We start from the raw sequence: 60,760 nt of genomic DNA, 5'->3' as shown, positions 1-60,760 counted from the left end.
GCATTTATTACTTTGATTTGACCTTTGCACACACTACAGAGCAGCAGCAGTGTCACTGAATTCCAATCACCTATCAATAAGGATGAACTTTTGCAACTTTCTGGAAATCTTTAGCAGCAATATATGGAATTAGACTCAAAACACATTGAGCAAAACATTTGGGTGCATGCACTGTTTGTGACTGAAGTGTTCAGTCACAAATTGAACACTTCTGGGAAGTGATTTGGGAAGAAAGATTCTGTGATGGTTTGGCTTCTAGATACATCAGGTAATTTGTTCATTTTAGCTTCTACCCACTCTCCAATGATTAAGTTTCAAACACAGGAATGACTGTATATGTTGATGATAACTTGGGTGTGGGGTTTCGCTGGGGCCTTAGAAACAAAAGCTGTATCAAAAGCTGGAGTGCTTCAAGTTTTTCGTAAATGCCTTGTTTTCCTTAAAAAAAGACACTCTTATTTTATTTTATTTTATTTTTATTTTTTCCATAAGTTATTGCGGTACCGGTGGTATTTGGTTACATGAGTAAGTTCTTTAGTGGTGATTTGTGAGATTTTGGTGCACCCATCACCTGAGCAGTATACACTCTGACATGTCCAGCATGAACAGCATTACAAGTATGGTAGAAAAATCGACAGCTGCCACTGCTATTGGTAGTCTTTTATCCCTCGCCCCCCCTCCCACCCTTCCCTCCAAGTCCCCAAAGTCCATTATATCCTTCTTATGTCTTTGTGTCCTCATAGCTTAGCTCCCACATATCAGTGAGAACATGCAGTGTTTGGTTTTCCATTCCTGAGTTACTTCACTTAGAATGATAGTCTTGAATCTCATCCATATCACTACAAATGCCTTTAATTCATTTTTTTCTATGTCTGAGTAGTATTCCATTGTATATATATACCACAGTTTCATTATCCACTCATTGATTGATAGGCATTTGGGTTGGTTTCACGAATTTGCAATTGCAAATTGTGCTGCTATAAACATACATGTGCAAGTATCTTTTTTATATAATGACTTGTTTTCCTCTGGGTAGATACCCAGTAGTGGGATTGCTGGATCAAACGGTAGTTCTACTTTTAGTTCTTTAAGAAATATCCACACTGTTTTCCATAGAGGCTGTACTAGTTTACATTCCCACCAGCAGTATAGAAGTGTTCCCTGATCACCACATCCAAGACAACATCTGCTGTTTTTTGATTTTTTGATTATGGCCATTCTTTCAGGAGTAAGGTGGTTTTGATTTGCATTTCCCTGATCATTAGTGACGTTGAGCATTTTTTCATATGTTTGTTGGCCATTTGTATATCTTCTTTTGAGAATTGTCTATTCATGTCCTTAGCCCACTTTTTTATGGGATTGTTTGTTTTTTTCTTACTGACTTGTTTGAATTTGATGTAGATTCTTGATATTAGATTCCTTTGTCAGATGTATAGATTGTGCATATTTTCTATAAAAATTCTAGAAGATAACATTGGAAAAATCCTTCTAGACATTGGCTTAGGCAAGAATTTCATGACCAAGAACCCCAAAGCAAATGCAATAAAAACAAAGATAAATAGTTGGGACTTATTTAAACTAAAGAGCTTTTGCATCATAAAAGGAACAGTCAGCAGAGTAAATAGACAACCCACAGAGTGGGAAAAAAGGCATTAGTAATGGTGCCTCAGAGACCTTCACAGCCTGTGAGAGGTAAATCTGTTTCCAAAGGCACCCTTCAGGTACTTTAGCAGCTGAGCAGATATGGAAAGAAACATGACTTCCTTAAAATATTTCAATTCAATCAGGCTCCTAAAATGTAACCTGTGGATATAGTTTGAATATATGTCCCCATCAAATCTCATGTTGAATTGTAATCCCCAATGTTGGAGGTAGAGCCTAGAAGGAGGTGTTTGGGTCATGGGGTAGATCCCTCATGGCTTGGCGCTGTCCTTGCAATAATGAATGAGTTCTCATGAGATCTGGCTGTTTACAAGTGTGTGGCACCTACCCCTCCCCGCAAATCTCTCTCTTGCTCCTGCCCTGGCAATGTGACGTGCCTGCTCCCACTTTGCCTTCCACCATGAAAAAGCTCTCTGAGGCCTTCCCAGGAGCCAAGCAGATGCCAGAACCATGCTTCCTGTACAGCTTGCAGAACTGTGAGCCAATTAAACTGCTTTTCTTTATAAATTACCCAGTCTCAGATATTTCTTTATAGCAATGCAAGAACCACCTAATATACGTGTGTTCCTCAGGACGCCAGCATAGAGATAAAAATAGGGTCATAGTAATGATGAACTCCAATCAGTACTTTTCTGACTGAACCTGCTTTGATGAAGCCCCAGATCCCCTCCCTAATGCTTCCTAAGTACTTTTTGGTGTATCTCACGGATTTCTCATGTGTGCTCTGAAGAACAGCTCTCTTCAGCTCCAGCTTCCCCTCACTGTGGTCATCCACATCTCTTGGTGCTGACAACAACTGCTGCTGTACCAAAGACTGTGTCAAGGGCACACTCTCCCATGACTACAGTGGTCATTAGCACCTTGCCCCATAGCCAAAGACACCAATACAAATATCTGTCATTTATCCCATAATTTTAAGTACAAACATAGAAGATGGGTATTTAGGATTGAAAGGTTTTGTTGCCCGTCTTCTAAATGTCTTAGGAATTTGCTGGTCTGGGGCAGAAGGGGAGAAGACAGCGTTGGGCAGGCACAGCCAGCAAAGCCATGATGAGAATTTTCAGGCAGTCACAGTATTCACAGATGAGTTACAGAGATATACAATCCTCCAGAGCCAATGGAATGACAACAGGAACAATTCTGAAGGCCAGGGAAGATCAAGAACTTAATGTTTAGGCCTGATTGAAAGCATGTGAATGTGGAATGGAGTGGATTGCATCCCTGCTCTGAATTATATTAATTCTACTTTGTGTTGAATGCTTGCATGTGTCAGGCCCCAAGCTAACGGCTTTACCGTCATTCATTTCATTTAATTCTCACAAAAATTCCAGTGAGGGAAGTCCTATTGTTGTCATGCCCATTTTATAGCGGAGTCAGGGAGACACAGATAGGGAAGATGGACATTCAGGTCCAGCAGCCATTTGTTATCCTCTAAGCTCCCCACCTCTGAAGGCACCTCCTGCCACAAGAGTATAATCATGATGTCTTCAAGAGGGTGGCATATATCAGCATCCTCTTTGTTCAGTAGTATTCTGTCAGCAGGGACCTGCCTTCCTGGTGCTGGAATTTCCCTGTAGCTTCTTTGCTAGCTGAGTTTGAACCCCTGTTGAGGTGGCTAAATCTTAGCAGTTTGTTCAGAGAAGACTGTTTCTCAGCTTTTGAGTGAAATTTTTCACTGCAGCATTCATTCACTATTAGCTCCATTTGTGCCAACAAGGACACATGGAAGAGTCTTCAACAAGTCTTCATGCGTCTGAGTGGTGGTTGCTTCCATTGCCCTCCCTCTTTCTTCTGTGATATGATGTAACAAACAAATTTGACCCATTAAAAAAATCGTTGGGTTTTCTTGGTTTCTGTTTTTGTAATCTTATATAATCACAAAATTTCCCAGCCATTCTGTCAATTTACCCAAGTTGTGGGATAGACAGTTATGGCCTTATGGTTCAAAGCTCAGATTCTGCAAGAAGATTGCCTGGGGTTAGGTCCCCAAATATCACCTATTAGCTATGCCTGTTCGGAAAAAAAAAAAAAAAAAAACACACTTGTTGGTGATTCAGATGCACTTTGGGGCTAGACTTAAATTGCTGATATCTTTTAGTGCTCTGGGGAGATGTTTAAGAATCTTCAGATGCTGCTGCTCATTGTGTTGATGATAATGATGAAGTTACATAATAACAGTGGTCATTTAAGGACTCTTCATATGCAGATATGATGATAGCAACAACATTTACATTCTAACCTATGCAAGGCACTCACAGTTCTAAGCAGTTGATCTATGCGTGTCCATTAATTTTCACTGCAGAAATCATGCAGAAATTGTTAACTGTCTTTGTTTGACAGAGGAAAACAGAGTCAGAGAGGTTAAGAGATGGTATGCAGGTTTACGCAGATGGTACATGTAGGGATTGAAACCCAAGCAGTCTGGCTCCAGACTCAGTGTTCTTAACTATGGCCCCCCAGTGCCTGTGGTGAGGCCACTGTGCCATACAGAGAAGTGGTGGTGCCAGGCAGGATGTGAACCTGGGCACTCTGCCTCTCGAATCCTGCATAGGTGATCATTATGCTTTTTGTAAACCGTATCTCAAATCCAGGTCATTCTACTTCTAGAAGTAGATGATTGTCTACCATATCTTCCTCTGGTAGGACTTATTTGTAATGGGTGTTTTCTTTTGAGATTAATGTAAACTGTTGTTTGCTAATCCCATAGATGACACCACATTGAAAACTGTGCGGGGAGTTGTGACAAGTTTCTCTAGTGATTATGGCTTGATTAATCAATTGATCTACTTCAGTAGTGATGTTGTCACTGACAATGTGGCTCTGAAAGTTGGACAAAAAGTTACTGCAGTTGCGGAAGAAGATAAAACATCTCATGGATTGAAAGCTATCAAAGTAACATTTGCATGAGTTTGGGGATTGTCTCTTATCCTCGTGGGCTTTCAATTTTGCTTTTCTTGTATTAATCCAGCCTCTCTAATGTGATCTGTAGAGTAGATGTAGAGTGAAAACTGAAGTCCCACTCCCCTGACTGTGCAGGTTCTCTTGTTCTAATATCAATAGTGATTTATGTTGCTAAGAGTAAAAATTGTTGAGGTCAGGAGTTCGAGGCCAGCTTGGCCAACATGGCAAAACCCTGTGTCTACTAAAAATACAAAAATTAGCTGGGTGTGGTGGTGGGCACCTGTAATCCCAGCTACTTGGGAGGCTGAGGCAGGAGAATTGCTTGAACCCGGGAGGCAGAGGTTGCAGTGAACAGAGATGGCGCCACTGCACTCCAGCCTGGGCAACAAGAGTGAAACTACGTCTCAAAAACAAAACAAAACAAAAAGAGTAAAAATTGTATATTTGTTCTTCTACTATTTAAACAATATGGTTAACATTGATAATTACTGGACTTTATATAATTCTGTAACTTTATTTTTCAGGTTAAAAAAAACCCCACCGTTTTCCAGTATTATGCATTCATAGAAGTAGAATTGCTATCTCAAATGATGTGCATTTTAAACTTAAAAAAAAGCTTTATCGAGGTACAATTTACATACCATAAAATTTTCTCATTTTAAGGGTATAATTCATTGACTTTTTGGTAGATTTACAGAGTCATGTAACCATCATCACAGTCCAGATAGCTACCATTTTGATGGGTATTATCAAATTATCCTTTGGCTGTATTGTACTAATTGATACTCTTAGCAACAGGCTGCGAGACTGCCTGTTTGCCAGTATTAGCAAGGATAGGAATATGATCAATCTGAAATCTTTGCCAATGTTAGAAGTGAAAAGCAGTCTCATAATTTTATTTGGAATTTCTTTACGTCTTAATGAGATCACTGCAACTTTTATTTTCTTAGAATTATTTATATGTTAGTGGCATTACAGCTACTTTTATGTTAGGAAAATTAAGATGTTATTAGGAAAATTAGTATATAAATATTTTGCAGTTATTTCCACAGGACAGTCTTTTAGCTTTGTTTCATGCTGTTCAATTTTTTGTATTAAATATGTCCATCTTGTCCATGTGGCTTTTGGGTTCAGTAAGAACTCATTCCAATTCATAATTCACATGAGTATTCACTTAGCTTTTCCTATGAACATTATTATTTGTTTATATCTAAACTTCCAGTCTGCCTATAATTGATTGAGGTGCACAAACTGAGAGAGGGATCTATATTTAGTTTCAATAATGGCTACCTACTTGTTCCTTGCCATTAACTGTATAATCCACTTTGTCCCTATTGTATCGAAATGCCTTCTATCATACGATACAAGCATTTTAATCTGTCTGCACTGTTGTGTTGAATACTATTTGGGAGGGAAAATAAACAGAATTGGGAGAGTGGGAGTTTGACATGGAATGTGGAGTAAGGTTTAGTCGGCGTGTGGTTGTACACTAGTTTGGAGTCAGGGTAGAGAGAGGTCAGAGGGCACTATGGATCACAACTTGAATCCTGACAGAAGTGGTGTTGGATAGACAGATGGGAGCCTGGTGCTTCATTCCTCAATGAAAGTGAATGAGGGGGAAGTAACCATGAGAGTAGTACAGGTATTGACAGTTGGAAGATGCCAATTGAAAAATGGATACCAATGAAGTAGGTATTTAAAAAACTTGAAAGTTGATTTACAGCTCAATGGCTTATTCTCATAAAAAAAACTTTGAACAAGAAATTGCACTCCTAGAAGTTTATCCTACAGAAATAAAATCAGGCAAATAGGCAATGTATTTGGATAAAAGCTAAATGCCCAACAATGTGGAATTAGGTCAATAAATTATGGCACATCCAATCTTTTAGATTATGTATTTCCCTTTCAGTAGTCTTTTGTTCTATAAAAATGTTTGTGATCACCATGTGTTATCTGAATACTACACGCAATGTTAAATTTTACTTTTGGAACAAGGCATATATACTTTTGCAGAGAAAAAAACACCTGGATCAGAGTAAATATGAAAATGTGGTCAATGGTTGTCTTTAGATTATGCATTGTGCTTATTTTTTTCTACTTTTTCTATAATGAACATGTATTATTTTTGTAATTATAAAGTATCAAATAAGGACTATAACACTTCCAATAAGCAAAAAGGTTTGTATGCCTCCCTATCACAGATAAATTAAAGCCCTAATTTGACTTGATATTTTTAGACCCTTTTCCCAGTTGAGGTTATTTTTACAACTTTATTTCATGCTTGTTCCCCAGGCCTGGATATTGAATGTTATGGTTTTGCTTCTTCTTCCCCTCACTTGTGTTGTTTTTCCTTTCTCTCTGCTCTTGCCCAAACCCCACATTTGCCAGGTTAAATCTTTGTCTTCTTTCACAACCCAGCTCAAATCTGACTTCCTCCAAGAAATGTCCTTCTTTTCTCTAAGTCTGAAATTTTCTCCCTTCAGGGAATCCAATTTTTGAACTTGTTTTATATCCTTTATCACAGCTTATTTAAAACTTGTTATTGTTCTCTTTTATTCTCATTACATTGCGAAGTCCTACTGGGCAAGAATAGTTATTATCATTATTTATTATTATTATTATTATCATTATTATTATTTGAGACAGAGTCTCACTCTGTCGCCCAGGCTAGAGTGCAGTGGCGCGATCTTGGCTCACTGCAACCTATGCTTCCTGTGTTCAAGTGATTCTCATGCCTCAGCCTCCCGTGTAGCTGGGATTACAGGAGCCTGCCACCACACCTGGCTAATTTTATTCTTAATAGAGATGGGGTGTCACCATGTTGGCCAGCTGGTCTCAGACTCCTAACCTCAGGTAATCTGCCCGCCTTGGCCTCCCAAAGTGCTGGGATTACAGGTGTGAGCTACCACGCCCGGCCAATTTATTTTTAAAAATCTTTGAATCTAATGCTATGAGTGCATTAAATTTGGGTGTGCAAATGACATTTTTGAATATATTTTAACAGTATTTGTAGCAAGGCATTATGTTTACCATCACCTTGTGTCTATGATCTATTGGTCATGTGACATACGTTCACTAATGTTGATGACAGTGGTTTAAAATATTTATTGAACAATGTTTTAAGCATATAAGTTCCCATTTAAATTGTTTTTGTTATATTTTAAATAACTGTTTTGTTATCTTACAGGTAGATGCTGTCCCTGATAATTTTGACAGCAATGCACCACAAAACTCGAGAGACATTGATGTTACTCTATAGTTTGAGTGAGGAAATTGGCCAGAAATAGCAGGCCTTTGCACATGCTCTGCCTTTTCTCTTTTCAAAGAAGCCTGAGCTATTTCAGTAGGTCCTTGGTACTCTGGTACCCTGCTTGTCTACCAAAGGAGGCGTTAGTGTATGTTCCTATATTCACTCCCAATATTAACTCTGGTGGTCCTATGGGCCTCATTTCATCAGCTGGGTATATTGACAGTGATTTAGCAATCTAATATCCTAGAGTAGGGGCAAAAGAGGACACTGACAATTATCCCAGTTTCCTGGTCCAGTGTCAGGCAATGTAACTGGTTACTACACCCTTCTAATCAGGATTGGTATGGCTGTGGAATCCTGTTTTTGTCTCATTCTCATGGACAGAAAAAAGGGAAGAGAGTTAAATGATGGCTTCCTCCCTCTCCTGACTTAGTTACAGCAAAAAAGATCTATGACAGGGGAAGGTGTCTGCCACATAAAATGCTGATGCACTTGTATCATGAGTGTCCCTACACTCACGCGTGTGCCAGGACTTCCTTATGATGGTCAGGTTATTTGCTGGGTTAGTGCTGTAATCTGTGGCTGTAAAGCAAATGTAAGGAAATTGATCCATGTCTGCTTAGAAACAACTCTGAGCTAAGCCTCGAGTAAACATATTGTTATTTGAAATCATCTTACAGACTTAGGTCACTTCATATGTGCCATCTCTGATCTTCACAGCAATGTAGCAGAGAGCTATGCAGGTTAGATAGCTGTCATTTCCAATTTTCAGATGAAACTGAGGCACTGATTAAGTAGCATATTCAAGATGACATGGCTTGTAAATGGTGACACAAGAATTTAAACACAGGTTTCTAGATTCTAAGTGCAGTATTCTGTTATACGACTATTTCTCTACATGGAGTATGGAGTCAGGAGAGAGTGTACCTTGAGAAATGGCAGTTACTGCAATGGTGAACGGAAAACTAAAACAGCTTCATTAACAAACGTAAGTACAGGCCAGGCACGGTGGCTCAGCCTGTAATCCCAGCACTTTGGGAGGCCGAGGCGGGCGGAACACCTGAGGTTGGAACTTCAAGACCAGCCTCAACATGGAGAAACGCTGTCTCTACTAAAAATACAAAATTAGCCGGGCGTGGTGGTGCATGCCCATAATCCCAGCTACTCGGGAGGCTGAGGCAGGAGAATTGCTTGAACCCGGGAGGCGGAGGTTGCGGTGAGCCGAGATCATGCTATTGCACTCCAGCCTGGGCAACAAGAGCCAAACTCTGTCTCAAAAAAAACAAAAACAAAAACAAATTACAACAACAACAAAAAGTAAGTACAAAGTCCTAATCTGTGATAATTCTTTTTGTTTTTGAAACAGCCTTGTTCTATTGCTCAGGCTGGAGTGCTGTGGCACAATAATCGCTATTTTTTTGTAAAGGCAGGGTCTCACTATGGTGCCTAGGCTGCTCTTGAACTCCTGGGCTCGAGTGATCCTCTTGCCTCGGCCCCTCAAAGTGCTGGGATTACAGGCATGAGCTACTGCATTCTGCCTGTGATAATGTATTTTAATTTAGTTTGAAATTTTAACTCAATGTTCTGTGTAACTGTTAATAGGATGACATAACAAAGGTTCTGTGTTTAGTGTGAGAAACTGGACCAAAGAAATGTAAACAAGGTTCTTTAATGCAGGACTACTCAGAGCTCTGAAGTAATGATCACAGTGAATTTCTCAGAGCAGGGCAGGTATATGGCTTACCACAAACTACCTACCACAGAGTGCTCTTTTTGTGGAGCAGGACTCAAAACCATTATTCTCTGAAAGCGGCTTCCAGCTCCCGCCATGCTGCCTCCTTTTCGCGCTGGACTCACTGCCAGTCCTCCTCATGGGCTGCCCACTGCTCCCGCAGAGAGGCCTGGGCCTCCTGCTCAGCCTGCACCCGCTTCTGGGCCATCAGCTCCTTGTCTAGGCTGGCTTTCTCCTTTGTAGCTATTATTTGCTGCCGCAGGCCCGCCAGCTCCCCAGTCAGGGTCTCCTTGGCCAACAGCAGGGCCTGCCCATCGGCTTCCAGCTGATCCCGGCGGGCCTCGAGCTGAGCCAGGCGCCGTTGCACCTCAAACAGGCTGCCCTCCCGGGCTTTCTTCTCCAAGCGCAGGCGTGTGGCCTCCTCTGGCAGGGTCCTGCCTTCACGCTCCGCGGCCGCCAGTTGCATAACCAGGCCAGTGCGCCCCTTGGCTAGCGCCTCCTTCTCCTGGGCCACTGGCTCTGGCGCCTCCGCCTGCCACTGTGCCTCCCGCCGAGCCTGCTCCAGCTCCTGCTCCCGCCCGCTCAGCTGCTGGCAGAGCTGGGCTAGCTGCTCCTGCAGCCTGCTGCGCTCACGGCGCAGCGTGTGGAGCTGCTGCTCCAGCGCCTCCTGGACCTCCTCTGCCACTCGCAGGGAGCCCTCCAGGCCCTGCCGCGCCAACTCCTGCTCCAACCGCAGCTCCTCCAGCAGCTCCTGCTCTTCCCGCGCCGCGGAGGCTTCCTGCTCCGCCTGCCGCAGCCGGCCCTGCAGGGCTGCCTTTTCTTCCTCCAGCTGGGCGACAAGGCGGTTCAGATCCAACTTGTCCTGAGCGAGGCTCTCATTGAGGGCGCTCAGCTTGGACAGGGAGTCCTGCAGGGAGGCCTCCTCTGCCCTCAGCTTGGTCACGGAGAGCTCGAGTTTCACCTGGCCAACCTCAACCTTGGTCAGCGCCTCGGCCACCTCGCCCTTCTCGGCCTGCAGCACGTCCCGCTGCAGTGTGGGGCGGCTCAGCGCCTCCCTCACCTCCACCAGCTCCTTGGCCAGGCCTGAGCGCTTCCCTTCCAGCTGCGCTAGTTGTTTATGGCTGCGCTCAAGCTCCTGGCGCACCCGTGCACCATCCTGCACGGCGTCCTCCTGCTCTTCCTCCAATCGGTCCCGTTGGCGCCGCAGCTCCTCCTGGGCAGCCTGCAGCTTCTCCCGCTCCTTCAGAAGGTCCTTGGCCTGTTGCTGGGCCACCTGCAGACTGTGGGCCAGGTTGCTCTTCTCCCTGCTCAGGAGCTCATTGGCGTTCCGCAGCCTCTGTACCTCGCGCTGGGCGTCCTCGTGGGCCTGCATGGCGCCATCCGTCTTGTCCCGCTGGTGCTGGAGCTGTTCCTCTAGGGCCCGCCGCTCAACCTCGCTGTCGCTAAGCTGCTTCCACAGGGTGCCCAGCAGGTCCTGGTTTGCCTCATAGTGCCTACGCATGTCCTGGACCTGCAGCTGGCACTTGTGCAGGGCAGAGTGGATCAGGGCAAGCCTGGAGGAGTCTGAGCTAGCCAGAGACCGGCCTCGGCGGGGCGAACGGCTGCTGCCCAGCGAGGAGCACTGCAGTGGGGACGGGATCCGCTGGCCTGAGAGCCCCGCAGGCTGCCTTCGGACGCGTCTGCGGTGTGCTCGGAGCCGCTCAGCTGGACGCCGTCTCAGTGTCCAACAGGACTGCCTGTGCGAGGTCCCTCAGGGTCTGCTGCAGCCCCTCTCCATCCTCTGTCTCCAGGGCTACCTGTTCCTGTAGCCGCAGGGATTCCAGGGCCTCAGGCTTGCCGAGGGGCTTGTTGACCTAATCCTACTACAGATTCTGCTTCTGAAGACGCTCCACTGCCAGGGCCAGCTCTGTCACTCTGGCACTGAGGTCGGCCTTGTCCAGGTCGCTTTGCATCTGCTGCTGGGCCAGGTCCTTCTCATGGAGCACCTTGTCCCGCAGCTGCTCCTCCAGCTGGGCCTGCAGCAGGGCCTGCTTCTCCAGGGCCGCTTTAGCCCCGCTCTCTGCCAGCCGCAGGCCCGTGCTCAGTACCAGGCCCGCCTCCTGGACAGCGCATGATGTCCAGGCCAGCTCCCCTCCCAGCTGCAGCAGGTCCCTCTCGGTGGACATCTTCACCTCGCTGACCAGTCACCCGACCCCCACCTGCCTCCAGAGGAGTAACAAGAGACTGTGCTCGTTGCTGAAGTAGGCGTTGAAGGACTCCTCCTCGAGCCTCCATGCCGCCTCCCGCTGCTCCAGCTCCTTGCGGCTGTGTGTCCAGTCGCTGGTCACCTTTCGTATGTCCTCACTCAGAGCCTGGCCGGCCGAGCCTGCCTGGTCCAGCTGCTCTCGGAGCATGGCATTCACCTGGACAAGGCTGGCACTCCTCTGCTCCTCCTCCTCCAGCCGAATGAGGGCGCTCTCCAGGTCTTGGCTGTGCTCTGTGTCCCTCAGCCGCTGCTGCTCAAGCTCTCCGGATCTCTCTAGCAGCTGCTGCTCCAGCTCCGAGCACCTCTTCTTGTACTGGAGAATCTTGGCCTGCAGCTGCTGTACAAGCCAGGCCTGCCGCTGTTGGCCCTCCTGGTAGGCCAGCAGCTTGCGGCCAGTAGGAGGCCTGCTCCTCCTGCAGCTGCCTCCACAACTCCACACTCTGCTGTACCAGCCCCCGGGCTCCTGAATCTCCAGCTCCCCAGACTCCAGAGGCACAGCCTGCTCCAGCGCATTGTGCTTAATGGTGAGCTCATCACGCTTGGCGTGGCTCTGGGCCAGCAAGTCCTCCACGCGCGACAGCTCCTGCTCCAGCAGCTGATTCTTTATCTGCAGCGACAGCAGCAGTGCCATCTCTGTGGCCCGCAGTGGGGCTGGGCTCTCATGCCGCGAGAGGTTGCGGGTGACAATCTCCCTGATTCGGGCAGGTAAGATGATGGTCTGAGGGTCCTGGGCCAGGTCCCGCGTGCCCAAGCCCTTCTCATGGCCCAGGACGCTTCTCTCCAGTGTCCGGATAACCGTCTCCAGTGTCAGCTGGGCCTCCTGTGCCTCCTACAGCCCCAAGCTCATGGCGGGGTGGCTGTGGGCATCCCTCCAGCCCCCTTCTGCAGGACCCCAAGACTAGCTCAGTCTGCACGCCCCACAGCCAGGCTGCTGTGCTGAGCACCAGGCAGATTAAGCTTAAATCCCGCGGCGCCCCCTTGTGACCACAGCCGTGGGAGGAGCAGGATGGGGGTTGAGAGGGGAGAGGATGGGAAAGGAAGGAGAAGAGGGAAGCAGAGGCAGGCGGGATCCGAGGGAAGAAGGAAGAGGAAGGATGAAGGAGAAGGGAGGAGAAGGGAGAGAAAGGGAGGGAAAAGAGAGAAGAGGGAATAGGGGAGGAAAGGAGGGAGGAATCTTTATTTCTTCATACAGCTTTGAGTTCCTATCTAGTATCCTTTCATTTCACTTTGCAGTATTCTCTTGAGCAGTTCTTGCAGGACAGGTGTAGTGGTAACATTAGCTTTTGTTTATCTGGGAATATCTTAATTTCTCCCCCATATTTGAGGAACAACTTTGCCAGATATAGCATTCTTAGTCAACATATTTTTAGCACTTTGAATATATCAGCTCACAGCCTTCTGGCATCTAAATTTTCTGAAGAGAAAATTGCTAACAGTTTAATTGAGGATCACTTGTATGTGATGAGTCATTTTTCTCTTGCTGCTTTCAAGATTTTTCTGTCTTTGTCTATTGAAAGTTTCATTATAAGGTGCCTTGGTTTCGGGGTATCTCTCAGTTCATCTTACTTGGCATTCATTGAGATTCTTGGAGGGTTATATTCATGTCTTTCATAAAATTTGTTAAGTTTTCAGTCATTATTTCTTCAAATATTTCCTTTGCCCCTTTCTCTGTCTGCTTTCCTTTTGGGACTTCCCAAATGCATATGTTGATGGGCTTGGTGTTATCCACAAGTCTCTTAGGCTCTGTTCATCTTTTCTTCAATCTTTTATCTACCTGTTCCTCAGACTTGATAATTTCCATTGTCGTATCTTCAAGGTTGCTGATTCTTTCTTTTGCCATGCTCAAGTCTGCCTTTAAACCCCTCTTCTGATTTTTTTTTATTTCAGTTTTTGTACTTTTTGTCTCCATAGTCTATTTTTGGTGTCTTTCTTAGGCTTTCTATCTCTTTCTTGATACTTCCATTTTGTTCATGCATCACTTTCTTGATTGTCTCCACATCTTCCTTTAGTTCTTGAGCATTTTTAAGAGAGTTGTTTTACAGTCTTTGTCTAGTAGATTTGCTGTCATATCTACTAGATCAGGGACTGTTTCTGTCGATTTATTTTTTCCTTTGAATGTGCCATACTTTCCTGTTTCTTTGTATGCCTTGTGATTTTTTGTTGAAAATTAGACATTTGAATCTAATAATGTGAGAACTTTGGAAATCAGATTCTTCCCCTTCCTTGGCGTTTGCTGTTTTTTGTTATTGTTTTTATTTATTGTGGTTCTTTTTATTGCTGTAGGTTTTTTCTTTGCCAAAGATTAGCCTGGGGTGTAAACTTAAGATCTTCTCAGGTTTTTACTGAGCCTGCAGCTTTCCCTGTGCATGTGCAGTCACTTTCTAATTTCCTCCATATGTGCAGTTGTTTTTGAATGTCCTAGTCTTTAATCTCTGGCTTCCAAAAGGAGAAACGGGAAAAATGAAGGAAGGAAAAGGAAAAGTGGTGCTAACCCTTTAAATCTTGAGAAGTTGCTTCAGCCAGAGGGGGAGGGACTTGCAACAATGGAGAGAGGTGCAACGATAATGGTCACCCACCTCTTTGTCTGCAAGTCTGTGATCAGGAGCAGCAATCAGCTATCTGAGTACAGATCTGCAATATTGGGAGGGCAAGTTCCTTTTTGCCCACCCTTGCTCGTGTAAGCTATGTGGAAACTGTGCTTGCCACAGGGCTGGGGCTGCTGGATAGATAGTTGCTAGTGGACTAAGAACACACTTTACCTCTAAACTTTCCCATGGAAATTGAAAGTCTTCAATATACTCAAGAGTTCCAAAATAGCTATATCAGGGTCTGTCAGTGCAATTTTTGTCTCAGTGGGGAGACTGATTCCTACTCCGCCACCTTCCCAGAATCTTCCTAACCTTAAATTTTAAACATGCACACTAAAAATTATATTTCTTCGAATTGTTCAGCAGCTCAATTCTCTTCCTGACAAAACAAAAGCCTTACCCATGTTATCTTCCCTCAGCACTCTATCTCCACAATTCTCATGTTATTGTTTTGAATTTTAGTATAAGCTTGTTATGAGTGCACAGAAAACTTTTCTCCTCCCCTTCTCCATACATTTCCTTCTACCCATGCTTCTTTTTATAAGTGTGAGTACAGACTGAGAGTACAGACTCAGGAGAAAAACTATCTGGGCACAAATCTTTGCTCCACCAGGTGTGTGACCTTGGGCAAGTTTCTTTACCGCTCTGAGCCCAAGTTTCCTCATGTTTATAAAGAGCGATAATGTAAGTTTCTGTTTTAGGGTCACAGTATTACATTATTTAGTATATGTAATGTGCTTAGAGCAGTACCTGACACAAAGTAAGTTCTCAATAAATATGTTTTTTTTCTCCTTCCTTGTTTGCTTAACCATCAATGTATGTTGAGATTTTTAAACTCCTTTTAATTACTATTTACTTGCTGTTATTTCTTGACTTCCATTCCTTCCTTGTGGGTTTCTCGTTCTTATTGCTAACATAGATTTTTTCAGTAATTGTTTCAGCGAGAGTTGATGGATAGTAAAATGTCCAAGTTTTTCTATGTGTCCGAAGGTGCTCATTTCACATTTTTTCATAAGTTCTAGGCTTATAGATTTCTTGTCATGCTTTGAAGACATTAATTGTGACACATATGGAATATCGAGACTAAGTATCCATCCCAGTCCCCTAATGTACCTTCCTGGACTTCACAGTCAGAAAAGTCTAAATCTATATTTCTCAGATTACCCTGTAGTAGGAGGTTCTGAATATGAATGATATCCCACCAGTTAGGTACTCTTGGGTGAGACTGAAATGATGCATGGGAAGCAGCAGCCACCTTCCTGCTTCTTTGGGTCTTTCTGCTTGTGAATACAGTCATGCAGACTTTGTTTTCCTGCTTCAGTGTTCCTTTGTGTAGTAACTAGCTTCATGGTGTCAAAAGGTGGTTGTGATATGACAGCAGATTTCTGATCTCTGAATCACAGCTACAGGGATGTGTTCTTGAAGTTAACAGCTTCAGTGTTGGGCTCCCAATTTCCTTCCATCTGAATTGAGTACAAGTGTTACCTACCTTAATGAGCCAGTTCTGTTTTGGTACCCTAGGAGTGTTTTTTAGAGGCCCAACCTACATTTCTTTCAGCCTCGAAATAATTTTGTAAGCATCTGGTCCATGGTTCGATTGAACTTCTGTTTAAAATAGCTACAGTGAGTTCTGTAGCTATTTTAACTATTTTAACTGCAACTGAACCCTTACTGATGCATCGTCTTCTGGCACCCATTGTTGTGGATGATGTTTTTCTTTTTATGGATAATGTATCATTCCTCTCTAGTGACTTTTAGGATATTTCCTTTGTCTTCGGTGTTGTTTAGTTTAACTGAAGGAGCCCAGTGGTATATTTTGTGTATGTACATATCCTACTCACCACTTGAGGTTTTTTTTGTTTTGTTTTGTTTTTTTCCATATTGGTACAAATCCAGACCCTGCACTGAGCACAGTGCAGAATTAGGGATTAAGAGTCTAGATGTTTCACTTCATTTCAAACCATGGTTTAAGCAGGGGACTCACTTTCAGGAGAGACCCAAGTTGGATAGGTCAAGATATTCTGGTTTTCATTCATGATGAAAACATTTTCCTACCTCCTAGATCCATACAGAACACCTAGTTCTAGTTCCCTCAGTACCTGCCTACAGTTTAGCTCTCTTTCCTAGCTTCTCAGACCTGTTTCCCTTGCTAGCCTCCAAGGGCTGTGAAGCTTCAGGTCCCATTTACTGCTCTGCATTCCTTCTGCTTCTGGGTCTTAGAGGTTTCCTGGTATACTTTTGAGAATGGCTACTATTTTAAATATTTTTTAAATATGCTGTCCATTGTTATGGTGTGTTTGGAAAAGAAGGTGGGGAAGCAATGGATTAGGGCGGTGTTCTTTCAGGTTAGTTCAAACTGACATCCTCACCTGAAGTTGCTACCCATCACTGAATGATAAAAGGCATATCTCATTTCCTTTTTTAAAAAAAATTACTCCCTATAGTTAAAAACAGAAGGACAACTAAGCAATAGGCCTATGAAAATATTTAATCCTGATTATATATTCAAAGGAATACAAAATAAAATATCAAAATAAACTATTTTAACCTATCAAATTGAGAGATTGACAAACCCCTTGTGAGACTCAGGGATAGGTAAAGTGGAGTAGAAGGAAAGGATCAAGTTCTCTCTCCTAGGAAACAAAGTTAGCTCTAGCCTTAAAATAGAGATGATCAAGAAGGAAACATGCATCTATAGCCATACCACCCTGAATGTGCCCAATCTCATCTGATCTTGGAAGCTAAGCAGGGTTGGGCCTGGCTAGTACTTGGAGGGGAGACTGCCAGGAATACCAGGTGCTGTAGGCTTTTTTTTAAAGGAAACATTTTAAAGAAGTGATGGGTTAAATATTATATTGATCTTGAAGGAAGGGAAATGCACCCCGCTTGAGGCAATGAAAGGTAGTAATAATTTTTTTAATCTATTGAATCAGAATTGCCACCATTGTCTCAAAAAACTCTCATCCTGACTCCAGTGAGTAGTGTAACTTGGTATCCCAACTCTGGAGAGTATCAAAAGCCCTAAGCCATGCATACCGTTTGGTGCACTTTCTAGGAATATATATCAAGGAATTGATGACTGTGCCACAGCATTTATCCACAACAACATCTGTCACTGTATCACTTGTAAAAACAAGGAAAAACAACAACAAAAAGCAAACCAACCCCCACCAAAATAAATGACAACAAAGAAAAACAACCAAAGGGCACTGGGGGATACATGATGAAACCTTCATACAAAAGAGATACTAGGTAGCTTTGGATGTAGGAAAATACATAATAACATGGTAAGACAAACATGAAGTAGTGGAATCAGATTTCTAAGTAGTATGTTTGTAGCTTTACATACCTAAAAGGTGCACACAAAGTGAAAATTCGTCCAAAACCCAGCAATTTCCCTTGGGAGTGGGGTGGGTAGGAGTAGGATGTGATTTTGCATGCTCTTTGTATTTCCCATTTCTCAATGTATTTGCTCTGGTGGCCCTGAAACTTCTCGCTTAGCTGCTTTCTTGCCCTCTCCTGACTCAGTCTCTTAGGTCCCAATCAATCTCTGGAGGTGGAATGGAAGGAAGACAGGTGGACCCATCTCAGGGTGGCCACAGCTGCTCCCACTGGGGAGCTCCATTTGGAGAAGGCTCTCAGGTCTACCCCTCATCCAAGCCCTGGATTTCTTCTGGACCTCACCCAGAGAGGACAGGGTCATCTTCCATCTTTGCTATTCCATTCCACCATTCTTCCAGCCCAATTCCCTGCCTCTCCAAGGGGCACTGGTAGCTCAGGAAAAGAGCTTCTTCTTGGGGTTCTATTTCAGACTTGGTTCCTGTCTTTGGTTTCTCTGTAAAACGGGGATAATGGTTAGGTGGTTGTGTGATTATGATGAGATTAGGAATGCAAAGCACCTAGAACGGTGCCTGGCACATGGCAGGCTATCATCAGAGGTCGGTTCCCTTCACTTGGTTCCTTTTCCCCATAGTAACAAGGCTGCTCCAGGTGAGACCTGATGACAAACAATGAACAGACATCATCGTATTCACTGCTTACAAGCATCCCAATGGAGCCTTACTAAAACTCCAGGTTGTGCACAGTTTGCCTGGCACCACACAGTAGTAAGTGGAAGAGCTGGGCTCAGGGCTCAGGGTTTTAGTCTCCTGGGGTCCCATCGGAGCAGAACCAGCCTTCCTGCCTTCTTTTCCTCTGTAGAAGGGATGGGAGGGGTGGTCCTCCCTCTTCAAGAGGCCTTGGAGCCAGTCTCTGGGAGGATCATTTCCCATCTTGGTTTGCCAAGTCACGTGATCCCTGGAGTGGGGATAAAGAGGACCATCTAGACAAAGGGCAGGGAAGCTCAAGGACTGGGGTCCATTTCTCCTGTGGTGGCAGATACCATAGGGCATTAGCACCAGTGCTTTTGGACGGGTCCTCCTTGTCAGGATGCTCTGACCCCTGGGTAGCCCTTGGCAACAGGAGTGCCCCCAGGGCCCCTAAACCCAGTCTTCACTCCTGAGTCTGAGCATAGCCCTGTGTCCTCAGGATGCCTCCCCCGCCCAGGGCCCTATGGTGCTTCCTCTAACACTACCCTCTGCCCTCCCTCCCCTGCCTTTTGCCTGCTTGCCAACCCTTACAGCAGCCACTAGGGAGCTCTCTCCGGTGGGAGCCACTAGGGAGGGGGGCTCTGATGGGACGGAATTTGCTTCCAAGGTTGGGAAAGGGAAGCAGGCTTCCAGGGCCAGGTCCTTTATCTTCTCCAAGATTCTGCAGTAACCTTGCTGGCAGGGAGGCAGTGGGAGGTGGCCTCAGGCAGGGAGAGGAGTCTCAGTGCTACACAGAATGACCTGTGTCAAGTCTGTTTCAGTTCACTTCACCCTAGTCCACCCTCAGGATTCTACTGACTTAGACACTTTTGATCACCAGACTCTAAAAAGGAAGGGGATTTATGTTTTGGGTCGTTGAACAAAGGTTGTCAACAGGACAAGCAGCTACCTCTCGGGCCAGGCTAGGATGCTGCCTGCTTCTCATGGGACAGTGGTCCAGGTCAAGTCGGTTCTCAGCACAGCCTCTGAACAGGAAACACGGTCCCTGCCACAGCCTCCCCCAGCCCTAGCCCTCAGAGGCTTCTCCCTGCCAGCTCCTGGCCATGGGAGCCGGTGACCTCACCATGGGGCCTGTCTCCACCCGGGGCCACTGCATCACCCCCACCAGACACGGGAGGCCTCCAGTTGGGATTTTACTGTATTAAACCAAGGACTTGTTTTTTAACTTAGAGAAAACAAGAAGACGTGACAACACCAGAAACAAGAACATCTCTCTGGCCAGCCTGTGCTGACCAGTACACAGTGAATCACACACAGAAAAGTATGTCATTCTGGTCGGTGTCTAGAAGCTCCACCGCCTAGAAAACAGACTGCAAATAAATAAAGTGCATGGAGACCCCATCACGCAGCAAGGGCCCCATCCGGGAGAGAAGAGGTGGGGAGGGGAGGTAGAGAAGTGGCAAGGCGGGGCTACCACTTCAGGCAGCAGGGGTGAAAAAGCAGGGACAGGAGCAGATGCTGAGGGCTTGGCCCCGCCCCTCCCCAGCCAGCCCCTCTAAGCCAATACAGCCACACCAGAAGCCACTGGGGGTGGGCGGACATGGACTTCCGTGACCCTCTTACGGGGTGGGGCTCCCTGCAGTGGGAGATCTTTTGAGGGCAGAGACCCCTGCGGCTCTGACGCACCTTTCTCCCAGTAGGGAAGCAGCTTCCAGGGTCCCAGGCCAAGCCCCTTGCATGGGGAGGGCTCAATCACCCCCCACACTCCCACGCATGCACTCAGCAAAGAGCTTTCCTCCAGCCTTCCTGGCTGGCCCAGGAAGAGGCTGGAGCTGGGGATCCAGTCACCCAGAGGGTGACACCAGGGTTTGAAAGGGCCACATCTGTGCATCAGACACAAGGAGGCTCCTCACTTCTCTTCTCCTCCAGCCCTGTGTCACTCTTGTCCCATAGAGGCTGCCCCCAAAGATCTGTTGGGGGGACCAGCAGGCTGAAAGGCCCCCAGAGGTGGTCCAGGGTGGACAGGGTTGGGGTGGAGAGGGGCCAGCAGGGTCAGGGGTTCCCAAGAAACTCGGGACAAGGAGGCATGTCAACAGGCCCTGGATGTGGGAGACTGCAAGGGTCACGAGGCAGCCACTGTCCAGCCTCTTCTGGGGTGAGGCAGGCGGACAGCTTCATTCAGGACCTGAGTCCAGTGGGCAGCTGAGGAGGGTACATGGTAGGTTGCTGGGCCACTCTGTCCCTGGAGCTGGCCAGACTGCTGCAGTTTTCAGTCCCAGGAACTGAGAACGTGGCCCTTGGGGTACCAGTGCAAGAGATGCGGAAATGGGGATAGAGGGTAAGGGTGAGGGTCTCTTCCTGGCTCCCCTCTGGGCTGCTCCTGACCATTGTACACCAGTTAGCAGCACACCCGGGGGCCCCCAGGAGCAATCCAAGCCTTGAGGATGAGATTCTCCTGTGTGATCCTGGGGATGGGGGGTCGAGCTTGAGGAGAGAGAATTGGGGTCATGCCATGGGTCTCAGCCCCAGCCCACCCCAGGTTTATCCCTTCACCCTCCTGGTTATGTCGTGTCTGCAGGAGCCACAACACCAAGATCACCCCCACTTGCCCACCAAATTGGGAGGCTTGTGCCACTTCACTGCTGAGGAGCCCTTGGTGAAGCTCCAGGTGGGGTGGGGAGGCTAGGATGTGGGAGGGAGCTTGGCTCCCCAGGGGTCCTGGGGCTCATCTCTCCTGTCTCCCATCTCAGCTGTCTGTCCTCCTGATCTTCCCTGTGACTTTCCGTACTGCTCCAAGGAAAGCGAGATTCCTAGATTCCCTACCCCTGGGCCCCTCTCTCCCTTGGTGCCCCAGGAGCCCTATGCTTCCCTCTCCACTTCCTCCTCCCTCCTCCCACCATGCCAGGTCTTGGAGAAGACTTGAGAGGGGTGTGGGGGCCTGCAGGCCCAGGGGCACACGCAGTTCCTCCTCCTCCTATCTGCGTGTCAAGGGCAAATCCCCCCCCTTCCCGAAGCCTCAGTTTCCTCTGTCATTAGGAGGGGGAAATACACCTCTCTCACAGTGCTGCTAGCAGATTTCAGTTCCCAGGGAACTCAGACCTTCCTGCCCAAGCCAGGACTCGATCACTTGGCACCCCCACCCCTGTGAGCCTTTGTCCATGCTGTGCCTTTACTAGGAAGGCCCTTCTTCTCCTCTTGTTCAGGCCCTTCACGCTGCCTCTGCCCAGGCAGGTCCAGGGCCAGAGGTGCCCCGGGGTAGGGATGTGACTCTTGGCAAGGCCAGAGAAGGGGCGGGTCACCGCCTACAAACGCCAATGCCTGAAAGAGAAAAAAAGAGATGGGGACCTCAGTTGCCTAGCCACCAGACAAGTCCTTGCTTCCCCCAGGAATGGCCTCCTCTGCAAGCCCCTCCTCCATCTGCTCTGCCTACCTCAGGCTGAGAGCTGCTGTGTGCTCAGGGAGGTCTCTTTTTCCCAGATCACTTCAGTACACAGTGGGCTTCTCGAGGCCGTCTGGGGCTGGAGGATGGGACTCTGGCCCTGGGAGGGCCTTGCTAGCCAGGGGCCTTAGGGAGCATGGGCTGACATGGCAGAAGAGCAAGACTGGGGGAGGGGACGGTAGGAATGCGTCTCTCCCACTCTTCCCTGTCTCCAAATGCAGAGCTTGGGGGGTGCCCTCATGTAGGGGCAGGGGAACATGAGGGACAGCAGGAGCAGGCAGAGACCAGTACTCTGGCCCCAAAGACAGGGCAGGAGGCAGTTTTTCCAAGGGCTGTGCAGGAGCTGCAGAGAGCCCCAGGGCTGAGGGTTGAGAACAGATACGGGGCTCAGCCTAGAAGAGAACCGTTCTCCCTATGCCCACCGACTGGTGAGGAAGAGAAGGGCGGGGGCATCGTTGCTCCTCTAGGGCCTTCCCAGGGCCGCCCCCAGCCCATTACCCTCCATTCCTCAAGGTTCAGGGGACACCCTGGGGGCCTCTGCAGAAAGGGAGGCAGGCACTGGGGCATAGGCGGGAGGGGGCCGCCCCTCACCCTATCCTGCAATCATGACTGGGGAGGAGGGGAGAGCCTGTGGCTGCCTTTCCTTTCCCCACCTGGGCTCCCCAGCTCTTCGGGCTGGTTTGCCCCGGTGCCTTCCATATTTCCCCCTGACTGCCAAGGCGCTCTGACATCTGAAGGGCAGAGCCACCGCCCCTCCCCCATTCCAACCTGTCGCCTCCTACCTTTCTGCTCGGGGCCTGGAAAGTCAATTCGCCGCAGCAGAATTCCCTCCTTCTGGTTTCCCCCTCTTAGGCCAATATGAGGCAACAGGTCGGCCGAGCCCAGGTAGTTTCTGGAGCCCGATGGCAGGGGCCCATTCAGTGCGTTTCTGCGCGATCCAGGGCCCCCGGGCTGAGACCGCGGCCGGGGCCAGGGCTGGGCCTTCGTGCCCTGGCGGCGTAGGTCTAGAGTCCAGGGGCCCGAGCCGCCCCGCCTCCGCCCCCCGCCGCGGCCCAGCTTTCCTTCATGCCGGCGACCCGGCCGGGGGCGGGCGGGGACACGGGCGCCCCTTCAGCCGGGCCTCCGCCGCCGCCGCCGCTCACTCGATCCGCACCTGCAGGCGGACGTTGAGCATCACCGAGGCCACGATGTAGAAGTAGGGGAAGTTCATGCGCAGCCGCCAGGCCAGGTCGAAGAAGGTGAGCAGCGTGCGCGTGAGCCCCTTGCAGAAGGCGCCGTACGAGCCTCGGGCCGCAGCTGAGCGCGACAGCCGCACCGCCAGGCCAGACAGGGCCGCCGCAGCCGCCGCCGCAGACAGGGCCGCCGACGCCGCCATGAGCCCGGGCCCCGCGCAGGCCCCGCCGACCGACTGACCCGCACGAGCGCGAGCCTCAGGGCGGCGGGACCCGAGCACTAACGCACCCAGCGGGTCGCCCGGAGCCGCGTCCGCCCCGCCCCCGTGCCCCGCGCCCCGCGCCCCGCCCTTGTGTTCCCCAGGCCGAGTGGGGCTCAGGCGGCCGCTGCCTCGGCCCCTCCTCCATGATCCCGCACAGCTCCGCCCCCTCCACACCTCCTCACTGCGGGCCCCCCCCGCGCCAGCATAGCTGCGCCGCTGGCTTAGCCACGCCCCCAACCGGGAGCCGCAGAGAGGCTGTCAGCGCCGCGACCCCGCCTACTAGACGTGCCCTGCAGGCTCAGCTCCGCCCACTGCCCCGTCCCGCCCACACAGCCCCGCCTCTTTCCGGGCGCCTCCGGAGGCTGGAGTGGATTGAAGGGCGGAGCTGCTAGGGATCGCTTTGGTACCATTTCTCAGGGTGGAGCGGGAGTGGAGGAGGGCAATCTGGACCGCTACGCAGATTCTGTACAGAAAGCACGTGCAGAAGCCTCTGCCTGTTCATATCACCTCCCTTCTCCCACGGTCTCCCCTGAAAACTGGCCAGCCAAGCCATTGTACCTTTCTTTAGTCCGCATGGTGCAGTAACTCTGCGCTACAGAGTGCCATCAAGCCCACATGCGTGCATTTTTCCCTTTCTGGTATATTTGCTAGTCACATATATCTCTTTATTGGCGAATTTCCCCATTGTCCTTCCCTTTCTAAGCACTCTTCTTAATGCATTGTTTGCCCTGGTGGTTGCACAAGGTCGTCTCGGGTTTTCATTTGCTCGTTTATGGCCTTTTTGTTTGTTTGTTGCCAGTGTGCTTAAAAGCCCTTTGGTGGTTTCATTCAATCTTTATTAAACGTAAACCAATCAAAACCCAGTAGCGTTTTTTCAGACTGTTTTAATGATGTGGGGAAATGCTCTCACTTCGTTATGGTCATGACTTTTGAAAAACTGTCGGCAAGAATTAGGTTCACCCGACCCCATCCCAGTTTTCACAACAAAGGTTGACGTGGGTATTTAAGAACTCTCAAAATACCTGTTCACCGTCACGCCTGATCATCTCTATGGTATCCCACGTAACCGTTTAAGGAACGCAGCGGATCCATTTACACTGATTGGGCAATTGTCCTACCTGCATGGTCAAGGAAAAAAAAAAAAAAGCCGGCCGGGCGCGGTGGCTCACGCCTGTAATCCCAGCACTTTGGGAGGCCGAGGCGGGTGGATCACGAGGTCAGGAGATCGAGACCATCCTGGCTAACACAGTGAAACCCGTCTCTACTAAAAATACAAAAAATTAGCCGGACGAGATGGCGGGCGCCTGTAGTCCCAGCTACTCGGGAGGCTGAGGCAGGAGAATGGCGTGAACCCCGGGGGGCGGAGCCTGCAGTGAGCCGAGATTGCGCCACTGCACTCCAGCCTGGGCGACAGCGAGACTCTGCCTCAAAAAAAAAAAAAAAAAAGCCAGTTCCAGAATCACTAGGTTATTGTGTGGACATCACGATTTTATCAACAACGCAACACATCCATGCATCAAAAAAAATGCCAGGGCAGGAGGTTGGGGGCGGTTTTTCTTTTCTTTCTTTTTCTCTTTTCTATTCTATTCTTTTTTTTGTTTTGTTTTGAGACTAAGTCTCACTCTGTCTTCCAGGCTGATGATCTGAGCTCACTGCTGTCTCTGCCTCGCAGGTTCAGGCGATTCTCTTGCCTCAGCCTCCTGAGTAGCTGGGACTACAGGCACGCGACACCACGCCTGGCTAATTTTTGTATTTTTAGTATTTTTAGTAGAGATAGGGTTTCACCATGTTGGCCAAGCTGGTCTGGAACTCCTGACCTCAGGTGATCCGCTTACCTCGGCCTCCCAAATTGCTGGGATTATAGGCGTGCAATCTCGGCATTTTGGGAGGCTGAAATGGGAGGATCACTTAAGGCTGGGCCTGTTTAGCAAGGTCCTCGTCTCTACAAAAAAATAAACTATATTAGTGGGATGTGGTAGCATATGCCTGTAGTCCCAGCTACACAGGAGGCTGAGGTGGGAGGATCGCTTGAGCCCAGGAGTTCGATGTTACTGTAAGCTATGATCCTGCCACTGTACGATGGAGTGAGATGGAGTGAGACTGCCTCTACTACAAAAAAGAAAAAGCCAGGGCAGATATATCAAATTGCTCTATATTGTTCTGGTCAAGACAATAGGGAGACTTAAACTTTTTACTTCGCTCTATATGTCTGTATATCCAAATGTATGTCTATACGTATTCCTTGTATAATACAATGAAAAAAAATAGTAATATTTGAAAAAGAAAGGGCCATAGAAATATAAACTTAAGGCACATAGAAACCCATTGTTCCAGACTGGATAGAACCCCATTCATTTGCAGACCCTGTTGCTTCCAGCCATTTCTGAAACCTCTCCTTGGCCTCATCTCATTTACTTTTTAACATTTTGCTTGTAAATAATTATAGACTCACAGGAAATTTCAAAAATAGTACCAAAAAAGACCTTGTGCCTTTTATCCAGCTTCCCTCAACAGTAACATTTTTTGTTGATGTAATATAATATCAAAATCAAGAATTGAAATTGATACATTACTGCTTACCAGACTACAGGCCTGATTTCACTTGGAATATTTTTTTAAACCTGCATTAATGTGTGGGTGTGCACACATATAGTCCTAACAATTTTACAACATCTAAAGATTTGTGTAACCACAACTACAATGAAGATAAAAAAAATATTGCATTACCCAAAAAAAACCTACTTTGGGTTACCTCTTTGCACTCACATTCAGCCACTCTGCACATATCATGTTAGATTTATTTCATCTTCTTTGGAGTGACTGCTAGTGGTATTGTAAGTTTGATTACATGTCAAACATTTGGTTTCCATGTGTTCATTGTTAATATATAGAACTGCAACTAATATTTTAATTACATTATTAATCTTGAGATAATTGTAGATTTACATGCAATTTTAGGAAAAAATACAGAGAGGTCCATGTTCCCTTTAACCAGTTCCACTGGTTAATATCTTTCAAAACTATACTACAATATCATAACCAGGATGTTAATATTGACACAGTCCATCTATCCTATTCAGAATTCCCTCAAGCTGCCCTTTTTTGACCAAATCTGCTTCCATCCCGCTCTCCCTCCTTAATGACTGGCAACCACTAATGTGTTGTCTATTTCTATAATTTTATCATTTCAAGAATGTTAAACAAATGGAATGATACAGCATTGTAACCTTTGGGAATTGACATTTTTCACTCAATATCATTCTCTAGAGAATCATCCAAGTTTTTGGGGGTATGAAGTGTCAATAGTTCTTTATTTCTTTTTGCTGCTGAGTAGTACTCCTTGGTATGGTTGTACCACAGTTTGTTTAACCATTCACCCAGAGTATTCCCAGTTTTGGCTATTAGAAATAAAGCTGCTATGAATATTAATTTACAGTTTATTGTGTGAAGATAAATGCCCATTTCTCTGGGATAAATGTCTAAGTGTGATTGCTAGGTCATAAGGTGCATGTTAGGTTTTGTAAGACTCTACCAAACTGTTTCCTGAGTGGCTCTAGCATTTTATATTCCCACCAGTAATTTATGAGTGTGTTGATTCTCTGCATCCTTGCCAGCATTTGGTGTTATCACTATTTTTTATTTTAAACATTTTGATAGGCGTATAGTGATATATGATTAGGCAAATACCAATAATGAAGGTGAAAAATAATTTTATGTGCTTATTTTCTATCTGTTTATCCTTTTTGGTAAAATGTTTTTTGCCATTTTCTAGTTGGACTGTTTTCTATGCTTAAATCTCGAGACTTCTTTATATTTTCTAGATACGAGTCCTTTAACAGATATGTGGTCTGCAAATATTTTCCTCCCATTCTGTAGTTTGTCTTTTCATTCTGTTATTAAAGGCATTATCTGAGCAAAAGACTTAAATTTTGATGAAGTACCGTTTATTGGTCCTTTTTATTTATGGATCATGGTTTTGATGTCATGTGTAAGAACTCTTTACCAAGCCCTAGGTCCTAAAGATTTTCTCCTGTGTTTTCTTTTTGAAGTTTTGTAGTTTTATATTTCACATTTAAATTTGTGCCCCACTTTGAGTTAACTTTGGTATAATATTTGAGGTTTAGGTCCAGGTTCAATTTTCATTTATGGATGTCTAATTGTTAGAGCACAATTTGTTGGAAAGGGTATCCTTCCTGCACTGAACTTCTTTTTCGTTTTTGTCCAAAATCAGACTTGGGTCTCTTTCTACATCCTCTATTCTGTTGTATTGGCCTATGTGTCTATTCTTTCTACAGTACCACACTGTCTTTATTACTGTTTGGATATAGTACGTGTTAATATGGGAATATTAGTCCATTCACATACTGCTATAAAGAAATACCTGAGACTGGGTAATTTATAAAGAAAAGAGGTTTAAGTGGCTCACGGTTCTGTAGGCCATGCAAGAAGCATAGCAGCTTCTGTTTCTGGTGAGGCCTCAGGAAGCTTACAATCATGGCAGAAGGCAAAGGGGGAGCAGGCACATCACATGGGTGGAGCAGGAGAAAGAGAGAGAGCAGGTTGGGGGGTGCCACACACTTTTAAACAAGTAGATCTCGTGAGAACTCACTCACTATGATGACAACAGCACCAAGGCGATGGTGCTAAACCATTCATGAGAAACCACCCCCATGATCCAATCACCTCCCACCAGGCCCCACATCCAAGATTGGGGATTACAATTTTACATGAGTTTTGGGTGAGGACACACATCCAGGGGGTAGCATGACTTTTCTCTATTTTTTTGAACATTTCTTTAGCTACTCTAGGGCTTGTGCCTGTCCATATACATTTTAGAATGAGCTTATCTATGGGTACAAAAAGCCTTGCTGAAAATTGTGTTAAATTTGCAGACCAATTTATGGGAAAATTGACATAATTTCTGTGTGGATTCTTCAAACCCATGAACACAGTATGTTTCTTCATTTATTTAGATATCCTTTATTTCATCAAAACTGTAGAATATTCAGCATTCAGATTCTATATATGTTTGTTAAATATACTCCTAAGTACTCACTTTCTTTAAAGCAATTATATATGATTTTATGTTTCTAATTTCAGTTTCCACATGCTTGTTCATTGTTAGTATGTAGAAATATGATAATTTTTTTGTGTTCGTCTTGTATCCTGCAACCTAGCTGAACTTTTTTTCTTACTTCTTGTGAGACAGGAATAATGCAGTGTGGTCGCAGAAGAATAGAAAATTCCAGACAGCAGTTTCAGATGACTAGCAAAAGGAAACTGCTGAAATAGCAGCAGAAGCTAGGGGCTGATAAGACCCTAAAAACCAGGGTACGGACCAAGCTGGCTAAGACCAACTGGACCCAGGATGGTGCTGGATTTGACCTAGGTGTTACCTAGGACGTCATTTTACCCTCATTAACATAGTAAATCACACATCCACTAGCACCAGGACAGTTCCAGGAACACCCATATTTGGTGTAAAAATGGGTGGTGCCACAGTTTCAAGAAATCTCTAACCTTTTCTAGGAATCTCTGTGAATATTCCACCCCTTGATTAAAGAAACCCGCAAAGGTGGAAGCCGCAAATTCCATTGCATGACTCACTCTGAGTATGCCTGCACTCCCCTTTCTTGAGTGTGTACTTTTGCTTTGCAATAAATCACTGTACTTTCCACTCTTTTCTGACTTATCCTTGCATTCCTTCTTGCAATGGTGTCAAGAGCATGGACACCAGCTGGGGTCAAAATCTCACCAGTGTTTGGGGACCTCCCCCAGCCCACTGGTATCACTTGGAGTCTTTTTGTCAATTCCTTGGAATTTTCTAACTAGATAATCATGTCATTTGTAAATTGGGACAGTTTTAATTCTTCCTTCCTAATCCTTATTTCCTTTCCTTGTGTTATTGCACTGGATACAATTTCCAGTACTAGGTTGAAAAAGAGTGGTGAAAAACTAACATCACTGCCTTGTTTGGGATCTTAGGGGGAAGCATTCAGTCTTTCACCACTAGACACGATGTTAACTGTAGGGAGTTTTGTTTGTTTTTTTTGAAAAAAGTTTCTCATTTGTCTCATTTTTTGTTTCCTTTATTTAAAAAATTTAGAATTGTGGTAAGATACACATAGCATAAAATTTATCACATTAACTGTTTTTAAGTGTTCAGTAATGTTAAGAACATTCACATTGTTCTGCAACCAATCACCATAGCTCTTTTTATCTTGCAAAAGATAAAAAAAATTACAACTCCCCGTTTCCTCCTGCCCTCATGCTCTGAAAACCACTATTCGACTAAGTGTCTCAATGAATTTGACTACTCTAGGCACCTCACATAAGTGGAATCATACAATGTTTGTCTTTTTGTAATTGGCTTATTCATACAAAATAAAATTAAGTGTAGTCCTCAGAAAACATATATATATATATATATATATATATATATATATATTTTTTTTTTTTTTTTTTTTTTTTTTTTTTTTGAGACGGAGTTTTGCTCTTTTTGCCCAGGCTGGAGTGCAATGGCGTGATCTCGGCTCATTGCAACCTCCGCCTCCCGGGTTCAAGCGATTCTCCTGCCTTAGCCTCCCGAGTAGCTGGGATTACAGGCACCTGCCACCACGCCCAGCTAATTTTGTATTTTTAGTAGAGACGGGGTTTCTCCATGTTGGTCAGGCTGATCTTGAACTCCTGACCTCAGGTGATCCACCTGCCTTGGCCTCCCAAAGTGCTGGGATTACAGGCGTGAGCCTCCATGCCCGGCAGGAAAACATATTTTTTTTTTATAAGAAGCATAAAACCATGCTTGAAAATGAATAAATCTTTGAAATCTCATAAAAATTTGAAATGAGGTTCTTGTAGCATAGAGTTGAGTTATTTTTTTAATCCACTGTCAATTTCTGTCTTTTCATTGCTGTTCTTATATCATTTACATTTAAAGTAAGTATATTGATATGCTAGGGCTTAAGTTTGCTATTTTATTATTTGCTTTCTGTTTGTTCATTTTGTTTCTTATCTCTCTGTTTCTCTTTTCTTGCCTTCCTGTAGGATATTTGAACATTTTGTAAAAATTCCATTTTGATTTATATGTAGTTTTTTTTCCTTTTTTGTACCATGATGTTTATTTTTATTTTTTATACTGGCATAAATATATATAAAGTTGAGTAAAGGTAACTTTTCATTGTCTCTATTCCTTCTCTGGTCATTATAGTCATTTGTTTCGTCTCTATTTATTTATTTACGTATTATACTTTAAGTCCTGGGATACATGTGCAGAACGTGCACGTTTGTTACATAGGTATACATGTGCCATGGTGGTTTGCTGCACCCATCAACCCATCACCTACATTAGGTATTTCTCCTAATGGTATCCCTCCCCTAGCCCCCTACCCCCCGACAGGCCCCAGTGTGTGATATTCCCCTCCCCATATCCATGTGTTCTCATTGTTCAACTCCCACCTATGAGTGAGAACGTGCAGTGTTTGCTTTTCTGTTCTTGTGTTACTTGGCTGAGAATGATGGTTTCCAGCTTCATCCATGTCCCTGCAAAGGACATGAACTCGTCCTTTCTTATGGCTGCATATGATTCCATGGTGTAAATGTGCCACATTTTCTTTATCCAGTCTATCATTGATGGACATTTGGGTTGGTTCCAAGTCTTTGCTATTGTGAACAGTGCTGCAATAAACATGCATGTGCATGTGTCTTTATAGTAGAATGATTTATAATTTGAGGGGTATATACCCAGTAATGGGATTGCTGGGTTAAATGGTATTTCTGGTTCTGGATCCTTGAGGAATCGCCACACTGTCTTCCACAATGGTTGAACTAATTTACACTCCCACCAACAGTGTAAAAGTGTTCCCATTTCTCCATATCCTCTCCAGCATCTGTCGTTTCCTGACTTTTTAATGATCGCCATTCTAACTGGTGTGAGATGGTATCTCATTGTGGTTTTGATTTGCATTTCTGTAATGACCAGTGATGATGAGCTTTTTTTCATGCTTGTTGGCTGCATAAATGTCTTCTTTTGAGAAGTGTCTGTTCATATCCTTTGACCACTTTTTGATGGGGTTATTTATTTATTTAATTAATTAATTTATTTATTTTGTAAATTTGTTTAAGTTCCTTGTAGATTCTGGATATTAGCCCTTTGTCAGATGGATAGATTGCAAAAATTTTCTCCCATTTTGTAGGTTTCCTGTTCACTCTGATGATAGTTTGTTTTGCTGTGCAGAAGCTCTTTAGTTTAATTAGATCCCATTTGTCAATTTTGGCTTTTGTTGCCATTGCTTTATATGTAGTGTTTTTGAATATAGTTCTTCATATTATTATCTTTTGTTGGCTACTCTACGTATTACAATATACATTACACATCAAAATCTACTGGCATCAACATTTAAACCACTTTGAGTGAAGCGGAGCAATTTTACTTCCATTTAGCTTTCTTTGCCCTCCTCCCATCTAAATATAAACAGCTTAAACATTTCCTCTATGTACATTGAGCCTGCCCTAGCTAATGTTATATGTTTTGCTTTAACCATCAAACATGATCTTAAAAACTCATCAGGAGAAAGTTATCCTGTTATGTTTACCCCCACTTTTATTCATTCTGTTATTCTTTCTTCCTTCCTGAAGTTCCAACCTCCTGTGTTATCATTTCCTTTCTGTTTAGATAATTTCCTTTAGTCATTATTTAAGGGCTGCTGATAACCAGTTCTCTTAGGTTTTATTAATCTGAGAATGTCTTTATTTCCTCTTTATTCCTGAAGGATATATTTGCTAGATATAGAATTAGTGGTTGACAATGGATGGAAAAGTGGAGGGCTGCCTAGTCTTGCCTGCACTGAACCACCTCCTTCAGTTTCCTTGGTGCTGGATGGGCGTGACACCTGGGTGAATGGAAAAGCTGAATGCTAACTAACTAGTTCTCCCTTGGACTTTCTCATCTCCATCCTTGGTGATGATTTGTGGAGGAAGTCCTCCTCCCTCTAGACCTTGTTGACACAACTCCAGCAGAGTGCTGCTTGTTTCTATTGGGTAGGGGTTGGAGTGGAAGATCGGATTCCTGGTGCAGTCATCAGAGACATCAGAGCACCACCACTTACTTCCACATGGGAGGTAGGGGGCTGAATATTAGCTCCCCACTCAGCCCTACTGAAACTGCACAGAGGAGTGGGTCACTTTGACTGAGGTGAGGGGGTTTGTCAAAAAGGTGTTCTGCTCTGTTAAGCCACCATTTCCCCCAAAACCTTTGGCTAGAGGAAACAAGCTTTTCTTGGAGGTTTTCTTTGTTGGCAGTTCTTGGTTGCTGGCTTCTCCAGTGCCCAATCAAGGATATATGAGAGGGAGAAAGAAAATTCAGGGGGCCAGGAACAGTGGCTCATGCCTGTAATACCAGCACTTTGGGAGGCTGAGGGGTGTGGATCACTTGAGCCCAGGAGTTGGGCAAATTTCTTGAGCCTAGTAGTTGAAGACCAGCCTGGGCAACATGGCAAAATCCCATCGCTATGAAAAATATAAAAATTATCTGGCCATGGTGCTGTATTAGTTCATTTTCACGCTGCTGATAAAGACATACCCGAGACTGGGTAATTTATAAAGGAAAGAGGTTTAATGGACTCACAGTTCCACGTGGCTAGGGAGGTCTCACAGCCATGGCAGAAGACAAAAGGCATGTCTTATATGGTTGCAGGCAAGAGAGAATGAGAGCCAAGCAAAAGGGAAACCCCATATAAAACCACCAGATCTCATGAGACTTATTCACTATCAGGAGAACTGGATGGATGGAGGAAACTGCCTGCATGATTCAATTATCTCCAACTGGGTTCCTCCCACAACATATGGAAATTATTGGAGCTACATTTCAAGATGAGATTTGGGTGGGGACACAGCCAAACCATATCAGCGGCACGTGCCTGTAGTCCCAGCTACTTGGGAGGCTGAAGTGGGAGGATCACTTGAGCCCAGGAGGCAAGGCTGCTGTGAGCCAAGATCGTGCCACTGCACTCCAGCCTGTGTGACAGAGTGAGACCTTGTCTCAAAAGAAAAAAAAAAAGAAAAGGAAAAGAACACTCAGGTAACTCACTGCCACCATGTCTTTCCTCAAGTCCCAAGGTCCATAGGCAGTCCTTACTTCCAACTGTTATGAAAAACTTCAGACATATGACATTTAACAGAGTTTATTTGAGCAAAGAATGATTCATGAATTGAGCAGCACTTAGAACCAGAAAAGGTTCAGAGAGCTCTGCCCAGCGATGTGAGCAGCAGGTTTTTAATAGCCTGATCACTGACTCAAAGTAGAGAAATCACCTGATTGGCTATACAGCTAGGCATTTGTCTTATTTGAGTATGGGCTGATGCGAAGTCTCTAATTATATAGCCAGTCAGCTGGTTGGCTGTTTGTGATTGGCTGAGGCTTGTTTTTCTTTTAAGTCAGTTAGAAGAAATGTTTCTAAGTTAAGTCCCAGTTTGCTTACATAAGAGCTCTGGTTACAGAGACAACCTCAGACTAATGGCATCCTGCTTATTTTGCTTTAACACATCTTTCAAAGTTTCCCTATGCTTGTGGTATAATATGCTTCTGGTATAACAATACAATTAAATGCAACCATATCAAGTAGATATTGTGATCAGTTCTGTCAAATTTGTACCTTTGTGTATCCACCACCACAATCAAGATATGGAACATTTTCATCATGCCGGGCGCGGTGGCTCACGCCTGTAATCCCAGCACTTTGGGAGGCCGAGGCGGGTGGATCACGAGGTCAGGAGATTGAGACCATCCTGGCTAACACGGTGAAACCCCGTCTCTACTAAAAATACAAAAAATTAGCCGGGCGAGGTGGCGGGCGCCTGTAGTCCCAGCTACGCGGAGGCAGGGGAATCGCTTGAACCCGGGAGGCAGAGGTTGCAGTGAGCCGAGATTGCGCCACTGCACTCCAGCCTGGGTGAAAGAGCGAGACTCCTTCTCAAAAAAAAAAAAAAAAAAAAAAGAACATTTTCATCACAACAGAAAGTTCTCTTGTGCTCCTCCTAATCAACACCTTTCCTCTACACCCAGGCCAAGGACACCCCTATCTATTTTCTGTCACTAATGATTGGATTTGTTTTCCTAGGGGTTCACAGACATTTGTTATCATTCACATCCAGGTTCATGCTGCCTGTATGCAGTAAGTCAATTACTGTGGTGACAGGTTTTGCAAAACAGGAAGAATTTATTCATGAGGCAGCCAAGTGAGTAGGTGGGAGAATAGGTCTCAAATTCACTTCCCCAAAGATAAGGCTTAGGGATATTTATGGGTTAGAGAAGTGAGGTGGCCTAAAGCATGGGGAAAGTTGATTGGCAGTGGGGAAAAAATGAAGTAATCAATGATCTATGCAAGTGTATTTGGGGATTATGGAATTTCATAGGACATATGTTCAGAAAATGTTAGTGTTAGCATGATCTGTGCCTGGAGTTTTTGGCCTTCTGACAAAGAAGTCAAAAAGGCCACCTCTCAGGCATTTGCATAGGCCCAATTAAAGGGTCAGTGGTTTCAAATGGTTTGAACTGGACAGGAGCTGCTTCAAGTTCCTGAAAAACAACGGAAGCAACTGTTACCATGGTGACTTTTAAATGTTATCTACAAGGTAGCCAGTGAAAGTAAAGTTTTAGCCTTCAGCAGTGAGGCCTTCAGCTACCATGACCTTCAGCTTTATGAAAAAATATCAAAAAGCAAGCAACCACAAGCAAGTAGGGCAGGCTAAGTTTGGCAGACCTAATCAGATTAACCCTTTGGTTTCCAATGGAATCATACAGAATGAACTCATTTATGTTTGGCCTCTTCGACTAAGAATAACATTTTTGAAATACAATCATGTTGTTGCATGTATGAATATTTAGTTCCTTTTTATTGTTAAGGAGTATTCTATTGTAGAAATATACCACAATTTGTTTACCCATGTATTTGTTGTGGTAGGGAACCTTTAAGATTGCCCACAGTGATCCCTACCTCCTGGTATTATTCCTTTGAGCCATCTCCAGCATTGAAAGTGGGCCGTAATTAATTACTTGTTTCCAACTATAAGACATTTAATAGCAACACTTGGCAGTGAGTCTTTTTAATTTTAGCCATCATAATGGACGCATAGTGGTAACTTGTTATTTTCTTTTGCATTTCTGTTATGACTAATGATGCTGAGTATCTTTACATATTTTGCCATTCAACATGTATTTTCTTGTAAAATGTCCATTTAAATCTTTTATTCCCTTTAACAATTAGGTTGTGTATCAAGTTATAAGAGGTCTTTATATATTTAAGATACAAAGCCTTTGTTGGATATACGTTTTGCAAATACTTTTTTCAGTCTGCGGCTTGCCTTTTAATTTTTGCAATGTTGTATTTCAAAGAGGAGAAGATTTTAACTTTGATGACGTTTATCAGTGTTTTCTTTATGGTTCATGTCTTTTGATCCTATGTAATAAAACTGTGCCTGTCCCAAAGTTACCAAAACCTTATCCCATGTATTATTCTAGAAGTCTTATAGTTTTTGCTTAGTATTCTGGTCTGTTACCTATTTCAAAATAATGCTTGTTTATGGCATGAGATAGGAGACAGTGTTCATTTCATTGTTTAAATGTATATTTTTAAAAATCTAGTTATCTGAGCAGCGTTTGTTGAAAAGACTTTCTTTTCCCTATTGAACAATTTTGTCTAGTCTTAAAGCAATTCTACACTATCTTGATTGCTGCAACTTGAAATCAGGTAGTGTAATTATTTCAACTTTGTTCTTGCATTTCTGTTAAACTTATTCCTAAGTATATTCTTCTCTGTGATGCTATTATAAATGGAATTGTTTTCTTAATTTCATGTTCCAATGATACATTGTTAGTGAATAGAAATAAAATTGCTTTTATGCATTGATCTTCCTGATGGATTGCCACTTTTATCATTATAAAACATCCCTTACAAATGTCACTAGAGAAAAAAGCTTTTTGTACTAAGTGAACCTCAAGTCAGTTCAAAAACAAGGAGTCTTGCGAGTGAGATCTTCCAGGGAGCCAACAGATGGGTCAAATAATGACAGTTCTTTGGGAATTAAGCTTTGTAAGAGCTCCAGCTCTGTTCTGCAACTCTGTCAGCTGAGTTTCACTTTCAACACGACCCATTAGTTTCTTAAGTTGCGCCAGAGCTAGAGAGTGGAGAATGGAACTAGGGCAAGTTAAAATGCCATAAAGCTTGCTATTTTTATTGATTCAGCCATGTTTTCTTGAATAAATATTTTCTGGCTAGCTATAAGCCTTTGGGTTATGTCTATAGTTCTGAAAATGTTGATTCTAACTATTATTGCCATTATCCTTGTTGATATTTTGGAGGAGAGAAATTTTGGTGGTTGTTACTCTGCCATTTTCACTGACATCACCATCCTTGTTGTTATGCTATGTTGAAAACTAGACATTTTAGATAATATATCGTAGTAACACTGAATATTGATCTCCTGTGGACTTACTGTTGGTGTTGCTTGCTTGTTTGTTTAGTGACTTGGCTAGACTATTTTATTGAAGTTGTCCCCCACCCCCTAGCAGAAAGCCCCTGATGTTGTTCTTGAACTTGAGCATGTGCACATGAACTTCAGCATATGCACAGTCATCCTGAGATGACAGTGGTTTTAGTAGGGCTATCTTTGACCATCTTTTTCTATGATCACACGTTTTTAGACTCACTACTTGCCTGGTGATAGAGCTCTTGGTTTTCACAATGCCTTAGAGTATACATTGTTCTGTAGCCTGATCCATTTAAATTTCAGTCCCTTTGGAAATGTAGTTTTTAGCGAAAGTCTTTGAGGTTTGTTCTGATCCCAGGAGAAATCTTCTTTACTCTTTCTTTCCCTGGTTCTCTTTGGTAAACTCAGCCCTAGGTAACCATAAATCTTTTTTCTTTATAGATTTGCCTATTGTGGATTTTTTTGTGCAAGTAGAATCATACCATATGTTGTCCTTTGTGTCTGACTTCTTTCACTTAGCATACTGCTTTCAAATTTCATCCATGTTGCAGCATGTATCATTATTTCATTTCTTTTTATTGCTGAATAATATTCCATTGTATGGATATATCACATTTCATTAATCCATCCATAAGTTGATGTACTTATGGGTTGTTTCCACTTTTATATTATTGTGATTAATGACACTATGATTATTATACAAGTTTTTGTGTGTACACATGTTTTATTTGTCATGGGTGTATACATGAGTGGAATTTTGGGGTCATATGGTAACTCTGTTTAACTGTTTGGGGAACTATCAGACTGTTTTCCAATATGGCTGCTCCACCAGCAGTGTATGAGGATTCTAATTTCTCCACATCCTCACTAAAATTTGTTAATGTCCCTTTACTTTAACCATTTTAGTGTGGTAAAGTGGTATTTCCTTGGTTTTAACTGGCATTTACCTAAGCCTGATGTTAGATGCAGGTTTTCTATAGATGCTTTTTATCAAGCTGGTAAAGTTCTTTTTATTTATGGTTTGCTGAAATTTTTTTATTATGAATGAATGTTATAATTTGTCAAATGTGCTTCAACTTCTATTGATATTGTTGGAGAGGACAAACTTTGCTTTTATCTTCTTAGGCTCTGTTTTGGGGCCTGTGAATTAAACTGACAAAAGACAGGCAAACAGGAGAAAACGTTTACAATTTTTATTGATGTTAATATTTTATTTTATTTTATTTTATTTTTTATTTATTTATTTTTTTGGAGACAGAGTCTCGCTCTGTCACCCAGACACCCAGGCTGGAGTGCAGTGGCGCAATCTCGGCTCACTGTAAGCTCCGCCTCCCGGGTTCACGCCATTCTCCTGCCTCAGCCTCTCCCAGTAGCTGGGACTACAGGTGCCCGCCACCACGCCCGGCTAATTTTTTGTATTTTTAGTAGAGACGGGGTTTCACCGTGGTCTCGATCTCCTGACCTCGTGATCCACCCGCCTCGGCCTCCCAAAGTGCTGGGATTACAAGCGTGAGCCACCGCGCCCGGCCCTTAATATTTTAAATTTTACATGTGTGAGAGCTTCATAGAAAAGAAATGAAAAACAATAAAAAAGGCAAACAAAAGAAATGAAAAACAACAACAAAAAGAAATGAATAAAACAGAGAAAGAGTTAACTGGGGATACAAAATCAAAATGCGTGTAATATTTGAATTTTACATGCATGGGGCTTCATAGGAAAATGAAAAATTAAAAAATGAAAAACAAAAATAAATTTAAAAAAGAGAAACAGCTAATTGGGGACACAAAATGTAGAGAAGAAAAGTTTGGTGCAAAGGGGAGAAAGAACAGATGACTAAAGAGTCAGAGAAAGAAGAATTGGTGGAGTGATGCTCTTGAGAAGGTAAGATTTCAGATCTAGTGTGCAAGTTAGAGATTTGACCTTAGATAGGAGTAAAAGCATTCATCTATGTGAATTAGTGGCAAGTCTGCATATTCTGGTGTTAGTTCCCCTCCAAATTCATCTATCTAATGCAGGTACAGAGAAAAGCAGTGTCTTATGTTTGACCAGAGTTGTGTTTTTGTCAATGGTCTATGACCAAGAAAGACAAGAATCAGTAATTGAGATGGTCAGCAACCTGGTGATTACAATGATTAACATGGAATTTCAGCCCTGTAAGAAGAGGAGAGAGGACATCATAGGTTTGAGTAAATGTGATAGAATCAATGAATGGGAATTTGCAGTGGGAATGAAAGAGTGTTAGAATCAGGATACTAAAATGAATAAACTTAAAGTTGAAAGTGCTCAGAGACTGAGGTGAATTACATTTTGTTATACTGTTCCTGATATTTTATTTCTGGTTGTTCTCTCCGTTTCCTAAGATAGTTATCTTATAATCTTTTGTATTTGTGGCTTTGTATATTTCTACTTGTTGTGCTCTCAACATCTGTTTTTCGTTGTTGTTGTTTGTTTTTTTTTTGAAGGGGTGGGTTGCCCCTCCACACCTGTGGGTGTTTCTCATTAGGTGGAATGAGAGACTTGGAAAAGAAAGAGACACAGAGACAAAGTATAGAGAAAGAAAAAAGGGGGCCCAGGGGACCCGCGTTCAGCACACGGAGGATCCCGCCGGCCTCTGAGTTCCCTTAGTATTTATTGATCATTATTGGGTGTTTCTCGGAGAGGGAGGTGTGGCAGGGTCATAGGATAATAGTGGAGAGAAGGTCAGCAGGTAAACACGTGAACAAAGGTCTCTGCATCATAAACAAGATAAAGAATTAAGTGCTGTGCTTTAGATATGTATACACATAAACATCTCAATGCCTTAAAGAGCAGTATTGCTGCCCGCATGTCCCACCTCCAGCCCTAAGGCAGTTTTCCCCTATCTCAGTAGATGGAATATACAATCGGGTTTTACACCGAGACATTTCATTGTGCAGGGACGGGCAGGAGACAGATGCCTTCCTCTTGTCTCAACTGCAAAGAGGCGTTCCTTTCTCTTTTTCTAATCCTCCTCAACACAGACCCTTTACGGGTGTCGGGCTGGGGTACGGTCAGGTCTTTCCCTTCCCGCGAGGCCGTATTTCAGACTGTCACATGGGGAGAAACCTTGGACAATACCTGGCTTTCCTAGGCAGAGGTCCCTGCGGCCTTCCGCAGTGTTTTGTGTCCTGGGTACTTGAGATTAGGGAGTGGTGATGACTCTTAACGAGCATGCTGCCTTTAAGCATTTGTTTAACAAAGCACATCTTGCACAGCCCTTAATCCATTTAATCCTGAGTTGACACCGCACGTGTCTCAGGGAGCACAGGGTTGAGGGTAAGGTTACAGATTAACAGCATCTCAAGGCAGAAGAATTTTTCTTAGTACAGAACAAAATGGAGTCTCCTATGTCTACTTCTTTCTACACAGACACAGTAACAATCTGATCTCTCTTTCTTTTCCCCACATTTTTTGAGACAGTTTCACTCTGCTGCCCAGAGTGGAGTGTGCAGTGGCACGATCTCGGATCACTGCAACCTCCATCACCCGGGTTCAAGCGATTCTCCTGCCTCAGCCTCCTGAGTAGCTGGGATTACAGGCGCCTGCCGCTACCCCCAGCTAATTTTTGTATTTTTAGTAGAGACTGGGTTTCACCATCTTGGCCAGGCTGGTCCTGAACCCCTGACCTCGTGATCCACCCACCTTGGCCTCCCAAAGTGCTGGGATTACAAGCGTGAGCCACCATGCCCGGCCACATCTGTGTGTTTTAAGGACATAATATTATTAGGTTCAGACACATTTAAAAGTAATTACAATTTTCTTATTTAGTTAACCATCACTTTTTTCCGCCCATGACTGAGTTGTTGGGGGTCTTTGCCTGAAGATGTGACACACATCATTTCTGAGAGGTCTGAGTCATCCATGGTACTGTCAATTTATTTTAATTGCAGTAGCTTCTCATTACCTTTTAGTATGAACATAAAAGCACCAAGGGGAACCCAAGAAAATCCTGAGTTGATTCCAAATATGGCCCTCCCCCATTCCCTCTTTTATAATGTAGCTGCATCTGATTTCCCCTTAGTAATCAGGGTAAATCACCCCAGCCAGTTACATAATCCCCTACTTGACTGCTGTTTCTATGGCACGAGGTATTCAAAATGGCCAGGTGGCAGTCTTATCTTCCTATTCAGTGCAACCACTCACGTGATCCCTGATGGAAGCATTCCTCCTTGGGAACTGACACTGCCAAATCAGCAGAGCTAAAAGTGGCAAGAAGAAGAAACAAAAAATCTGTGAGTTGGCTGTTAAGATGTCCTAGTGAGAGAAGTAGCTCCCTCTTCCACCCCTTAATTCCTGGACACATGTATTCTATCTATGGGGGAAGCAGCATCATATAATGGTCTCTGTTTTAAAGCATATATTGCATCCTTTTAGATAGAACTTCATCCTTTCAGGGTGTTGTCACCCAGGGGATTCCTGATTTTTCATTAAGTCTATCCACCTTTCAATTGTATCAAGCACTTTTGAGTGATGGGTTATGTGATAAGACCAGTACTGAACTTCCTTTGATGTGAAATTAATTGTACAATAGAAAACAATGCTATGTGGAATACCATAATGAAGTATGTGGCATTCTGTGAGTCCACATATGGTGATGCTGGTATAAGCATTATGGATAGAGAAGATAATCCATACCCTGACTATGCGTCTATTATGATGAGGACAAATATCTGCCTCCTTGCCATAATACGGATGTTTGTGTCCCATCCCCCCCACCAAATTCATATGTTGAAATCTTAATCCCCAAGGTAATAATATTAAGAGGAGAAGTTTTTTGGGAGGTGATTAAGTCATGAGGGTTGAGCCCTAATGAATGGGAATAGTGTCCATATAAAAGAGACACAAGAAAGTCCCCTTGTTCCCTTTACCATGTGAGGACTCAGTGAGAAGGTACCATGTTTGAACCAGGAAGCAGGATCTCACCAGACACTGAATCTGCCAGCATCTTATTCTTGTACTTCCCAGCCTCCAGAACTATGAGAAATATTTTTTGTTCTATATAAACTACCTCGTTTATTGTATTTTGTTATAGCAGCCTCAATGGACTGTGACACACATCCACAATGGAAGAGGTCCAATGTAACTGTCCTGCCACCAAGTTGCTGGCAGGTTTGCCCAGGGAACGTTGCCATATCTGGAGCATAGTGTTGTTCTTTGCTATTTGTCAAGGTAGGACTTCACCAGTAATGGTAGCCAGATCAGCCTTCATTATGGAAAGTCCATGTTTCTGTGTCCATAAGACCACTGGGCAAGAGGTGAGACAGATGGACAATTAGATTGATTGTCATGCACAGGAAATATCCCCAGTGAAAAGTAGTAGTCTTACTTAGACTACTGGGATTATGGGATAACAGAGCACACTCCAATGTACTATATGGTGCCTACAAAATCCAAAACTTGCCCACCAATCACTGAGCTTCTTTTTTCCAATGATGTAACAGGTACAGACAACACATACAGTGAAGCATAGATGGGTATATCCATCCTGCCACAGTACATTGTTTCGTGCGCATCCGTGTGCAGAGACCACCAAACAGGCTTTGTGTGAGCAACATGGCTGTTTATTTCACCTGGGTGCAGGTGGGCTGAGTCCGAAAAGAGAGTCAGCAAAGGGTGGTGGATTATCATTAGTTCTTATAGGTTTTGGGATAGGCGGTGGAGTTGGAGCAATGTTTTGGGGGCAGGGGATGGATCTCGCAAAGTACATTCTCAGGGGTAGGGAGAATTACAAAGAACCTTCTTAGGGGTGGGGGAGATTACAAAGTACCTTCTTAAGGGTAGGGGAGATTACAAAGTACGTTGATCAGTTAGAGTGGGGCAGAAACAAATCACAATGGTGGAATGTCGTCAGTTAAGGCTATTTTTACTTCTTTTGTGGATCTTCAGTTACTTCAGGCCATCTGGATGTATATGTGCAAGTCACAGGGGATGCAATGGCTTGGCTTGGGCTCAGAGGCCTGACACATTGACATACAAGAGAAGAGCTGAAATGTATGATATAGAACTATACACACCAACGTAGGTAAATTTCACAATTATAATAGTTGAGTGGGAAAAAAGGTAGCATAAAAGTATGTACCAAATAGTAAGAAAAACATGTCAAGCTGTGTGTGTGTGTGTGTGTGTGTGTGTGTGTGTGTACATATATTGGATACACATACACATAGATAGCAAAGGTATCCAAAAGGCAGCAGGATGTTGAAGTGGAACTCTATTTAGTCTCAGACTTAGTTAATGCTTCCAAAATTGGTACCAAGTGCTTCACATCTTGCAAGGAGTTGCCTGACTATCAGTGGAGGACTGGTAAAGAAGGCAATCACAAACAATCACTGCTCACCCATGTGTGAGTATGTACTCACATTAGAGAATCTGGGTGACTTGGAGAGCAGAGAGGCCCACTTAACAGAGGTTGAATAGTGTCCTCAGCTTACAGGAAGAAAATGCTCTTCACCTCAAACTTCCTGGAGTGATGGCGCTTCACAGGGGCCACAAGAAGGGCTTGAATCAGCTTCTCAAAAGATAGAATCACAAAGAAGCTTAAAAAGGAAGTAGGATAGCAGAAAGAGAGGAGAGGAGAGAAAGGGGAGAGAGGAAGAGAAGGGGAGAGAGAGAGAGAAATAGTATTTGGTTTGGTCTGGAGTATTCTAAAGGAAGTTTTCTCAAGAGATCTGTGTGGAGGCCTTATGTCAGGGAACTGTAAGGACTTGAGACCTAGTGATTTAGTCCCTGAACAGCCATTAAGGCACTCACTGAAGAAAACAAAATCAGATTTAAACAGCTGCTAAACTCCATCCAGATAAGGGAGATGTTTACTGACCTGGAACTCTTGCCTTTCCCCCTATTCAACAGACCCTGGTGGACCAGTATTTGCAAAAGGGGAGGAGTGCAGATGATGTCTGAGTACAAGTGGAAGGGTCACTGCCCTTTCCCACTGCAGGCTGCAGCCTGGACCCAGCCTGAGCTGGGGGAAGCGAGAAGCTTTGATATGGGAAGATTAGAGTTGTGATGATTATCTTGGACAGGGTGTACAAATTACTGAACACTGACCAAGTGGAATACTAAGTTCACAAAAGACATCATGTCCTTATCTAGCAGTGATCACAAAATGTGTAGGGCTAACTCTAGGATTGATAATAGGGAGCAGAGATGAAAGAACCCAGCAGAATGGACGTGACTTGGACATTGGGAGGGGTTATGGGACAAAATAATTTGAATTCGGCCTCTACTTATTTTACACAACAGGCATACAGACATGAGAATGACAAATCCAAAATTCAGAATCGAGCTTACGTGAGGGACAAATGAAGTCCTTTAGTTTAAAGTTGCATTTTCTTTGCTGGGAGGTGAGTAAACAGGCATTTCCTCTACTGTTACCTATACATTTCTGTATTGCTGCTCTACTTCCCCAACACTGTGGTTTTTCCAAAATATCACTTTTGTCCAATAACTCTTTTTATGGCAACTGAAGATGGTAGCTGAGCTCAGGCCCGTGTAATCTACCAGTCTTACCATCACCCAGAAGCATCTGGCCTTATACAGTGCTGGAATGGCCTGTTGAAAAGTCAGTTGTAGCATTATGTAGGAAGCAGAAACCTGCAAGGTTGGCGGGCTGTCCTACAGGATATGGCTCTAGTTCTGGACCTGTAAGCAACTTATAGTGCCATTCTCCATTGCCAGGATGGGATAGAGAATGACTGTCCCCACTCTTATTCCCCAAAAATGATTCACAGATTTTCCCCCTTCCTTCTCTCCAAAAATAGGACTTGGATAGTTTAGAGGCTAAAATATGTGAGCTAAGATGCCTCTTCCTTGGAAAATATCCACAGTTCCATTATCTTGGAAACGGACATTGACTCCTTGTTCCCTGTCCATTTTCAAGTCTTTGGATAACAAAAGTTGGGGTTGAGAAGGGGTCACTGTCCTGAATGGGTGAGTGATCCAGATGACCAAGGGGAGTTTGGATTGCTCTTTCCTAATGTGAGAAAGATGACGAGTTCTGTACCCGAGGGGATTCACTGGGGCACCACCTAGCACTTCCGTGTCGAGGTGTAATGTTCCATGGAAAACTGATGCAATTCCATAATGGTATCACTTCCAAAAATTCATATCTTTCGGCAACAAATTCCTAGGTTATTCCACCAGGTACACATCCACCAACATTTCCAGGTGCTGATAGAGTATAAGAAATTAGTTTCATAGGGAGATAAGATTTCTTTTCCTTCACCCATTCCATGAGAATGTGTAGGAAACTTTCCTGTAACCACTAAAGTTACAATTTAGGATCCGTGTGGTATTATAATCAAATCGACCTCATACCGTGTGTTATGCAAGGGTATTTTTTCCTCTGATCAAAGCAACAGTGGATGCTGGCTGTGGAAAAAAAAGTGGTGAATTGGTTAGATTATTCTCAGTTTGTTCAACCAGATATATGCTTCTCTACAAGGCTCTGTGTTGCAGAAGGCTGATACCATGGACCACATCACTTTGGCTTCCTTGCTCTCTGGTTAGTAGATGATTTGAGCAATGAGCGGCAGCAATCAGAAATGAAAGAGTAGAAGAATAGTGTCTCCTGACACCGTGTGCGCACTCTCCACTCAGCCTCTAATCCCTGGCAATCAGCTGTGTCCGGATTTCCCCCGAGAAGGCTACTTATGGCCTCCACTAAGATTTCCTGAGAAAAATCTCTTTAGGAGAATCTGGCCAAATCTCATCCCTCTCCTGCAGCCACTCCCCTTCTAAAATTTATTTGTGAGTCTGACTTCTGGGGACACAAGTCAAGCCCATTAAGGATATGCTGAGTAGCTACAACCTTCCAGTAAATTTGAAGTGTAGGGTATTTTCCTCTTGAGAACTCAGCACACTATGCAACCCCTGTGAAGTGGGCTTCCTGGTCTCCAACTCACCCAGACTTCCAGTGTGAGTAGACACCCGCAGGTGGGTGAGTGGTCAGAGGTCACATGATTGTGATTGACTTCTTTACCAGGCCTGCATTGTTAGGCAACTCCTTGCAAGATGGGAAATAGTTGGTATCAACTGTTTTGGGGCACTAGCCAAGTCTGAGACTGGACAGAGCTTCACTTGAATGTGCTGCTGCTCTAGTTTGGATAACTTTACCGTCTATGTATATATCCAAGTACTGCTTGGCACAATTGAGTAACTATTTGGTACATAATTCTGTGCTACTTGTTTTCTCACTCAGTATAATAGTGAGATTTATCTGCATGTAACTCTGTATCCTAAATTCTGTCTCTTCTGTTGCGTGGTCATGGAGTGTAGGAGGTTGACTGTTATCAGCCTCTGCTCCTGTGGGTTTGGCTCCTTCTTGCCCTACCTGCTGCTTTTTCAGCCTCCGTTCCCCACCTTTTCTCCACCTCACAGCCACTGTTCAATGCTGGACTGCAGGTAAATCGTCACTGATGCAGGATTGTCCAGGCAGCATTCCCCGCAAAAGTACACCCGGGAGGCCCCTCTACCTGGCAACCTCTAACCCCTCCCCTCCATTCTACAGCCAGCTGCATCCTCTGAGGAGAGGCTGGTGGCTCCTTTTTGGCAATGCTGAATCAGAGCAGGGACAGAGAAGGCAACAGGGACAGAGGGGAGGGTGAAAAGGACATAGAGGGGTTAAATTTTCTACCCCATAAAAAATCTGAGCCAGGTGCGGTGGCTCACGCCTGTAATCACAGCACTTTGGGAGGCCGAGGTGAGCGGATCACGAGGTCAGGAGTTCGAGACCAGCCTGGCCAACATAGTGAAACCCCGTCTCTAATAAAAATATCAAATAAATTAGCCGGGCGTGGTGGCAGGTACCTGTAATCCCAGCTACTTGGGAGGCTGAGGCAGGAGAATCACTTGAACCCGGGAGGCGGAAGTTGCAGTGAGCTGCGATCGTGCCATTGTACTCTAGTCTGGGCGACAGTGTGAAACTGAGTCTCAAAAAAAAAAAAATTCTGGAGGAGACCTGACTAAGGGGCAAGAGAATAATAAGCCTAAGCCTTAGATGTAGGGGAGGGGACACAGGAGGGGCCTTGGGGAATGCTGGACAGGTTGTGAGAACACAGGGAATTGGAGAGGAGAGGAAGTGGGGACAGAAGGGCTGCTCACAGGCTTATTTTGCATCTTTAAAGGACATTAAAGGACAAGAGAGATGCTTAGAATTTGTGATGGCTTTTGTAAAGTAAAAATAAAATCCTAAGCCTTCACCAACAAAATTGACCCTCCTTTGGCCAAGGGGACCCTAGAAGAACCTTAGAACTGAGTTCCTGGTCATGAGCAGATTGCAGGTCAGACAAGCCTCATTATAGTCCCTCTCTTTCATGGTTTAGACACAACTCATCAGCATTAATGCTCAAATAGACATCATAATAAGGACAGAACAGACTTTTTGAGGCAATAAGATACAAAATTATAAACAGGATTCAAGGATGTCAGGCAAGGGTTAAGTCATGCACCCTTACACTGAAAGAATAAAGTATATTCCCACTGCCACAAGCTTTTCTTTTTCTCTAGCAGTTAAACAAGCACTGACCTAGAGATAAGCAATATTGAAACAATTGCAACTCACTTATTGCCAGATGCTTACTAACTGACCCTCACTCTCCTGTACCATAGCCATAACTACAGCTTTCACTGGGCAATCGATTGATTGCAGTAACTATCTCCTAATAAGAAACCACGGACCATGGACTGGCTCTGGCTGGATTATGGATTGTGCACTTGTGTTCCCATGTGCCCTGAAAGATCTGTTCTCGTATAGGGCCTAAATATAATACAGTTAAATGTAGGCCGGGCGCGGTGGCTCACGCCTGTAATCCCAGCACTTTGGGAGGCCGAGGCGGGCGGATCACGAGGTCAGGAGATCGAGACCATCCTGGCTAACACGGTGAAACCCCGTCTCTACTAAAAATACAAAAAATTAGCCGGGCGAGGTGGCAGGCGCCTGTAGTCCCAGCTACGCGGGAGGCTGAGGCAGGAGAATGGCGTGAACCCCGGGGGGCGGAGCCTGCAGTGAGCCGAGATCGCGCCACTGCACTCCAGCCTGGGTGAAAGAGCGACACTCCGTCTCAAAAAAAAAAAAAAATAAAAATAAATAAATAAATAAATAAAATAAATAAATAAATGTTACACCTGCACCCCAAGGTGAACATGAGTGGTATGTTACAGGGATGTTTCTTGAAAACGAATGTGTCAGATCCTCCTTATGAATATTCATAGCTCCTCCTCTAACTTGTAGAATTTGTATGTTCAGCCAACCCATTCAGCATAAAGCTCCTGCCCCAACCCTTCCTCCTTCCAAGTGCCGGTCTATGGTCTTGGCCAGAGGCACACTTCCCAGCCTGTGGCATGGCTACTGTGTAGGCTGCAACCCTTTCTAAGAAATAGAGTTTCCTTGTCTCCTTTTATAAATTTATACATTGTGATTTTACATAAGTTAACACTTTTGTGGTTCACCTTATGTAAGTTTCATCTTACTCTTAACTTGGGCTTGCAAATATCCACCATGGTTCTGACCTCTTTGCTCTCCCTGTCCCCACTTCACCTTTAGCTCTCACTTCTTAGTGACCAATTGCCCATATAATTCCCATTTCAGGTTTCTTGGAGTGAGTATCTGACTTGCTCAGCACATTCCTTGGGGACAGAGCTTTTTGAATGGGAGCCATCTCACATGTCTTGTTAGACTATTGGGTGGCTTCCCTTCGGGAAAATTAACTCTCTTTGATTAGCTGTGGCCTGAAGTTTTGTTTGACATGCCAAAAAAAAAAAAGCCACCAGGACATTCTACTTTCCTGGGGACAATGAGCAGGGCAATTGCCTCTAATAGGCTCTGTGGACATGATATCTGCAATGTTAAAGCATACCCCATACTCCCAACCCAGCTGTTGGTCTGCTCTTAAACAATGTCTTTTCACTAGGACAAGCATTAGGTTTTAGAGGGGAACACCAGGGCAGTCTCTCCAAAATGGCTAGGGAGAAGAGTCTTTGCTCTTTGAATGCCAAGTACTACATCATTACGACTTCACAGTGTTTTTCAGATTGATGGTGGGGGAGATCTGGTGTGCAGCATGATCTCACTCTCTGCTCCGTGTCTGAGCACCCCTGCACTGTGCGGTAGGATGAACAAAAGCCCCTTCCAGTGTAACCCAAGTAAGCCCTGTCAGCAAACACACATCCAACCCAAACGAGTGAAACGACAGACTCTGTTTTAATGGCTCAAACATGGGAGGAGTTTATTGTTCTAATTATAATTAATGTCTCAAAATTCTGGGCAGGCCTCAGCACATAAGCCACATGACTTTTTGTCCAAGGCCATGTCCACCCTGGAGTTGCTTTATGACAGCATCCACACCCATCTTGACAGGTCAATGTCACTTCTGTGCCTGCCCAGTTGTCTGTTGATTAAAAAGATCAGCACATTTTCGGTGGGCGTCTTGCATTTGAAGGACTTGTCAGACTTCTTGATGTTCAGTGCAAGCTTGTTGGGACTGGCTTTAGAGAGTTCTTTATCCATGACGCAGCTGCTCCAAACAACCTCAGGAAGACAGCTCAACTAAGAAAGCCTGAAAAAGATGATAAATTCCAGGTAATCAAGTGGACCTGAGACCTCTTCTTCACTGCCACACACCCACACAGCCACATATCACGCACAAACACACACACACACACACACACACACACACACTTGGCTAACAGCAGTAGTCACAGGCGATTGCTTTGGGCCATCATCTGATTTGAAATGCCAATCATATCATTTATTCAATCTGTCTCACACATGAGGCTGTATAGGAGCCTGACGGGACCTGGAATGTTAAGGACACACTGTTGCATCAATCCGATCTTCATTCTGACACACACAGACTTGTTAAATTGCACTCAAAGCACTAGCTTAAACTCAAGTGTTAATGTAATTCTTGTATCCACACCAATTTTAACACAATTTTATGTTGCTCTTTTGCAGAGCTGCCTTCTTCTCACCTGTCTCCTTTGAATATCATTGGTGAAGCAGTTACAGCTCTTACTCCAACCCGCTGTGTAAGAAATAAACTGTACATTCTCAAGCGATACCTAGTTTCTGTTTCTAAGGCCCATCCTGCTGAGTTTCCATCCGGGGAATGTAATCTCAGTGATTTAAAGATTGTACTCACCTCTGATACCTGACCCTGTCTCACCCTCAAAAATGCTGTGTGGTATTTTATTTGAATCTGGCACAATGCCAAGGCCAGGGGTGGATGCCAACTGTGTTCTCAATTTTGGGCTCCCAAGAGAGATTAAAGGACTTGCCCAAGGTTACAGAGAGGTGAGACTGGAACTGAGAAAGCCTGTATCTGAAGCCTTGTGCTCCTACCCACTCTTCTATAGTGTCTCTGTATCAGTTTGAACAAATGACTCTCCCATACCCTCCCCTGATCACCAAACAGGGTTGGGGTTTATCAGATAGGTTAGTTAGGTAATGGCACAAAAGGATGCTCTATGATCTTAGTATATCAGGATATTTTACCTGTCAGGCCACTCAGATTGCTTTTTAAGAAAGATCTGGACCAGAGGGTAAACAGTAAGAGGAAACATGCTTTGGCACTCTCTCTCTTTCCCTGAGTCCCAGGGCCTTATTGGTTCAGTACAAAGTGAAGTCATGGTTACTATGGTGACTCACAATTGCCCTCAGAACCTAGTGCCAACAGTATGCAAGATTCAAACACTGGCCACCATCACCTGGCTTCCTTCGGGTTCAGGACTCAATAGGGTGAGGGAATTTGCTGGGTGAGGAAGCAGGTATATCCTGTGGCTGGGCGCCATCTGCGTCTCTTCCCTGGATGAAACACTCAGCTATCCTGGCCTCAGAGCTTCTTCCTGGCTTGTGCAAAATTCCTTCATTAAAATTTCTTCTTTGTGTAGATAAACAGCACCCACTGCATCTTGCCAGGTTCCCTGGGTAGTGATCAGCAACTTTGTCTGCCATGCTCCAATCAGGGAATTAGTCTAAGGTCGAATTTCCCACTTACTTGTCAATCTCTGCATCCTGCCTTGGTCATGACTCTGCAATTACTCCTTCTATAATATATAATTCATGTAAGTGGAGTGTTTGTTTAGTCACAGAAATTAAACACTGCAATTTGACACTGCTGTGTCTCACACACCTAACCCCCTCCCAAAGCTCAGTGCAGTGGAGCTCCACACTTTTATTATGTGAACCCAGGATGCAGGTGGGCTTTTAATGCTTCGGAAAATCTTATGCTAAAACTGGTCCAGTTCCTTGAGACACACTCATATGTCTCAAGCCATAGTCCCTTCCAAGTCTCTGATCTAGGATAACTATATTGTTGCCATTAAAGTGTGACCAATGTGAGTATTGTCTAGATTCAGGACATGATTTTCCAGGCTGTCCAAGTGTATTAGTCAGGGTTCTCTTAGAGGGACAGAACTAATAGGATATATTATATATATATATATATTATATATATATATAATATGAGTTTATTAAGTATTAACTTACACGATCACAAGGTCCCACAATAGGCTGTCTGCAAGCTGAGGAGCAAGGAGAGTCAGTCTGAGTCCCAAAATTGAAGAACTTGGAGTCCGATGTTGGAGGGCAGGAAGCATCCAGCAGGGGAGAAAGATGTAGACTAGGAGGCCAGGCCCGTCTCAACCGTTCACATTTCTCTGCCTGATTTATATTTGCTGGCAGCTGATTAGATTTCACTCACCAGATTAAGGGTGGGTCTGCCTTCCCCAGCCCACTTATTCAAATGCTAATCTCCTTTGGCAGCACCCTGTAGACACACCTAGGATCAACACCCTGTATCCTTTAATCCAATCAAGTTGACACTCAGTATTAACCATCACAAGTCCGCCCCTTGTCAACTTGAACCCATACACATCTCCTGGGAGCACACATAATCTTCAAATAAAGACAATAATGAGGTCATAATTATGTCTAACATAATACAACTATCCTTCGTACAACTGGAAACGCACCAATCCCCAACCCAAATATCATTACATAAAGTTAACAATAGTAAATGCTGATATAAAGTCAATAAATCTTATATCACATGATAAAGGAAAAGGAAATAAAATAAAGATATTTACTTAGTAAAAGTGTATACATGCACAAACATGTTTTTAACAAAAGGAGAAAATAATCATGACAACTATAGTTCTCATTTCTGCAGCTGGTCACGTGGTCATAGCTGGTATTGATGACTACCTTCTTCTGCTACCCATTCTCTATTCCCTTTGCCTTCAGCAAGCACCTCCGCAGGTCGTGGTTATTTTCCTGGTGGAGTGACTGAAATCTTCATTCCTGAAGGGTCTGGGTCATTTGTAGTCCTGCCTAGATTGAGCTGTTGTAGTTTCCCATTGGCCTTAATCACAGGGCATGGTAATACTAAGAGAAGCCCTAATGGATCTCCTGTATTCCATGTGTACACTTTTTTTTTTCGAGACAGTCTTGCTCAGTCACCCAAGCTGGAGTGCAGTGGCACAATCTCGACTCACTGCAACCTCTGCCTCCCGGGTTCAAGCAATTCTCCTGCCTCAGCCTCCTGAGTAGCTGGGATTACAGGTGCGTGCCACCACGCCTGGCTAATTTTTGTATTTTTAGTAGAGACAGGGTTTTACCATGCTGGCCAGGCTGGTCTCGAACTCCTGACCTCAAGTGTTCCACCCGCCTCAGCCTCCCAAAGTGCTGGGATTACAGGCATAAACCACCGTGCCCAGCCCATGTGTACTCTTTCTTATCTCCGTTGTGGAGTTGTAGGCTGATTTCATCTTGATAGTCTGGGTCAGTCACCCCAGTCAACACTATAACTTCCTTCTTAGCCTGTTGACTTAAAGGTAGGAGGAGCCCAAAGTGTCCAGGTGGCAACCTTAACTTCCACTCTAATGGAATCGTTGTGTCTCCTAGTGGCGGCATTCCTCCCTCTGGAACTAAGACCTCTAGGCCAGCAGAATGTAATGTCATGGGAACAGGAAGCAAAAATTTTGCTCTCATTATCACATTCTTTTTCTTTTGAGACGAAGTTTTGCTCTTGTTGCCCAGGCTGGAGTGCAATGGCATAATATCAGCTCACTGTAACCTCCACCTCCCGGGATTGTGTGATTCTCCTACCTCAGCCTCCCAAGTAGCTAGGATCACAGGCGCCTACCACCATGCCCAGCTAATTTTTTGTATTTTTAATAGAGACAGGGTTTCACCATTTTGGCCAGGGTGGTCTTGAACTCCTGATCTCAGGTGATCAGCCCGCCTCGCCCTCCCAAAGTGCTGGGATTACAGGTGTGAGCCACTGCGCCCAGCCACATTATCACTTTCATCACCAGGAGGGCAGGAAGCATCCAGCACAGGAAAAAGACGTAGACTGGGAGGCTACGCCTGTCTCTACCTTTCACTTTTCTCTGCCTGCTTTATATTCGCTGGCAGCTGATTAGATTGTGGCCACCAGATTAAGGGTAGGTCTGCCCATTTACTCAAATTCTAATCTCCTTTGGTAACACCCCACAGACACACCCAAGGTCAACACCCTGCATCCTTCAATCCAATCAAGTTGACACTCAGTATTAACCATCACACAGAGGGACAACAGTAAGGACAGGGCTTTGTGTTTTTTGTAATGGGGTTCTCATGAGGAACTAAAATGACTATTATGAGGAGACGTGGCTTGCCTACACACTGGCTGCCCACTCAATCTTATGTAAGAACTGAGGAAATTGAGGTTCCTGTAAAGGGACTCAGCACACTCCCTTTCTTGAGTGACAGGGAAGGAAGGCTCAGTCTTCCCAGTTTTCTTCTACCCCATGTAGAATCATGTAAAGACCATGAGGCCATGTTCAGTGTCCTAAACAATTTGAAGAGGGAAGAGAACTTATAGGTATAGAATATTTTATTAAGAAAGAAATTGGAAAACTGTTTTTCTTTTAAGGAACTGACATCCTAGAAAACCAAGGCAATCACCTAGGAAGTAGGCCAGGAGAGGCTGACTGACAGAATCTAAAAGCATAAAAATTTGCATTGTAGGCCAGGCACAGTGGCTTATGCCTATAATCCCAGCACTTTGGAAGGCTGAGTGGGGTAAATCGCTTGAGCCCAGGAGTTCAAGAACATCCTGGGCAGCATAAGGTGATCATCCCATCTCTACGACAAAAATAAATAAATGAAAAATTTACATAGTCTTCCAATAAATAGGGAATATAATAGAAATAAAATAACTTACATTCATCACAATCGTCATGAAACACCTAGAAAAATGATGAAGACACATATAAGGAAAACACACATGCAACTTTTTATGAGCTTCCAGTTTGAATATTCAAATAAGATTTTAAAATACTACATTTTTCTGAAAATGAAGATCAATTTTTTTTTCAAATGTTTATTTTATGTACAAAGAACTATCATGGTTTTTCATTGAGTAGATGCCTTGGATAATCCTTTGAAGGAAGATCATTTAGTCCAACTTAATGAAACCGATATCCTTCGTGTACTGACGGAAACACTGGCGGCACATATTGACAACATATTTCCGGATCAGACCATGCCGGTTTGAACAGACGCGACAAGAGCGAGAACCCTGGCCGAATTTACGCGGGTGGCTCCGGTACAGCTGCTGATGACCCATCTTGCTCTCAGCAGTGCAACGAGGTAAAAGTGAAGATCAATTTTTGCAATGGCATCAATTCTCCTCTAAATAAATCAGTAAATCCAGTGCAATCCTAATCATAAGTCGCAGCAGAATTTTCAGTGTTTGTGTAACTGGAAGACCAGATGAAATTATACTGCAAAAAATGTGAAGGATTATGTAAAAGGAGGAGCTTGTCATTCTGGACTTGAAACTTACTCTGTAGGATTAGTAAATGAAACAGGAATTGATAGACATGTCCACGGACCAACATAGAGATTCTAGAAATATATTCATGCAAAGCCGACTCTTTTGGTCAAGCGCGTGTGCGTGCGTGTGTGTGTGTGTGTGTGTGTGTGTTAGGGAGGGGAAATGCGGAGGGGTTTCAAGGACTACTTGGTGCTTCTCCTTCAGGTAATTCTGGATTCCATCAACTTTCACAGGTGTCTTTTCTGTGCTGTCTTCCTGAAGCCGTCTGTGGAGTCTAGCAGTCATGGCTCAGGGACACTCTGAAGTAGGTCCCAGCACATCTGCACGGAGCATCAGGAGGAAGGCAAATGAATACTTAAGACCCAGCCTGGCCGCTAAATCCGTGCTGAGCATTTTACTCAGTAGACAGCTTGGGAATCACAAAAATGACACGGATCTGACAGAGTCACTGTGGACGCTGGCACAAGCCACACCAGGCTGGAGCTGGCCTTTGCCAACACACCATGCCATCAACTCACCTCTGCCCTCCGGCGAGGATGGAAAATCCAAGAAAACAGTGTGGATCAATAAATCCTTCCCCTGATGCAACCATTACAAATGGAAGCTGTGTTGCTTTTGGTTGGACGTGGCTTTTGTTCATGTGGTTTCTTGACTTCTGAGCCATCTCTGGGCTACCAGAGGTCACAAGCCGATGAACTCTATCTACTCCCTCTTGAAAGGGTGTTTACTAATGTTGCAGAGTCTGGAGGTGCTGGAGTAAACAGGGGCCCTGTTTAGAGAAGCTGGAAGGGAGGCTGAGTGGACACGTGGAGAGGCCCTGCAGCCCTAAATTTCTATTGGGAGGGGGCTTTAAGGAGCCCACTTAGAGGTCTTGATTTGTCTCCCTTGATGTTTGGAGTAGGCAGTGGTTAAAAGTTGGAATCAAAAGTGAATTTAAAATGGGAGTGGTTTGTAAAGGGGGGAGGGAATTCTCTCAAGATAAAGGGAGCTAATGAAGCAACTAGAAATGCCCCAGAAATAAAGAATTGCCTTTGAATTTTTGGTGCAAAGTAATTTTGAGCCTACATTACTTTTAGCCAGACATTCAAGTGTGAGGGTAAATTAGCATGCAAGGTGTTCAAGTGTGCTTTCCCTGGAAATAGACCCTGAGACACACTTGAGTAGAAAGTGCTTACTTGGGATGGAGTCCCAGATAGCACTGGTAGGGATGTGGGGACGTGAAACATACAAGGAAGGCAGCCAATCAAAGGTGGGGAGAACGATCTAGCAGGTTACCACTGTGGGCAATTGGGGCTAATTCCCAGGGGCACCCTGTGGGAGACTGTGTGGAAGGTATACCTCACATTCATCCCGAGTGTAGGGTGAAGAGGCTGGGGGTATTTAGCCACCAAATACCCAACCATACTTGTTAAAGCACTTCCCCCAGGGGTGATATAAATCTCTGTCACCTCCATCTTGCCTTGTTTGATGTCCAGCATGGTCCAAAGGTGAGAAAAAAAGCCCCTAAGGCAGAGAGTCATGCGTAGTAAGTAGCCCTATAGATCCAAAGGTGAGACTTAGCTCTGCAGAGCCAAGAGTCATGGGTGTTTTTAGTAACTTGCCTTGAGAATTAGAGGTGAGACCTGAGGGGATACAGGAAGAACACCACAGGAGTCTGCTATACAAGGATTTAAAAAATATACTACCATATCAATTTGGGACCTAACAGCAAACAGAATTTGAATCAGATAGTTCAAGTAGTCATACTCTAATAAAGGAACCACTTGCATATGTAGGCAGAGAGAAAATACCACATAGGCTGTTTGGATCAGCAAGAATGGGAAGTTTTTAGGAAACCTGGAATTTCAGTGGCAAGGGGAAGGAATAGTGTTATTGGCTAGCACTAAAAAACACCACTAACTAACAGTTATAATTGTAGAGTGAGAAATCTACTGCCAGAGACACAGTGACAAGTAAAGCTTGTGGTGAGGTTGGCCTCTCTCCTCCCACTCTTGGATTTCTTGCAGTTGCCTACCACTGGCCAAACCCAACTATTAGCTGAAGGCAAGGAAGCCCAGGTAATGTAGTCTACAAGCCTCAGTCTCCTAGGGCACATAGCTTGCAGAAAAGGTTACAGGATATATCTAGGTGGACAAAACAAAAATAACCAACACACTTCATCCCTATTGTCAATTGCTAAAACTCATCTACTGTTGCCATTTACTCAGATGGAAAAACACTCTTCACAACATAAGGAAGATACAAAGGCCCATCAGTCAACATATTATCATGGGGTGATGTCAAACCAATCATATCCCATCTGTAACCCAAATTATAACCTTAATAATTACCAGTACTTTTCAATAGTCATGAAAATCACAGGGAGAAAGCATTCTCACTTTTCTTCCTGTGACATCAATTCCATGTTCTCCTTAATCTATGCTGGCAGCTCAAGTTCCTGGTGAATATTTACCTGGTAGGGTGACTCAAGCATTCATTGCCAAAGGATCTGAGTCCTTGCAGGTGATGTCATCACGGAGTTGCATCAGTTTTTCATTGAACTTTAGAACTGGACTTGGGAGTGCTAAGGGATGCCCCAGTGAATCTCCTCAGCTTCAGAAGTAGTCTTCTTTTCTCCATTGTAATGCAGCAACCCAAATTCCCTTTGGTAATCTGGATGAGTCACTCACTCTTTCAGTATGGTAATTTCTTCTCAATTATCAGTTTATTTGGGGCAAGGGGATGAAAATGGACAGAGGACAATAGCTCAGTGTCAGTTTCCAATTTAATGTAACCATGGATACATTTCCTTGGAGAGTCATTCTTGATTTGAGCTTTTAAAATTCCAAACCACTAAGCCTAATTTTGGGGGGAAGAAAAAGAAGAAAATATGTAAGTAGGTTTTGGGTGTTTAAATTCTGGTCGTGGTTCTTTTTCATACATTTTCTTAAAAATGACAGGTAGGGAAATGAATCATCTGACTGAGTGCTTGTGGTTTTATGACAGTAGATGCTCTTCAGCCTCTCCAGTCAGTTGCCAAAGAATACAGTTTGGAATTTTGTTATACAAAACAATTGTTATTTAATATCCTTTTATTATTTAACTAAAATTTGGGACTGTTCTTTTTCAAAAGCTTTATTTAACTTACTCTCTTCTTTTTAATTTACAAATAAGGAAAGTATTTGGCTAAGTGCTTGTGGTTTTATGCCACTGAATATCCTCAAGCTGCCAGCAAGGCTAGTTTTGTGTTTTATTTTATAACATAAATGTATTTTTTATAACATTCTGCTGTTTAAAAATTCTTATTATTTAATAGCTTTCTTTGTCAAATAATGTGATGGTTAATTTTATGTGTCAGCTTGGCTGGGACAATGGGTGCCTAGATATTTGGTCAAACTTTATTCTGGGTGTGTCTGTGATGGTGTTTCTGGATGAGATTAACATTTGAATTAGTAGACGGAGTAAAGTAGATTGCCCTCCCTCATGTGAGTGGGCCTCATTCAATCAGTTGAAGGCCTGACTAGAATAAAAAGGCTGACCTTTCCTCAAGTAAGAAGGAATTTTTCCTGCCTTGGACTCAATCTGAAACATTGGCTTTTATGGGGCCTGAAGTCTGCCAGCCTTTAGAATGGAACTACCTGTGAACCCCAAACATCTGAGACAGGTCTCAGTTAATTTAGAAGGTTTATTTTGCCATGAGGATGTGCACCCATGACACAACCTCAGGAGGTCCTGACAACATGTGCCCAAGATGGTCAGAACACAGTTTAGTTTTATGCATTTTAGGGAGACATGAGTCATCAATCAATATATGTAAGATGAACATTGGCTTGGTATGGAAATGTGGGACAACTGGAAGCAAAGGTGGGACAACTGGAAGCAAAGGTGGGACAACTCAAAGTGGGGAGGGGAGTCCCAAAGCATAGGTAGATAAGAGTTTCTATGCTGGATTACGTTTACTGATTTGCGTATGTTGAACCAGCCTTGCATCCCAGGGATGAAGCCCACTTGATCATGGTGGATAAGCTTTTTGATGTGCTGCTGGATTCAGTTTGCAAGTATTTTATTGAGGATTTTTGCATCAATGTTCATCAAGGATGTTGGTCTAAAATTCTCTTTTTTGGTTGTGTCTCTGCCAGGCTTTGGTATCAGGATGATGCTGGCCTCATAAAATGTGTTAGGGAGGATTCCCTCTTTTTCTATTGATTGGAATAGTTTCAGAAGGAATGGTACCAGCTCCTCCTTGTACCTCTGGTAGAATTCGGCTGTGAATCCATCTGGTCCTGGACTCTTTTTGGTTGGTAAGCTATTAATTATTGCCTCAATTTCAGAGCCTGTTATTGGTTTATTCAGGGATTCAACTTCTTCCTGGTTTAGTCTTGGGAGGGTGTATGTGTCGAGGAATTTATCCATTTTTTCTAGATTTTCTAGTTTATTTGCATAGAGGTGTTTATAGTATTCTCTGATGGTAGTTTGTATTTCTGTGGGATCGGTGGTGATATCCCCTTTGTCATTTTTTATTGCGTCTATTTGATTCTTCTCTCTTTTCTTCTTTATTAGTCTTGCTAGAGGTCTATCAATTTTGTTGATCTTTTCAAAAACCAGCTCCTGGATTCATTGACTTTTTGAAGGGTTTTTTGTGTCTCTATTTCCTTCAGTTCTGCTCTGATCTTAGTTATTTCTAGCCTTCTGCTAGCTTTTGAATGTGTTTGCTCTTGCTTCTCTAGTTCTTTTAATTGTGATGTTAGGGTGTCAATTTTAGATCTTTCCTGCTTTCTCTTGTGGGCATTTAGTGCTACAAATTTCCCCTACACACTACTTTGAATGTGTCCCAGAGATTCTGGTATGTTGTGTCTTTGTTTTCATTGGTTTCAAAGAACATCTTTATTTCTGCCTTCATTTCGTTATGTACCCAGTAGTCATTCAGGAGCAGGTTGTTCAGTTTCCATGTAGTTGAGCAGTTTTGAGTGAGTTTCTTAATCCTGAGTTCTAGTTTGATTGCATTGTGGTCTGAGAGACAGTTTGTTATAATTTCTGTTTTTTTACATTTGCTAAGGAGTGCTTTACTTCCAACTATGTGGTCAATTTTGGAATAGGTGTGGTGTGGTGCTGAAAAGAATGTATATTCTGTTGATTTGGGGTGGAGAGTTCTGTAGATGTCTATTAGGTCCACTTGGTGCAGAGCTGAGTTCAATTCCTGGATATCCTTGTTAACTTTCTGTCTTGTTGATCTGTCTAATGTTGACAGTGGGGTGTTAAAGTCTCCCATTATTATTGTGTGGGAGTCTAAGAAAATGTGGCACATATACACCATGGAATACTATGCAGCCATAAAAAATGATGAGTTCATGTCCTTTGTAGGGACATGGATGAAGCTGGAAACCATCAGTCTCAGCAAACTATCACAGGACAAAAAACCAAACACCGCATGTTCTCACTCATAGGTGGGAATTGAAAAATGAGAACACATGGATACAGGAAGGGGAACATCACACACCGGGGCCTGTTGTGGCGTGGGGGGAGGGGGGAGGGACAGCATTAGAAGATATATCTAATGTTAAATGATGAGTTAATGGGTGCAGCACGCCAACACATGGCACATGTATACATATGTAACAAACCTGCACGTTGTGCACATGTACCCTAAAACTTAAAGTATAATAATAAAAAAAGAGTTTCTAATTAGCCTTTCCAAATGAAGCAATTAGATATGCATTTATCTCACTACGCAGAGGGATGACTTTGAATAGAATGGGAGGCAGGTTTGCCCTAAGCAGTTCTCAGCTTGACTTTTCCCTTCAGCTCTGTGATTTGGGGGTCCCAAGATTTATTTTCCTTTCACATATCCCATCAGCATTCCTGGGTCTCTAGCTTGCTGACTCACTCTGCAGATCTTGGGACTTGTCAGCCTGCATAATGTGTTAGGCAATTCCTTATAACATATGTAAGCAATACTATATATATATATACACACACACATATAATACTAAAAATTATATATAATATGCATCATATATTATATTAAATATATATAATAAATATCCTATATTGTGCATATACATTATGCTGTTATATATGTACATGTGTGTATACACATGTACACACATATACATATACACACATACATATATATTAGGGCATATATATATATACACACATAGATATACATATATACATATAT

The 60,760-nt window shown here is 44.0% G+C and overlaps 2 protein-coding genes and 3 pseudogenes across 3 annotated transcripts; 1 reads left to right on the top strand and 4 right to left on the bottom strand.

The window, feature by feature from the left end:
• Positions 1–9,609: 9,609 nt before the first annotated feature.
• On the bottom strand, positions 9,610–12,637 carry LOC100607168 (annotated as a pseudogene).
• Positions 12,638–17,068: 4,431 nt separating this feature from the next.
• LOC115833371 lies at positions 17,069–17,186 on the top strand (annotated as a pseudogene).
• Positions 17,187–17,275: 89 nt separating this feature from the next.
• On the bottom strand, positions 17,276–23,530 carry SMIM10L2A (small integral membrane protein 10 like 2A). Its single transcript, XM_030807350.1, has 2 exons — positions 22,628–23,530; positions 17,276–21,724 (listed from the first exon to the last, which is right to left on the bottom strand). The coding sequence occupies exon 1, from the start codon at positions 23,218–23,220 to the stop codon at positions 22,984–22,986; it is 237 nt and encodes a 78-aa protein (XP_030663210.1). The 5' UTR covers positions 23,221–23,530; the 3' UTR covers positions 17,276–21,724; positions 22,628–22,983.
• Positions 23,531–49,106: 25,576 nt separating this feature from the next.
• Positions 49,107–49,286, bottom strand: LOC105738121 (embryonic testis differentiation protein homolog A-like). The gene has a single exon (XM_030806790.1). It carries the CDS (start codon positions 49,284–49,286, stop codon positions 49,107–49,109), a length of 180 nt encoding a protein of 59 aa, XP_030662650.1.
• A 4,842-nt stretch (positions 49,287–54,128) lies between these two features.
• On the bottom strand, positions 54,129–54,390 carry LOC115833261 (annotated as a pseudogene). The gene has a single exon (XR_004028695.1). The product of XR_004028695.1 is annotated as a 40S ribosomal protein S29 pseudogene (transcript).
• Between the last annotated feature and the right edge of the window lie 6,370 nt (positions 54,391–60,760).

The sequence above is a fragment of the Nomascus leucogenys genome, chromosome X, assembly GCF_006542625.1.
Source record: "Nomascus leucogenys isolate Asia chromosome X, Asia_NLE_v1, whole genome shotgun sequence".
Taxonomy (NCBI): domain Eukaryota; kingdom Metazoa; phylum Chordata; class Mammalia; order Primates; family Hylobatidae; genus Nomascus; species Nomascus leucogenys.
Note: the sequence above shows the minus strand (reverse complement) of the source record. Positions and strands in the feature narration are given on the sequence as shown.

Excerpts from the sequence above, each read along its gene's own strand:
- SMIM10L2A (XM_030807350.1), bottom strand. The coding sequence starts at position 23,220 with ATGGCGGCGTCGGCGGCCCTGTCTGCGGCGGCGGCTGCGGCGGCCCTG.
- LOC105738121 (XM_030806790.1), bottom strand. The coding sequence starts at position 49,286 with ATGGATAAAGAACTCTCTAAAGCCAGTCCCAACAAGCTTGCACTGAAC.